This window comes from Oryctolagus cuniculus, chromosome 5 (assembly GCF_964237555.1).
Source record: "Oryctolagus cuniculus chromosome 5, mOryCun1.1, whole genome shotgun sequence".
In the NCBI taxonomy this organism is placed as follows: domain Eukaryota; kingdom Metazoa; phylum Chordata; class Mammalia; order Lagomorpha; family Leporidae; genus Oryctolagus; species Oryctolagus cuniculus.
In genome coordinates this window covers 99,208,748-99,279,150 of record NC_091436.1, presented here as the reverse complement: position 1 = coordinate 99,279,150, position 70,403 = coordinate 99,208,748, and the positions used below count along the sequence as shown (strand labels likewise).

Here is a 70,403-nt window from a genome sequence, read left to right as displayed (position 1 = left end):
GATAATGCAAAGTTCCTACAACAAGTGAAACAGTCCTGAAGTCTACCTCCCCATGTAAGAGGAGATTTGCCATGAGTGAGGAAGAATGCTAACAAATGCCCAGGGGCTCCAGTTTTTCCCATAAGTGGACTATGAGTGTCACTAGTTGACAGCTGAAAAGGAATAATGCTTTTGTAAAGATCAGTGTGTTTGCAGTTAATGTCAGTCTATATACTAAACAATTTTTTTTCAAACCTTAAAAGTAAACTATCACGTAGCCATTGCAGCCATCTGGGGAGTGAACCAGCAGATGAAAGATATCTTTCTCTCTTTTCTCTTTCCCATCCCCTCCCCTCCACCATAATTCTTTCAAATAAATAAATAAATATTAATTTTTTAAGTAAATAAATAAATCCAGGAGGTTATGAATGCCCATTGTGAATCACAATCACCACCTTGCACAGAGGCCACTGCAACTTTGTGCAAAAAGAGCTTCTGAAAGGACATCTGCCCAGCACCTCTCTGTCCAACGTCACACTGGCATTACATTTGCATTTAATCCATGGGGATAAGGTGATTGCATCAGATATAGCACTCTGTTCTCCTCATTTTTGCCTTTAAAAGATTCTCTTTAAGCAATAGAAGATGGCCTAAGCCCTTGGGCCCCTGCACCCCCATGGGAGACCCGGAAGAAGCTCCTGGCTCCTGGCTTCAGATCAGTGCAGCTCCGGCCTTTGCGGCCAATTGGGGAGTGAACCAGTGGATGAAGACCTCTCTCTCTCTCTCTCTCTCTCTGCCTCTCCTTCTCTCTGTGTAACTCTAATTTTCGAGTTAAATAAATAAATCTTTAAAAAAAATTCTCCTTGCCATGCTCACCTAGGCAGCACATATACCAATAAAAAATTCTCCTTGCCTCAACCTCTTGGATATGCTCATTGGTTACTGTGGCACAGCATTCCCATTGCAATGTTCTCTCATTCTCAAATGAACATCACTACTCTTTGATATTCTAGCTCTTATTGATAGCTAGATCTCCAGTTTAGTTAGAACTGAAGGTTAGGATTACTACTGTGAGATAAATTCAAGTTCCAGAAGCAACCTGAAGAAAAATATAGGCCTTTTAGTTATTTATTTTTTTATTTATTTGACAGGTAGAGTTATAGACAGTGAGAGAGAGAGAGACAGAGAAAGGTCTTCCTTCCTTTGGTTCAGCCCCAAAATGGCTGACACTGCCGGAGCTGCGCCGATCCGAAGCCAGGAGCCAGGTGCTTCCTCCTGGTCTCCCATGCGAGTGCAGGGGCTCAAGCACTTGGGCCATCCTCCACTGCCTTCCCAGCCCACAGCAGAGAGCTGGACTGGAAGAGGAGCAACTGGGACTAGAACCCAGCGCCCAAATGGGATGCTGGTGCTGCAGACAGAGGATTAACCAAGTGAGCCACGGCACCGGCCTCAAATATAGGCCTTTTGAAGTCCTGAAAGGGAGAGATATTAAATTTTTCTGAGTTGAATCAGGTGGAAGCTGAAAATTCCACAAATAGTTGAGATTTAAAATGACAGCTAGAAGGCTGATCCTGTGGCACAGTGGGTTAAGCCACCACTGAGCTGGCTTCTCATATGGATGCCAATTCAAGGCCTGGCTGCTCCACTTCCAATCCAGCTCCTTGCTGCTTTAGCTGGGAAAGCAGAAGATGGCTCAAGTGCTTGGGTCCCTGCACCCACATGGGAGACCCATATGAAGTTCCTGGCTCCTGACTTCAGCCTAGCCCAGCTCTGGCCAGTGCAGCCAATTGTGGAGTGGACCAGTGGATGGGAGATTTTCTTTCTCTTTCTCTCACTATGATTTTCAAATAAATAAAATAAATCTTTAAAATGAATTACAATAAAATAAAATGACAGCTACATTCTGAGAAAAACATGAAAGAGTTTGCCTTTCCTTAGATAGCTCAGAAGTACCACAGAAAACAAGAATATGAGATTTCTGAGACAACCTTGAAAACTCTTGGTTAGCCTCTAGGGGGATCCAGAGCACAGTGATAAATAGAGCAAAAATTTTTAAGACAGAAACGATCTGAAAATTGATTTTGTTTTCATCTCTGTGGTAGAAGGACCTACCTGGTTGTCATGAGAAGCTTAAAGTGAAGATCCTGGTTTGGTGGCATTTTTATAAAGATCATTTGTTTCCAGACAACACGCTTTTTCTTATTATTGTAATAGTTTACCCAACACATCCAAAATATCATTTGGACATCATAATCAAAAAGAAGAGATTTGCTTTTGTATCCATCATGTATTTTACATTATGGCATCTCTCAGTAAAAGATAGCTACACATCAAGTGCTCCATAGCCAGCTGTAACTAATGGCTGCTATAGTGCACTGGATGGTTTAAAAAATGTTCAAAGTTATTTTCTACTGAATACAAGCCAAGTTTGTCCTTGCATTTTCAGAATCTTACATAAGAGTACTTGTATCCTCAAGCTCTTGATTTTTTTTTTACTTCAGGTGACTAAATAAATGATTTTCTTTTTTTTTTTTTTTTTTTTTTTTTTTTTTTGACAGGCAGAGTGGACAGTGAGAGAGAGAGACAGAGAGAAAGGTCTTCCTTTTGCCGTTGGTTCACCCTCCAATGGCCGCCGCGGCCAGCGCGCTGCGGCCGGCGCACCGCGCTGATCCGATGGCAGGAGCCAAGAGCCAGGTGCTTTTCCTGGTCTCCCATGGGGTGCAGGGCCCAAGCACCTGGGCCATCCTCCACTGCACTCCCTGGCCACAGCAGAGGGCTGGCCTGGAAGAAGGGCAACCGGGACAGAATCCGGCGCCCCGACCGGGACTAGAACCCGGTGTGCCGGCGCCGCTAGGCGGAGGATTAGCCTAGTGAGCCACGGCGCCGGCTGATTTTCTATTTTCTATATTTGAAAGGCAGAATTAGAGAGAGAGAGAGAGAATCTTCTACGCACTGGTTCATTTTCAAAGGCCCAGACTGTGCCAGGTCAAAGCCAGGAGCTGGGAGCTTCTGCTGGGTCTCCCTTGAACACAGGGGCCCAAGCACTTAGGCCATCTTTTGCTGCTTTCCCAGGCACATTAGGAGGGAGCTGGATCAGAAGTGAAGCATCCCAGTCTCAAGTCGGCGCCTATACTGGGCAGGCAGCAGCTTAACCTGCTACACCACAGTGCAGGCCTCCAGTGTTTCAATTTTTCAAGCATGAAGAATAGACTACAAAGAAACAACATGTTATTGCATATGTTAAGAGAAAAAAGCACAAATATATCTTGTCTGCTATTTCACAGGCACATTCCAAGTTATATAACATTGAATAGCACAGAATTTATAATCAAAATATATATGCACTAGTTCTTTCCTGATTGTTTATCAGAAAACTAACACTGTGAAAAAGTTCTATGTATACATTTAGTGTCAAGTCCATTTATTGGTAATCCTTTCACTGTCCATCCTGCTGAAGAGAAATGCTATTAATACAACTAGTATGAGAAAGTCAGCAGTGACATTTAATCAAACCTTAGTATCACATGAGTAGAGGTCCAATAAGTGCAATGTAAATAACAATTTTCTTCTTGAGAGAGAGAGAGAGAGAGAATCTTCCATCTGCTGATTCACTCCCCAAATGGCCACCATGGCCAGTGCTGGGCCAGGCCAAAGCTGGGAGCATGGAACTTCTTCCAGGTCTCCCAAATGGATACAGGGGTCCAAGGACTTGGGCCATCTTCTGCTGCTTTCCCAGGTCATTAGCAGGGAGCTGAATTGGAAGTAGAGAAGCCAGGACTTGAACCTGGGCCCAGGTTGCTGCAAGTAGTGGCTTAACATGCTACTCCACAGCTCCAGCCCCAAAAATTATTTTCAAAGACACTATACTTATTGCTGAAACAGAGAAGTGGAGAAAAATACTGTAGAAAATCAATATGGAAACCGAATCATTGCCTCTCTAACCCAAACTTGTACCTGGAAAAAAAAATCTTGTACACATAATGTGCTATGATTTGATATCAGTTTGGGTATCCCCCAAATGCCCATGTGTTAAGGAATAATGGATTAAAGGTGGAAACATAATTCAGTCATGGTGTGTGGAGTTGGATGTTGGAGAGGGGATTACATTGGATGTGGGTATTAGATTACAACCTTATGAAAAGATCATGGTGGCTTTTTTTTTTTTTAAAGAATTATTTTATTTCTTTGAAAGACAGAGTTACAGAGAGAGGTAGAGACAGAGAAAGAGAGCTCTTCCATTCCTCTGGTTCACTTCCCAAATGACAGCAATGGCCAGAGCTGAGCTGATCCGAAGCCAGGAGCCAGGAGCTTCTTCCGGGTCTCCCATGGGGGTGCAGGGACCCAAGGACTTGGGCCATCTTCCATTGCTTTCCCAGGCCATAGCAGAGAGCTGGATCAGAAGTGGAGCAGCTGGGTCTCGAACCAGCACCCATATGGGATGCCAGCGCTGGGGCTTTAAGCCACTGCACCACAGCGTGGGCCCCTCATGGTGGCTTTAGTAACGAAGACCAGAGACACACACATGAGCCTGCTCCCTGTCTCTCTCTGCTCCCTGGTTCACCAAGCAATCATTCACCCTACTATGACATTCCCATCACCCAGCCTCACCAGTTGGCCAAACCACTAGGGTTCACCTGATCTTGGAATGAGAAGCTCCTAACCATGTGCCACTATGAGCCTCTCCCTTCATAAGAACCCTGTGGCAAGTATTTCGTTTTAGTGATAAGAAGCTAACTAATACAGCCTCCAGTGGAAGTTTCAGTCCCATCTCAATACATATTTTTTAAGATTTATTTATTTGAAAGACAGAATTACAGGGAGACAGAGAGAGAGAGAGATCTTCCATCCACTGGTTCACTGTTCAGATGGCCACACAGCTAGAGCTAGGCCTGGGGGAAGTCAGGAGCCAAGGGCTTTATCTGGGTCTCCCACATGGGTGGCAGGGGCCTACATCCTTGGCTGTCTCCCACTGCTTTTCCCAGGCCATCAGCCGGGAGCTACATTGGAAGTGGAGCAGCCAGGACACTAACCTGCATGCCTCAGCGATGCTGCCGCAGCAGGCAGTAGTTTTACTGGTTACACCACAACGCCAGCCCCTTTGGATCTTAAGCCTCTGGCTAGTTCAGATAAAAGCCTAGCAATTAAGCCAGAGCAGTCACAAGGAGGCAGATTGCCCTCTTGGGGCAAAGCTATGCTCCCACCCTTGGTGAAAAAGGCCGATGGGAACCCAGGACCTGAACTTGGCTGAGACCTGAACATGTGAAGATTCTGTGGAGCAGGTAGGTGCAAAGCCAGCGCTGAATCAGAAACTCACACAGGAATTGGTAGAACTGTTCCGGGGACATGCCCTGGCAAGCTCAGGCCAGAGGTACACAGGGAGGGGTTAGACATGAGGTATCTAGGACAGGGTTAAAAGCAAATGAGCCAGAGTGAAACTAGGACCAACTGAGACCAGGACAGAGAGAAGCACCCCTCTGCTGACATCAGCAGGGATGCAGAGTTAGAGATGTGGAATGGTTCACTTCAAAGAATGGACACTGCCTGTTGACCCAGGAGGCCACTGGTACCTGGCCCCTGAAGGAAGCAGGATAGATCTTGGAATGAGCTTGCAACCTCAGCTCAACCAAGACATGATTACCTCTAGCTTTTGCTATTCCTGGAGGCAGAGACATCTGGGAACCATTAGGGCAATCCCTGTGCATTTAGAAACTGGCTCACTAGGGCAAGAGCATCCAGTCAGCATTTGCTTTTTGGTGTGCTCAGGGCTCTGGTGTACTCGGAGTAAATTAGCATAGAATACATTTCTTGGGCTGAATGTACATTAAGATTTGTCTACTAGTAAATTCTAATCAGTGCCTAGCTACTTCTTCTCCATAGGGACAATTATTTCCTGGAGTCAGGGGTATTTAGCTCAGAAATGGAGAAGTCAAGAGTGTGGTTTAGCTTAACAGTTTGTTGTTGTTGTTGTTATTGTTGTTTTGACAGGCAGAGTTAGACAGTGAGAGATAGAGACAGAGAGAAAGGTCTTCCTTCCGTTGGTTCACCCCCCCAAATGGCTGCTACGGCCGACGCACTGTGCCAATCCAAAGCCAGGGGCCAGGTACTTCCTCCTGGTCTCCCATGCGGGTGCAGGACCCAAGCACTTGGGCCAGCCTCCACTGCACTCCCAGGCCACAGCAGAGAGCTGGACTGGAAGAGGAGCAACCAGGACAGAATCCGGCGCCCCAACCGGGACTAGAACCGGGAGTGCCGGTGCCACAGGTGGAGGATTAGCCTAGTGAGCCACGGCGCCGGCCTAGCCTAACAGTTAATATGCCCATGTTATACCTTGGAATACCTAGGTTCAACTGCTGGCTCTAGTTGTTGACTCCAGCTTCCTGCCAATGCACACCTTGAGAGGCAGCAATACGACACAAGTCATAGGATTCCTGCTATTCCTGTTGCAGACCTGGATTAAATTTCCAGCTACTGGCTTTGGCCTTGGCCCAGCCCTGCCCATTACAGGCATTCGGGAATGAACAAGTAGATAGGAATGCACTGTCATCTCTCTCTCTCTCTTTCTCTCTCTCTCTCTCATTAAAATGAAAACCAAATGCATTAAAAAAAAAAAAAAAAAAAAAAAAAAAGGATGAGGAGTCCTCTGGCTTACCTGCATCTCTTCTGGGATTGCTTCCCTGACGAGAGCAGGGGTCCAGACTGCCTGCTTCCCGATAACCCCTGGCTCACCAAGGCACAGGCTTGCTTAGACCAGAAGAAGCCTTGAGTAGTGCGTTCTCGTACGTCATGTACTCTTTCCAGCTCTCCTTAAGGTGCAGGAAGGCTGGTGTCCACCCCACCCCCCCAACAAATTGTAAGTCCAGTTTTTGGTAAGCAGAAATCCGAACCTCCACTGAGAGAAGCTGTCATACAATGTAATTTCTTTGCAGCAAATAGGAGAGCATTCCCAAAGCAGTGTTTCCCAGGGATGGGAAAGTGGGTATTTTTCACCTTAGGCAAAATTAACATGCAAGAGGGGAGGTCCTCATCATATGTGGGGGAGGGGGTGGAGGTGGGGTAAAGGGTGATTATAATAGTTTTTAAGAATCCTCTATGTTTACATTTACAGTATGGCCTTGTTGGTAGAGATTAATGAGAGAGAGAGACACACACACACACACTGTACAGTTCCCTTGGGAAAACTGCCCTTCTCAGGGATTGAGTGCTGTTGATAAAACATTTTTTGGCTCCACGGTCTCTGTCAGAACATGGTCAATGTCTTTTGTTTTTGTTTTTTTGTTTTGTTTTGACAGGCAGAGTGGACATTGAGAGAGAGAGACAGAGAGAAAGGTCTTCCTTTGCCGTTGGTTCACCCTCCAATGGCTGCTGCGGCTGGTGCACTGCGGCCAGTGCACCGCGCTGATCTGATGGCAGGAGCCAGGTGCTTATCCTGGTCTCCCAGGGGTGCAGGGCCCAAGGACTTGGGCCATCCTCCACTGCACTCCCTGGCCACAGCAGAGAGCTGGCCTGGAAGAGGGGCAACCGGGACAGAATCCAGCACCCCGACCGGGACTAGAACCCGGTGTGCCGGCTCTGCAAGGCGGAGGATTAGCCTAGTGAGCCACGGTGCCGGTCCAGAACATGGTCAATGTCAACATAGACCACCAGAGCCAAATCACATACAGACACAAATAATTTCAGGGGCTGGCGCTTTGGCATAGCAGGTAAAGTGCTGGCATCCCTTGTGGGCACCAGTTCAAGTCCTGGCTGCTCCATTTCCGATCCAGCTCTCTGCTATGGCCTGGGAAAGCAGTGGAAGATGGCCCAAGTCCCCGGACCCCTGCACCACATGAGAGACCTGGAAGAAGCTCCTTGCTCCTGGCTTCAGATCGGCACAGCTCCGGCCGTTGTGGCCAATTGGGGAATGAACCAGCGGATGGAAGACCTCTCTCTCTCTCTCTCTCTGCTCGCCTTCTCTCTCTGTGTAACTCTTTCAAATAAATAAATAAATCTTTTTTTTAAATCTTTAAAAATAAATTAATTACTTTAAAAAGCTGGAGGCAATTCCACAGTCCCTCTGTGTGCTCTTCAAAGTTCTGTGGGGACAGCCTTTGCCTGGTGGTGGCCATGCACGTGGAGAGGTCAGCTTCCCAAGTCTGAGGACCTAGGTTGGAGTTCCTGACTCTGGGACTCTGCTGATGCAGACACAGGTAGGCAGTGGTGATGGCTCCATTGTTGGGCCCCTGCCACCTGCATCAGAAACCCAGGTGGAGTGCCTGTCTTCCAACTATGGCCCAGCCAGGACCTCTATGCATTTGAGACATGAACCAGCAGATGGGAGCTCTCTGTGAAATAAATAAATTAATCAAATATTCTGAGCATATTGAACTGTCAGCGAGAAATGGGAGAGGGAGATGATTGAGAGGGGGGTGAGGGAAGTCCTTGCTGTGGAGTTGGGTTACATTTTCCCCCACAAATATTTCTGTTTATTAGCTATCAGCCAACACTGTCCCACTTCATCTTCTCCCTTTCTTAAAAGAATTACATGGGGGTTTTTCCTCTCTTGGAGCCCCCCTCCAGGTCACTCTGGCTGGAGGTCTCTGACTTCAATAAATCTTTCTTTTAAATACATCTAGCTTGGGGCTGGCACTGTGGCTTAGTGGTTCAAGTCCTGGCTGCTCCACTTCCAATCCAACTCTCTGCTATGGCCTGGGAAAGCAGTAAAAGATGGCCGAAGTCCTTGGATCCCTGCACCCCATGACAGACCTAGAGGAAGCTCCTGACTCCTGGTTTTGGATCAGCGCAGCTCCAGCCATTGCAGTCATTTGGGGAGTGAAGCAGCAAATGGAAGATCTCTCTCTCTCTCTCTCTCTCTCTGCCTCTCTGTAACTCTGCCTTTCAAATAAATAAATAAATAAATAAATCCTTAATAAATCTCAAAAAAAATTAATTACATGGTACCAGATGTGGGGCATACCTTCACTCTCTCTTTCTGCCACTATTTTGGCTACACATCCCCCTGCACATAGGCTGGGTGAGACCACAGAAGCTGTCCTCGCTGAGAGCAGGAGTTGTCCCAGCCCCAGGCTGTGACAGATTCTGCGACAGAATCTGACTGGGATGAAGCAGTAACAGGGCTGGAGGAAGAAGATTCCACACAGACCCCAACTGTACAAGAGGAGAGTGAAGAGGAAGAGGTTGACGAAACAAGTGGGTGGCCGGCACCACAGCTCACTAGGCTAATCCTCTGCCGGCAGCACCGGTGCCCAGGGTTCTAGTCCCGGTTGGGGCACCGGATTCTGATCCAGTTACTCCTCTTCCAGTCCAGCTCTCTGCTGTGGCCCAGGAAGGCAGTGGAGGATGGCCCAAGTGCCTGGGAGACCAGGAGAAGCACCTGGCTCCTGGCTTCGGGATTGGCACAGCACACCGGCTGTAGCAGCCAGTTGAGGGGTGAACCGATAGAAGGAAGACCTTTCTTTCTGTCTCTTATCTCTCACTGTCTAACTCTGCCTGTCAAAAAAAAAAAAAAAAAAAAAGGAAAGAAAGAAACAAATGGGTGTGGAGGTTAAGGACATAAATTGTTCATGTCACATGTAGATGCTCCAAGAGCAAAGCCAGTCAGAGCCCTGAAGAACAATAGAAATGATATTTAAATGCTATTATAAATCAATGCAACATTTTTGATGTTTAAAAAAAGTATTGTAGCTTTGTTTAAAATGTCTACTGTTTCTCTTATTAATAGCTATGGCTTCTTGCCAAATGGCCATTAAAAATAGCATCTGTTGGGGAAAAAAAAATCCCAAAAGTACAGAAACATTGCATGAATATAATAAGAATCTTTTGTCCTTCACACAAAAAACAACAGTTGACATTTGGCATATGGTTTTTTCTATATGGACATACATAGTTGTGTGTGTGTGTGTGAGAGAGAGAGAGAGAACTTATTTGTAAGTAAATTTCAACTAATACAACTCTATTTTTCGTATATTTCTCCTAAGAAGGACTCTTATATCATTGTGATAGTTATCCGGCTCAAGAAGTTTCTAAACAACAATAAAACACTACTTTGCAACATAGTTCATACTGAAATTTCCTCCATTGTTCTGAAATGTTCTTTTTCTCTGATTCAGGATTACTTGACTCATGCACATTTAGTTATCTCTTTATTAATAAAATAGTGCTCCATTTTTTTTTGGCTTTTATGATTTCAACATATTAGCAGTCCATTTGTCCCAACATTAGTGATGCTAACTTTGGTCTTCAGACGTCTTTAAGGATCAATATCTCCTTTGTAATTCACATCTGCTGTGGGCTAGGACTTCCAGGCTTTGTGAAATTATAGTTCCTCAATAGCCTTCATCTGATAGTTGTAGCCACTGATGATTTTTTCTAAGTTGATTAGTCTGGCGTTTGTAAAAGACCCCACAGTTTTCTCATTGACTTTAGCAGGTTTGCGGAAGACGCTGTGACAATATTCAGCTGAGCGAAAGATAGATGGTATCAGCACTTGGCCCTGGAGAAGCCAGCTTCATCTCCAGCCGTAAAACATCAGAATCACACCCTCATTGCGTGAATCTGGTGCATCTGCATCGTTTCAAAAGTTTGTTTAGAGGTGGAATGAAGCGTGGACCGGTTTGGACTGCAGTGGTCAGCAGGGTGCACGTGGGATGGATAACCAAGGTGGATTCAAAAGCTCCTGGACCAGAGGCTTGGGGGTGGGGGACACGAACGCAGAGGCACTTCTGAACCCTAGCTCTTCAAGTAAGATAATGGATTTCTGAATTTTGGGTTTGCTTTTTTTTTGTTTGTTATTTGTTTTTATTTGAGCGGCAGAGTTACAGAGACACAGGTCTTCCACCCGCTGGTTCACTCCCCAAGACCTGAGCCAGGCCAATTTGAAGCTGGGAGCCAGGAGCTTCTTCTGGGTCTCCCACGTGGGCGCAGGGGCCCAAGGACTTGGCTATCCTCCATCGCTTTCCCAGGCCATCAGCAGGGATGGTGGATCAGAAGAGGAGCAGCTGGGACTCGAACGGGTACCCATATGGGATACCGGTGCCACAGGCGGAGGCTTAGCCTACTAATCCAGAGCACCCGCCACCGGTTAAGTCTTTGTTAAACGGCTGGCTGGCTGGAACCTCCCCCCACCCCCCACCCCCCCCACCCCCTGCTGCCGCCCCGAGTTCCTGGAAGGCCAGGGATCCCGCCCTGCGGCTCCAAGGCCAGACAGCCCTCCTTTGGAACGTGCAGGACAGGAGGACCCCATTCAGCAGTTCCAGAGCAGTCCTCGATCGCTCAAGCCTGGATTCCTGCTTTCTAGGCTTCAGGCCCAACCAATTGGGAAGAGTCGACATCACCCCCACCCCCGCCAGAAGCCCTTGGGCAGGTGGAAAACCCAGGTTAACTACAGCTGGGCCGAGGGGCGGAGTCTCCCGAGGTCACCCGAGGCGGTGGAGAAGGTCATCCACGGGACACAAAGGGGCCGGACCTCCGCAGCGCCGGGGGCGTGGGATTGGGCCCCAGGCCGGGGGCGGGGCCTGTGTGGGCGGCGCCGCAGGGGCGCAAGACTTCCCGTGCGTGGAGGCTCTGGGCGGTGTTGCTAGGCCTGCTGTCGGACCCGGAGTGGCAAGATGGGAACGCTCCCCAAACGCAAGGACATTCCTCCGTGGGTGAAGGTTCCGGAAGACCTGAAAGATCCCGAGGTGCTGCAGGTACAGACGCGGCTGCTGGAAGCCATGTTTGGTGAGTGTGCTCAGTCTGGTGCCGGCTGCCCCATCCGCGCCTGGGTGGTTCGGTCTAGGTGGTCCGAGGCCTCATCTCCTTCCCCCTGCAGGCCCAGACGGTTCTCGAATCCCTTACATTGAGCAAGTGAGCAAGGCCATGCTCGAGCTGAAGGCTCTGGAATCTTCGGACCTCACCGAAGTGGTGGTTTACGGCTCCTACATGTACAAGCTCCGGACCAAGTGGATGCTGCAGTCCATGGCTGAGTGGCACCGCCAGCGGCAGGAGCGTGGTGAGACACTCGGTGACTCTGGTGCTCCCGCGGATGTCACGGGGGTGGCTTCGTTCCTAGGTTCTCCCTGTCCCCTCCCCACCGCCACCAGTACCCAGCCTCGTTGGCGCTTGGGCCGTCCTCAGACGCCTTGGGGAGGAGGCTGGTCCCTTGGCTAGGTTATCTAACGTCCTCCCTCTTCCGGCATTTCGGAGAATGTTGGAATGGGCCTGGTGGTCCCACGTTCCGAGATTCCGGAGAATCTCAGGCCCAGAGCGCCAGGCCCAGGAGCCCCAGAAACGAACCCCAGCTGTTCACCCTCCCCGCCCCCCCATACTCACCCTGCTGTTGTTGCTCTTTCTGGCGCAGGGATGCTCAAACTTGAGGAAGCCATGGGTGCTCTCGAACTAGGCTCTTGGAAGAAGTGAGGCCAGCTTCCAGCCAGTGTGGGACCAGGATGTAGAGATTAGGTTGTGATCAGAGCTGCAGTGACTCAGGCATGGCTTAAACCCTGCTCCTGCCTAATTGAGAAACGAGCTGTTTGGGGTCTTTGCCTTTGCCCTGAGTGCTGGCATAAATCTTATTCCAAAGTTGCTTATGAAGAATAAAGTTTTAAATAATAGTTCCTTGACATTGTGATTGGTGGATTGGAAATAAATGTAGATAACTGGGCAGCACTGCGGGAGGTATGGCTCTTTAACCCTTCATTGAAACCCTTAAAGCAGAAGAGGTCCAAGGACACACTTTGCTAGAATCAAAGGTCTTGGACCAGACGGTACCTACAGTACTGAACCACACACCTACGGGAGATGTGATGCTCTCTGGAAGTTACCTGACTCGCGTTTAAACGCAGCAACTCTAATAGGTTAATTCTAGTACAACACATAAAAGGAAAAACAGTCTCCAAAACAACAGTATGCAAGAGCCAGGGCCCTTCTTGATTCTACCTGCTTTATATCCTTGTCAATTTCTTGACAGGAGGTAGCTAGCTGAATTTTCATCTTTTGCATTTAATCTGTTCAGAGTATTACACAGATGGGAGTATGTGAAGAAAATGGGACTGAGGAGGATAGATAAGAACCTGTCAGATCCTCTGAGATTTCTCAGGGACACTCGAATTATACTTTAGGCACCCAAAGGGAAAGTGGATTTGGGGTACATGAAGACATTGCTATAAGCAAGGCTTACTCCCAGTGGTTGAAGAGCCACCTGAATGGGGAATACAATTTTCCCCCCATAGAACTAGCTTGATGTTACCCTAAGATGTTCCCCACTTGCTGGTTTTTACTACATTGGACTAAAAAGCATTTTAAGTAGCACATACTATTTAATATTCAGTATTTTAAATATTAGTCACATGAGTCAAAATCCTAAAATGGGGGCAGGCATTTGACCTAGTGGTTAAAGTGCCTCTTGGGACACCTGCATCCCATATCAGAGTGCCTGGGTTTGAATCCCTGCTCTCCAGTTCCAGCTTCCTGCTCTTGCATACCCTGGGAGGCAGTAGCTGATGGGTCCCTGCCACCCGTGTGGGAGACTTGGACTTGGACTGAATTTCCCCACTCCAGCCTCAGCCTGCTCTTGTCCCAGCTGTTATTGGTATTTGAGGAGTTAACCAGCAAAAAAATGGGATCTCTTCCCCCTCCTCTATCATTTCATATTTATCAATTTCCCACTCTCCAACAAAAGTTCTTGCATGTCCTTCCAGAATTTTTTTTTTTCAAGGTAAATACAAGCAATTATAGGTGTAGATTAATTTTACTCCTTCCTTATATTTGGGTATTCCTCTTTTTTTTAAAGACTTCAAATTTTTTTTGGAAATCAGAAGAATCTTCCTTCTACTCGTTCACTCCCATATATGGCATCAAAGGCCAGGGGTGGGCCAGGCTAAAGCCAGGCGCTTCATCCAGATCTCCATAAGTGGCAAAGGCCCAAACACTTGGGCCATCTTCCAATGCCTTTTCCCTGGCCATTAGCAGGGAGCTGGATTGGAAGTGGAGCAGCTGGGACTCCAGCCTGCACCTGAATGGAATGCCCTTAGCCACAATGCAGGCAGGCCCCAAGTATTCCATTTAATTGGTTCTTTACATAAGAATTTCTCGCTGATCTGATAGATAAAGCTTCTTTAGTACTTCTGCTTGAATTTGCTTTATGGACTAACTGTTGTGGCACCTACCCTACGCCCTTGAGAGAACCAATTGACCATGAATTGTATGTGGGATTGTAAACTGGATTCTTTTGAATCCAGCAATGTGAACCCAGCACAGTACCCTTACTAGAATGCTACCAGCAGAGCTTCTAAAGGTAGAAAATAACTCCAGTAAAATGTTAATTAATGTAAAAAATGAAATTCAACAGTATGCTATAAATTGGCAGAAAATGTTTCATTCAACCCAAAAGCCAAAAAAGTACCAAAATAAGGAACTTAGTTAAGGAAAAGTTTTGAAAGTAATAGATTAAAAACAGTCTTGGAGTGGCTTCCCTTTTTCTAACTTTAAGCCCCGAACAAGGGCAAATGCTATGGTCAAGGAAAACAAAACAAGTTATTGTGGTGGAGATGAGAAGGATCCACCCAAAGGTGGGTCAGACAAAAGGACTGAGTGTGGGGAGAGGTGAAGGAAGGGCAGAGTCCAGGAAAGCCTTTTTAAAACAAGTGAAATCCTCAGGTCCCAAAGTGGCTAAGATAAATACACAGACAGCCGGTGCTGACGAGCCTCCTGCTCAGCTGGATCTCCATTCAGCTCTTGCGTGAGTAGCTCAATCCTCAGAATATTCCCAGTGCACCGTGAAGGTCCGGCACTGCCCTGGGGTTTAGGGGTTTATGTATTCACATTTAAATGTGTACTGAATCTTTTGAGGGCTACGGGAAGTGTTTAGCATTCAGCTGTGTTGCTACACCAGGGAAAGGGAAGCAGAGTGGATGTGGACAGGCGCTGTGAGGTTTACCTGTGCCCAATTCCTCGATGGACTGCCGTGCCTCTGGGGTGGCATGGAGCAAACCTTCCAGTTTCTGCAGACATGTGACTTTCCAGCTTGGCCAGGAGTCATGTGGGTCTATGAATCTGTAAAGTTCCAGTGGTGCTAAATGTGACAGGGAGATTGATGGTGCTTGGGAGGCTGAAATGGGCAGGGAGTGAGGGGAGGTTCCTGGACCTCTGAGGTCTGAGTAACCAGCAGCAGTGAGCCTGGTGAGGAGGAAGGGCAGCACAGCCACAGAGACCTGGGAGGCAGTAGCACAGCACAGCTGGAGCTCGAGAGAATGGTCAGGCTACTGCAAGGCTGGAAAGGGAGGGATGCAGATTGGCCCGGTGCCTCACAGACCTTGTAGAAGTCAGCCAGGGGTTGTAAGCAGGAGGTGACCTGTCCATATATGTAGAACCACTCAGAACTATTTTCTCTCCTGCCAGCTAGAATCTCAGTTTGTATCCTGATTTTTTTTTTTTTTTAAGATTTATTTATTTGAAAGAGTCACAGAGAAAGAGAGGTCTTCCATCCTCTGGTTCACTCCCCAGATGGCTGCATCAGCCAGAGCTGCACCAATCTGAAGCCAGGAGCTTCTTCCAGGTCTCCCACATAGGTGCAGGAGCCCAAGCACTTGGGCCATTTTCTACTGCTTTTCCAGGCCATAGCAGGGTGCTGGATCGGAAATGGAGCAGCCAGGACTTGAACCAGTGCCCATATGGGATGCCGGCACTGCAGGCAGTGGCTTTACCCACTACGCCAGAGCTCTGGCCCTGATATCGGAAATGACCCCCTAAAATCTATACGAAAATGTGGCCCCTTAAAGTTTCCCAGAAATGCCATCTGGGATGCCACATATGTTACTGGAATTTGCGGTGCCATGTGATATCACCATATGCTTGTTAATAAATCTCAAATATTAATAAGCCCAAGAGGGTTCTTGCCTAATATTTAGAGAATAATACTAAATACCGGCACAGATAAACAAAGCAGCATGGTACATTTTAGGCTTTTATTTAGTGAGAAAGTTGCATAGGAGAGTGAAAGCTTTATTTAAGAGAGGTAAATCTGGGTTCATACTGAGCACCAGGAACCAGCCACGTGGAGGAGATTCTAGGCCAGGAAGCCTAGGGCTGGTGGCCTGAAGGCCACAGCCCTGGAGGCGCAGGGCTACAGCAAGCCCCCTCCTGGCAAGAACCAGGGCAAAAAAGAGAGCGGGGGACACACTGTGTCCCAGGCTTTTAACCCACTTCCAAAGGGGAGTGGTTAATTAACCTGATTGGCTGGTGGGCACTCAAGTGTGGCCAGGTAGGGGCATGAGATCACACAGGGACATGGCAAAGGCGTGATCTTCCAGCTCACAGACCTAATCAGTTTTAACCTGTATGCCTGCCTACTTCAGCCCCACTCAGTAACTTTAAAAATAAATTTGGAATGTAATTTATATGCAGTGAAACAAAAACATTTTAAGGTACAGTTCATTGAGTTTTTTAAAAAAGATATATTTATTTATTTGAAAGAGTTACAGAGAGGCAAAGACAGAGATCTTCCATCTGCTGGTTTACTCCCCAAATGGCCACAGGGGCTGGAGCTGGACTGATCCCAAGCCAGGACCAGAAGCTTCTTCCAGGTCTCCCACGCAGGTGCAGGGGCCCAAGGACTTGGGCCATCTTCTGCTGCTTTCCCAGGCCATAGCAGAGAGCTGGGTCGGAAGTGGAGCAGCCAGGACATGAATCAGCATCCATATGGGATCTCGGCACCGCAGGCAGCGACTTTACCCGCTGCGGCACAGTGCTGGGCCCCCTGATTGTTTTCTAGTCCCTCTGTCCTGCTTCTCCACTGCTCCCATCTATTCATTTATTGAGTACCTTTGTTGAATGCAGTTGACAAATTTGTTGAATATCTTCTTTGTCACCTCTCCAGCATTAGTGTTCTAGGGGAAAAACGAAAATGAAGACATGGCAGGGATTTCAGGATTTCAGAAGATATTTCAAAAATAAGTGTCTGGAATGTGATTTGGAAGAAATTTGAAACAAATTATATGGTAACTAGAGGTGAGAATTTTTTTTTTGAGCAGAGTTACCTATATGCACTAGAACTTGGATGGTGGCTGGCGCCGCAGCTCACTAGGCTAATCCTCCGCCTTGCGGTGCCGGCACACCGGGTTCAAGTCCCGGTCGGGGCACCGGATTCTGTCCTGGTTGCCCCTCTTCCAGGCCAGCTCTCTGCTGTGGCCAGGGAGTGCAGTGGAGGATGGCCCAGGTGCTTGGGCCCTGCACCCCATGGGAGACCAGGAGAAGCACCTGGCTCCTACCATCGGATTGGCGCGGTGCACCGGCCGCAGCGGCCATTGGAGGGTGAACCAACGGCAAAAGGAAGACCTTTCTCTCTGTCTCTCTCTCTCTCACTGTCCACTCTGCCTGTCAAAAAAAAAAAAAAAAAAAAAAAAAAACTTGGATGGTACAATTTGTCTAAAGTTCCATAAGATCTTCTAGCCACTTTATAAGCTCTGCAGCCATAAGAGAAGCACCAGATTATCCACATTTGTCTCCTGCTCTCAAAATCTGGATACAATTTCTTGGGGTTTATCTTCTTTCTTGCTGTAACAGAAAGCATGGTGATTGTTGTTGCATTAGGGATATATTATTGCCTTTTTAAAATGCCAAACTAAATACTTTTTTTTTTTTTTGACAGGCAGAGTGGACAGTGAGAAAGGTCTTCTTCCGTTGGTTCGCCCCCCAAATGGCTGCTATGGCCGGCGCGCTGCGCTGATCCGAGCCAGGAGCCAGGTGCCTCCTCCTGGTCTCCCATGGGGAGCAGGGCCCAAGTACTTGGGCCATCCTCCACTGCACTCCCAGGCCACAGCAGAGAGCTGGACTGGAAGAGGAGCAACCGGGACAGAATCTGGTGCCCCAACTGGGACTAGAACCCGGGGTGCCGGCGCCGCAGGCGGAGGACTAGCCAAGTGAGCCACTGCACCGGCCAATACATTATGTTTTATCATTGAGAAAGAAGGGTGGGGGCTGGTGCTGTGGCGCAGCAGGTTAAAGCCCTGGCATGCAGTGCCAGCATCCCACATGGGTGCTGGTTTGAGTCCCTGGTGTTCTACTTCGGATCTAGCTCCCTGCTAATGTGCTTGGGAAAGCAGTGGAAGATGGCTCAAGTCTTCGGGCCCCTGCACCCATGTGGGAGACCTAGAAGAAGCTCCTGGCTTTGGCCTGGCCATTGAGGCCATTTGGGGAGAAAACCAGCAGATGGAAGATTCTCTCTCTCTCTCTCTGTGTGTCTCCTTCTCTCTGTAACTCTGTCATTCAAATAAATCTTTTTAAAAACAGAAAAGGATAAGAAAAAAAAGAAAATGTCTAATGCTCAGGACTCCTAGCCTGATCTTCTATCGGGACTTTGATGGGGACAAGTAAGGCAAAGGAAACCAGGACTTGCATCAGTGGAAAGGGTAATAAGGGAAAGGATGGAAAATTCTCTCCTCTCTTTTCTCTCTTTCTCTTTCTTTTAAAAGATTGTTTAAGGGCCAGCGCCGTGGCTCAATAGGCTAATCCTCCACCTTGCGGCGCTGGCACACCGGGTTCTAGTCCCGCTTGGGGCACCGGATTCTGTCCCGGTTGCTCCTCTTCCAGGCCAGCTCTCTGCTGTGGCCCGGGAGTGCAGTGGAGGATGGCCCAAGTCCTTGGGCCCTGCACCCCATGGGAGACCAGGAAAAGCACCTGGCTCCTGGCTTCGGATCAGCGCGATGTGCCAGCCGCGGCGGCCATTGGAGGGTGAACCAATGGGAAAAGGAAGACCTTTCTCTGTCTCTCTCTCTCTCACTGTCCACTCTGCCTGTCAAAAAAAAAATTTTTTTAATTAAAAAAAAAAGATTGTTTAAAACATTTATTTGAAAGTGACAGTTAGACAGAGACAGGCAGAAACACAGAGAGAGATGGCCACATTTCTCAAATGGCCGCAACAGCCAGGGCTGGGCCAGACCAAAGCCAGGAGCCAGGAGCTTCATCCAGTTCTCCCATATGGTTGCAGGGGCCCAAGCACTTGGGTCATCTTCCACTACTTTCCCAGGCACATTAGCAGGAGGCTGGATCAGAAGTGGAGCATCCAGGTCTGGAACCAGCGCCCGTAAGGGGTGGCGGCATCACAGGTGGTGGCTTAACTCAGTATGTCACAATGCCAGCCCTGAAAATCTCTTTTGAGGGCTTTTGTAAAAGTCTCGCAGAAGACTGGCAGACCCAGGCCTGTATGTCTTGTGAAGGGCAAAGGATGATCGACTAGTGGGGTTGGGGATTGTCCTGTGAGTCCAGGATGGTGGTTTTGAGGACTGGCTAGAAGGTGGGTGATATGAGTTGCTCAGGAGGGCACTCCTCAGCCCCTATAACCTAACTTTCCAAGAGTAGCAGTTACTTAGGGTTACTTAGCTTTTCTCCTGGTACCTGTGATGTTTTCCCACACTGGGTGATATAGCACTAGAAAAAAATAACTTGTCTAGATTGATTTAATTTTGCTTCTATTCAACAGGAGGATTAAAATGTATTTCAAAGTATATGTATTTGAAAAAGTCAGATACATGAATATTGGGGGAAAGTGAGTTGTAGAACACTAGCTGATCACATTTTCTTTTTGTTGTTGTTGAAGATTTATTTATTTGAAGGGGAGAGGGAAAGAGAGAGAGCATTTGTGCTTCAAGCCACTCCATCCACTGGTTCACTCCAAATGGATGCAATGGCTGGGATTGGTTCAGGCCAAAGCCAGGAGCCTGTAACTCCATCTGGGTCTCCCACGTGGGTGTAGGGGCCTAAGCACTTGGGCCATGCTCCACTGCTTTCCCAGGCACGTTAGCAGGGAGCTGGATTAGAAATAGAGCAGCCAGCTCTTAAACTGGTGCTCTGATATGGGATGCTAGCTAGCATTGAGGCGGTGGCTTAGCTCACTGGGCCACAATTCCACCCTATCACATTTCATTTCAAGTATATATATTGGAATATATAAGGAAGAGTAGAGACTAGCTGTTCAGAGTAAACTATAGGAAAGTTTCTAAATGATTCAACATCTACTTAAGAGAAAAAGAGGCAAAGGTAGCTATCTCTACATTTCTTTGAATATAAAGTATGAGTATAAAAATATAGATGATGCATAATGAATATAGATTCATTACAATTTAAGACTAAAAACTAGGAGAAAGAAGAATATTTAAGTCATTACTTATATAATCTTAGGTTTCTATAAATTCAATATCAAAAACAGAAATCATAAATGAAATTAATACTAGATCGGGGGGGGGGAAGCCATTGTAATCCATAAACTGTACTTTGGAAATTATATTTACTAAATAAAAGTTTTTAAAAAATTAGAAAAAATAGGCTGGCGCCGCGGCTCACTAGGCTAATCCTCCACCTAGCGGCGCCGGCACACCGGGTTCTAGTCCCGGTTGGGGCGCCGGATTCTGTCCCGGTTGCCCCTCTTCCAGGCCAGCTCTCTGCTGTGACCCGGGAGTGCAGTGGAGGATGGCCCAGGTGCTTGGGCCCTGCACCCCATGGGAGACCAGGAAAAAAAGCACCTGGCTCCTGGCTCCTGCCATCGGATCAGCGCGGTGCGCCGGCCGCAGCGCGGCGGCCATTGGAGGGTGAACCAACGGCAAAGGAAGACCTTTCTGTCTCTCTCTCTCACTGTCCACTCTGCCTGTCAAAAAAAAAAAAAAGACAATGTTACTTTGGGAAAAGTTTTGCTGACATTCTGTTATTCAATACTGTAAGTTCTAGAGACTGTCTTATGGAATTATTAATGTGTTACTTCTGTACAAGGCTGTCCTTTGCAGCATTATTTGTGTTGGCTCTCATACCTTGGGTTTGAGCCTTTTTCCTGGAGCTGCCAAAGCTAAGCTGGGTCTTCTGCCCACATCACAAATGGGACCTCCCCTGAGGTAGCTCCATCTAGTTTGAATACTTGGATGGCCTAGTTGTGCTGGATGCAAAAGAAAAAATATATATATATATAATTTATAGATCTCAGGGCTAGAAGGCAGGGCTAGGAGCCATGGAAAATTTCTTGAGGTAGTCCTTGGTTATTTAATTTTTACTCCAAAAGGGGAACTAATTACATCTTTAAATTTGGATATAGTACTTTCCCAATAAGTGACCAATTTTCACTAGAGCGACCGTAGGATTGAGGGGGCATGGCCTTCATGCATAAACTTCTGTATTTCTTGGGGAAAGAGAGTCTGTTGTTTTCTTTGATTAAACTCAAGCTTACTAATTGTGAATTATTTTCTTTAACAATAAACATGATATTTTTAGATAATGGCATAAGATGAATGAAGAAGGATTTGGGTTGGATGGGAGAACACAAGACATCTGTCAAATCTTGAAGGCTTGTCATTAACAAAACATGAATCTGACTTATTCTGATATCCTAGAAGCTGAAATAAGTTCCAGTGTTTGAAAGCCTGTAGAAGCAGATTCTGGCTCAGTGTGCAAAAGATCCTACTAACAAAGCTGCTTACCACAAATCCTATGTGCAGGATGTAAAGGGAGAGACAGTGTACTAGTATTTTTCAGGGGATTTGGTTGAAGGCACTGAAGCAAAAATATAGGGAGTACAAAATTACCCATGATTTGCATAGCTGGATTTTTCTGCAAAAGTTGAACATGATATGAATTAATTTGCTTGTATTTAGTGTCTAGGTTTTGGAATAATACATATAACACTAAGCCCAGTGGAACAGTTACACTTTGTGTAGCCAAAGAGAATTCCTACTTACTAATCTTTGAATAAATCTACATACAGTGCATCTATTGTATGTATATGAGTGTATGTGTGAAGCATTCTTAGCAGGACACACATGGAAGCTTATGTTGGCAGACTGGCTTGTAGGTTAAAATAAGGTGTTCTCTTCATTCCATCTGACATTGATTCCCCTGTTTTGCCCACGTATTTGAACATAGACTACTATAATAAGGTCTGAGCAATTCAAACATCAGCACTTCCATAGCTCCCCATTAGCCTTCATTTTTTAATTTTTTTTAAAGATTTATTTATTTGAGAGGCAGAGTTACAGACAAGGAGAGGGAGAGAGCGAGCGAGCGAGCGGCCAATCTGGAGCCAGGAGCTTTTTCTGGGTCTCTCACATGATTGCAAGGGCTTATAACCATTAATAGAAGCAACATCTGTTATTTTGCCATTAAAAAAAAGATTTATTTGAAAAGCAGGATTACAGAGAGAGGAGAGACAGATCTTTCATCCACTGGCCAATCCGAAGCCAGGAGCCAGGAGCTTCTTCCAGATCTCCCACATGGGTGTCAGGGACTCAAATACTTGAGCCAACTTCCACTGCTTTCTCAGGCCATTAGCAGGGAGCTTAATTGGAAGTGGAGCAACTATGTCTCAAACCAGCGTCCATATGGGATTCTGGCATTGTAAGCCGTGGCTACGGTGTGGATCCCTATTTTGCCATTTTATCAGTGTGAAAATTGAAACTGAGGGAGGTTTAGAGTGCTAGTACATTTATTCTCTAAGTGGTCCTTGGACCAACATCAACTGGGAACTTGTTAGAAGTTCAAATACTCAGCGCCGGCCTTGTGGCGTAGCAGGTAAAACCCCTGCCTGCAACACCAGCAGCACCCATATGGGCACCAGTTCGAGTCCTGGCTGCTCTACTTCCAATCTGGCTTCCTGCTAATGCACCTGGAAAGCAGAAGATGGCCCAAGTGCTTGGGCCGCTGCACCCACGTGGGAGACCCAGAAGAAGTTCCTGACTCCTGGCTTTGGTCTGGCCCAGCCCTAGCCGTTGCAACTATTTGGGGAATCAACCAGTGGGTGGAATACTTCTCGCTCTGGCTCTCGCTCTGGCTCTCGCTCTGGCTCTCGCTCTGGCTCTCGCTCTGGCTCTCGCTCTGGCTCGCTCTCTCTGCCTTTCAAAAAAAAAGTCGAGAAGCCCTCCAGGTGATTCTAATATACATTAGTTTGAGTCACTGTTTAAATTAACTCATATAATCTGACTCTAGCCCCTTCTCTCAATTTATCAGCACAGTCTTGTTTAAATGATTAACATGAGTCTTAAAAGAATTGTGGGTTTGCTGCTGTGGCTTCTGCCCCCTACCAGAGGAAACACCTCTTGATTCCACTTGAGTCATCTTTCCTTGCTTTGCCATCTGGGCAGCTTTTGTCTGTAGACCTTTTCAGGTGTCAGTCACTCACAAATCTCTGTGTTCCATCAGTTCTAGAGGATCCAGGAGAAAATACATCGGTGGTTTTCCTAAAAACCTTTCTCTTGGCTTGAGAGAGGTTGGAAAGTATCCCTTGTCTTCTTCAATGGGAAATGGACACAAATTTTAAAGAAATTATTAAATAAAGCACAAGGCTTATCTTAATTATAAAACCATAAATTTTCAGTCCAAAAAAAGGAAAATCTTAACTCTTTGAAGCCTCAGCCTTCTGTGTATCTGCTGCAGCTGGGTGATGGGCTAATGCTGGTTAAACTGGATTTTTGCCAAGCAACCCCCTATGCGAGCCCTCTGTAGATGCTCTGACTTCCTCTAATAGAATGTGGGGATATTTGGCCCCTATTTTTTTTTTCCAATTTTAGAGACTCAGACTAAACTACAAAGAGTCTTATGTTAGCACCCATTCCAGGACTTTTTTTTTTATTATTATTTTTATTTTTATTTTTTATTTGACAGGCAGAGTGGACAGTGAGAGAGAGAGACAGAGAGAAAGGTCTTCCTTTGCCGTTGGTTCACCCTCCAATGGCCGCCGCGGCTGGCGCGCTGCGGCCGGCGCACCGCGCTGATCCGATGGCAGGAGCCAGGAGCCAGGTGCTTTTCCTGGTCTCCCATGGGGTGCAGGGCCCAAGCACCTGGGCCATCCTCCACTGCACTCCCTGGCCACAGCAGAGGGCTGGCCTGGAAGAGGGGCAACCGGGACAGAATCCGGCGCCCCGACCAGGACTAGAACCCGGTGTGCCGGCGCCGCAAGGCGGAGGATTAGCCTATTGAGCCATGGCGCCGGCTCCATTCCAGGACTTTTATGGGAGTGTGTGCTGGTGTTATTTGGTACTGCGCAGATCCTGCCAGGATCTTCACAGTCACAGAGAATTCTGTGTGTTGAAAATGGTGGCGGCCGGCGCCACGGCTCACTAGGCTAATCCTCTGCCTGCGGCGCCAGCACACCGGGTTCTAGTCCCGGTCGGGGCGCCGGATTCTGTCCTGGTTGCCCCTCTTCCAAGCCAGCTCTCTGCTGTGGCCCGGGAGTGCAGTGGAGGATGGCCCAGGTGCTTGGGCCCTGCACCCGCATGGGAGACCAGGAGAAGCACCTGGCTCCTGGCTTTGGATCAATGTGGTGCACCGGCCACAGCACGCCAGCAACGGCTGCCATTGGAGGGTGAACCAACGGTAAAGGAAGACCTTTCTGTCTCTCACTGTCCACTCTGTCATAAAAAAAAAAAAAAAGTGGCTGTTTTTTGTACTTTTCTTAATTCACTATTATAAATCTGTTCATTTGTTTCCATGCCAGAGTTTGGAATGGTAAGTTGTTATTTTAAAAGTTTTGGCTTTTATGATAGATATGCAAAGGTATCTGGTTGTGTTGTTGTTTTTTGTTTTTTGTTTTTTGTTTTTGTTTTGAAAGATCTACTTATTTATTTATTTGAAAGGCAGTAACAGGGCCAGAGCTGTGGCATGGCGGGTTAAAGCCCCAGCCTACAGTGCCGGCATCCCATATGGGCACCGGTTCTAGTCCCGGCTGCTCTTCTTCTGATCCAGCTCTCTGCTATGGCCTGGGAAAGCAGTAGAAGATGGCCCAAGTCCTTGGGCCCCTGCACCCGCATGGGAGACCACAAGAAGCTCCTGGTTCCTGGCTTCAGATTGGCACAGCTCCGGCCATTGCGGTCATCTGGGGAGTGAACAGGCAGATGGGAAGACCTCTCTCTCTGTCTCTACCTCTCTCTGTAACTCTGTCTTTCAAAGAAATAAAATAAATCTTTAAAAAAAAAAAAGGCAGTGACAGAGAAAAGGGAGCGAGGGTGGGGGGGGGGGGGTCCTCCCATTTGCTGGTTCATTCCCCCAAATGGCCATTATAGTCAGTTCTGGCATAGGGTGAAGCCAAAAGCCAAGAACTTCATCCTGGTCTCCCACATGGTTGACACGGGCTCAAGTGCTGGGGCTATTTTCTCTGCCTTCCCAGATGCATTAGCAGGATACTGGATTGGAGGGACCAGCACTGTGGCATAGCATGTAAAGCCGCCACCTACAGTTCCAGTATCCCATATGGGCGCTGGTTTGAGTCCTGGCTGCTCTACTTCCGATCCAGCTGTCTGCTATGGCCTGGGAAAGCAGTAGAAGATGGCCCAAGTCCTTGGGCCCCTGCACCCATGTGGGAGACCTGGAAGAAGCTCCTGGCTCCTGGTTTTGGATCTGCACAGCTCCAGCCATTGCAGCCAATTGGGGAGTGAACCAGTGGATGGAAGACCTCTCTCTCTCTCTCTGTGTGTGTGTGTGTGTGTGTGTGTAACTCTTTCAAATAAATATATCTTAAAAAAGGGAAGGGAAGACAGGGAGGGGAGGGGGGAGGGAAAAGGAAGGAGGAAGGGAGGGAAAAGGAAGGAAGGACGGACGGACGGACGGACGGAACCGAACTGGAAGCAGAGCAGCCAGGACTTGAGCTGGTGCTCCAGTATGGGTGCCAGCCTCGCAAGCAGTGGCATAACCTGTTGTGCCGCAGCACTGGCCTCTAGTTGGGGTTTGTTTACCTTGTTTTGTTTTTGAAAATTTTGAGATTTATTGAGGTATAACTGACATAGAATAAGTGGTATATAAAGTATACAATTTGATAAGTTTGAGATGAAACCATCACCATAATCAAGATAATGAACATATCTACTATCCTTCGAAATTTTCTCTGTCCCTCTGTAATACCTTCTTCCTGCCCCTTCCTTGCCTTGTATCTAATCTTAAGGGGAATGCATTTAGTCTTCTATTATTAGGTATGATGTTAAATGCATGCCTTTTTTTTTTTTTTTAAGATTTATTTATTTGAAAGGCAGAGGAAGAGAGAGAGAGAGGTCTTCCATCTGCTAGTTCATTCCCCAGATGGCTGCAACAGCCAGAGCTGAGCTAATCCGAAGCCAAGAGCTTTTTCCTGGTTTCCCATGCTGGTGCAGGGGCCCAAGGACTCAGGCTATCTTCTACTACTTTCCCAAGCCATAGCAAAGAGCTGGATCGGAAGTAGAGCAGCCAGGACTCAAACCAGCGCCCATATGGGATACTGGAACTGTAGGTGGTGGCTTTACATGCTATGCCACAGTGCCAGCCCTCGTTGCTTTTCTTTTTATAATCATGGAGGATGTTGAAGTTTATTAAATGCTGAAAAGCCCGTGAGAGTATTTCAGGCATGGAAAGCCAAGACACTCTGGCAAAAAAAAAAAAAAAAAAAAAAAAAAAAAAAAAACTAAATGAAAGATCTCCACGAGTGAGATCCCAGTGGAAAGAACAGGTCATCAGAGGAGGAGGTACCTTTCTCTGAACGGAGGAGAGAACTTCCACTTTGACTATGACCTTGTTTGATCAGAGTCGGTGAACTCAAAAGGCTTCCATAGCCTTGGCAACTCATGACAAGAGCCTAGGGTGATTACTGATGCCATAAATAAGAGTGTCAGTTTGTTAAGTCAACAACAGGAGTCCCTGTGCACTTATTCCTCATGTAGGATCTCTGTCCTTAATGTGCTGTACATTGTGATTTAATGCTATAACTAGTACTCAAACAGTATTTTTCACTTTGTGTTTCTGTGTGGGTGTAAACTGTTGAAATCTTTACTTAATGTATACTAAACTGATCTTCTGTATATAAAGAGAATTGAAAATGAATCTTGATGTGAATGGAAGGGGAGAGGGAATGGGAAATGGGAGGGTTGCAGGTGGGAGGGAAGTTATGGGGGGGGAGCCATTGTAATCCATAAGCTGTACTTTGGAAATTTATATTCATTAAATAAAAGTTAAAAAAAGTCTATTAAATGCTTTTTCTGCATTAATTGACTGACCTTGTGGTTTTTCTTCTTTAATCTGGTGCTGTGGTAGACCTACTGATATTTGAATGTTGAACCAACCTTGTCTTCCTGGGGTTAATCCCATCTAATTATGATATCTTTATATTTTTATGTCTTTTTTAAAAAATTTTATTTACTTATTTGAAAGTCATAGTTGCAGAGAATAAGAGATAGTGATCTTCCATCTGCTGGTTTACTCCCCAAATAACCACAACAGCCAGGGATGGGCCAGACCAAATCCAGGAGCTTCCTCCAGATATCCTACATGGGTGCAGGGGCCCAAGCACTTGGGTCATCCTCTGCTGCTTTCCCAGGCACACTAACAAGGAGCTGGATCTGAAGTGGAGCAGCCGAGACTCGAACTGGCACCCACCTAGGATGCCAGCTTCACAAGCAGTGGCTTTACCCACTACGCAGTGGCCCCCAAATTGATTGTTATATCATAAAGCTTTACCAGGGTTCTTCAGAAAGTTCAAGGAAAATGCATATTATGGAAAAACTTTTCCATAGCAGGTACATTAGCAGGGAGCTGCATTGAAAGTGGAGCATCTAGGACTGGAACTGGCACTCTGAAATTTGATACTGGTGTCAATTGTTGGCTTATCCCACTGTGTTGTTGTAAAGCCCATCTTTAAATGGGTTGTTTTTTCCCTTTTTGTTGAGTTCTTTATAAGTTTTGGATATGATAGTCTTTTTTCAAATATGTGTTTTGGAGGCATTTTCTCCCAGTCTGTAACTTCTGATTTTCTTAAGAATATCTTACACAGGCCGGCGCCGTGGCTCACTAGGCTAATCCTCCGCCTTGCGGCGCCGGCACACCGGGTTCTAGTCCCAGTCAGGGCACCGGATTCTGTCCCGGTTGCCCCTCTTCCAGGCCAGCTCTCTGCTGTGGCCCGGGAGTGCAGTGGAGGATGGCCCAAGTGCTTGGGTCCTGCACCCCATGGGAGACCAGGAGAAGTACCTGGCTCCTGCCTTCGAATCAGCACGGTGCGCTGGCAACAGCGCGCCGGCCGCAGCGGCCATTGGAGGGTAAACCAACGGCAATGGAAGACCTTTCTCTCTGTCCACTCTGTCAAAAATATATATATATATCTTACACAGAACAAAGGTTCTTAAGAACTAGCTGATCTATTATTTTTCATGAATTATGCCCTTGGTGTTGTATCTAAAAAGTCATCAACAAATCTCAGACCATCTAGATTTTCTGCTATGTTATCTTCTAGGAATTTTATAGTTTATTTTATATTTAGGCCTAAAATCCATTTTGAGGTAATTTTTGTGACAAATTTATGTCTAGGTTTTTTTTTCCCCCATGTGGCTCTCTAACTGTTCCAGTACCATTTGTTTTCTTTTCTCCATTGTGCTAGCTTTGCTCCTTTGTCAGAGATCAGTTGTGTGGGTCTATTTCTGGATGCTCTATTCTGTTTCACAGATTGGTTTGTCTAGTCTCTCACCACTGGTGTGGTTACTGTAGCTTCATGGTAAATCTTGAAGTCAGAGATATGTGGTACTGATTTTGTTTTTGTGTATCTTAACATGTATTTCATAATAGGTAGATCATCTCATGTCCATCCAAGTTAATTATTTTCCCTGTGAATTTCCTAATCATGTTCTTATGTTCTTTAATTTTTTTATTAGGATCCCCATCCTGTTTTTATCTTCAAGGATTCTTCACATGGTCAACATCTTTTTATTTATTTGGTGTTAAAATTCTTCAAATCTATTACGTTGTTAACTTGGATGTCATTTGACCTTTTTTCAAGGGTTTTCTGTGACGAATTGTTGATATGTGTGAATGTGTTGTAAGTAGCTGCCTGTCTTAGTTAGGGACTAAGTCTGCCATAGAGAGATAATCGGTCAGTTCTCCTTGATCATCTTTTAAGAACATGGGTGAAAAACACCAGCACTGCCCAGGAATGAACATTTGACTGTGCATATTTTAATCTAATGTCTGCCTTTTTTACTTAACATTTGGACAACCCTGATATACTCCTCACATCTTTGCAAATTAGTCAGATTTGTAATTTCAGGAGTTGTTGGTCACGAGGTAGAGATAAAATTTTATTTATGGTGTTTCATTCTTCCTGTGCATTCCATCTAGGTAGAGATGCCTTTGTTCTAGAAATTTTAGGATGCTTTTTCAAAGGAAGCTTCATCATGAAATTTCCCAGAGATCATTAAATAAAAGGACATGGAAGATTTTGAGTTTACCTGCTAATTAAGTTTTAGCGTAAAAACTGTCATTTACATGAGGACAAGCCTGCAACTACAGGCATCTGTGTACAGGCAGCCTCTGCCTTCAGTATGTTGTTTCACGCGTTTGTAATATCATTATATTTTCTTGTCTGGATTCTTTTCTGGGATTTTCCAATCTCCTACATGACTTCTTTTGAATTTACATACGTTAATGCTCACTCCTTGTGTTGTAAAGTTCTATGATTTGAAAATGCATTCTGTTAAATATTCACGGCATTGTATGATACAGGAGAATTTCACTGCCTAGAAGTGCCCTGCACATCACCTATTCACACCTTACCTCTCGCCCCAAACTGCAGGCAGCCTTTTTGCCTTTCTTGCCCTTCCAGAAGGTCATAGTAGGAATCATCCTTTTCTAGAGCCTTTTCAGACTGCCTTCTTTCACTTAGCAATGTAGGTTCCTCCACAGCTTTCTGTGGCTTGGTCATTTTTCATCACTGAATAATACTATATTGTATAGATAAACACAGTTTTAGTTTATTTTCATTTGCTTTCTCATACATTTTATGACTATTTGGCTCTTTCTACAATGGAAAGGTAGGCCCCGTTCTCTATTTCTTCCTTAGTACCTCCCCCTGGGAAAGGAGTTTATATACTTCCCACTCCATTCATGTTACATGACCAAGCCTGACATCTTTTGTCCGTGAAATCTGAAGACATTTCAAGAGCTATCACATGAATCTGCCTTCTCTTTGGGCATAAGATTAGCATGTCCTAGATGGGGCTGAAGAGAGAAGACAACTTACACATAAACAATATAAAAGCAAAAGGGGCTGGTGCTGTGGTACAGCGTGTTAAGCCACTGTCTGCAGTGCCGGCATCCCTCATGGGCACCAGTTCAAGTCCCAGCTGCTCCACTTCTGATCCAGCTCCCTGCTGATGTACTTGGGAAAGCAGTGGAGAATGGCTCAAATGCTTGGGCCCCTGCACCCATGTGGGAGACTCAGAAGCTGCTCTTGGCTTCAGCCTGGCCCAGCCCTGTCTGTTGTGGCCATATGGGGAGCGAGCCAATGGGTGGAAGATTTCTCTGTCTTTCCCTATCTCTCTGTAACTCTGCCTTTCAAATAAAGTTAATCTTAAAAAAAAAAAAACTGTGGTTGTAAGCTGATAGGCAATGGTACTTTGCTACATGCATAACAAAGCAAAAGAGCAAAAGCTGATAAATAGACCTCCCAACCTTTTCTTCCTTCTTCTTTGCTTTTACTTTTACTATTCTTATGCAAAGCTGTGCTTACAATTCATTCTGAAGGGGTTAACATTGATAACATTTCAATGTAATGTCTTGACATTTGACTTGGTAGTTTACTCCATGTGTAAGACAAAACCTGTTAAATTCTAAATCTGTGCTTATTTTTTAAAACTTAATTTTATTTATTTGTAAGGCAGAGTGACAGAGAAGAATGAGATCTTCCAACTACTAGTTCACTCCCCAAATGGGCCAGGCTGAAGCCAGGAGCTAGGAACTTCATGCAGGTCTCCCACGTGGGCAGCAGGAGCCCAAGTACTCTCCCAGGCACGTAACCAGGGAGCTGGAGTGGAGCAGCAAGGACTCTTAAACTGATGCTCTGATGTGGGATGCTGCCATTGCAGGCAGCAGATTTATTCTTTTTTTCTAGGGTTTATTAATTTATTTGAAAGGCAGAGTTATAGGAAGTAGGGGGGTGGGGTGGAGGGGATATCTTCCACTAAATGGTTTACTTCTCAAATGACTGCAATGGCTGGGGCTGGATCAAGCCAAAGCCAGGAGCTTGGAACTCGATCTGGTCTCCCACATGGGTGGCAGGGACCAAACACTTGGACAATCTTCCATGGCTTTCCCAGACACATTAACAATACTGGACAGAGAGTCAGCAGCTGGCACTCAAACCAGTGCTCATATTGGATGCTAGTATTGCATGTGGCAGCTTAACCTGCTGAACCACAACACTGGCCTTGATGTGCTGTTACGGTGAAGGAGAAAGATTGGATAATATAGTAGCTACGAGTTGCGGCCGGCGCTATGGCATAGTGGGAAAGTCGCCATCTGCAGCACCAGCATTCCACATGGGTGCTGTTTCAAGTCCCGGCTGCTCCACTTCCAATCCAGCTCCCTGCTAGTGTGCCCGAGAATGCAGTGGAAGATGGCCCAAGTACCTGGGCCCCTGCACCCACGTGGGAGACCCGGATGAAGCTCCTGGCTTTGGATCAGCCCAACTCCAGCTGTTGTGGCCAACTGGGGAGTGAACCAGCAGAAGAAGGATCTGTGTGTCTTCCTCCCTAACTCTGCCTTTCAAATAAAATAAATCTTTTTTAAAAAATTAAAAAGCAGCTACTACTTGCATATGCAATTTAAAATTAGAATTTAAAAACAATTTCTCCTACCTCTAATCATATTTCAAATGTTCAGTAGCCACATGTGACTACTGTATTTTGGTATTTTGGACAACACTAATGTATACTTCCATCAAGGCAGAATAGTCTGTTGACCAGTGCTACCTTAAGAGAATATGTTGAAAGCTATACATACACACTTGATGGTACATGTGCAGATTCCAGGAAGTTAGCACGGATCTCAGGGTAAATTCCTTGAGGCGGGGGGAGGACAGATGGCTGTCTAAGCTGGGTCCAACTTGCAGATGACCCATCTAAAGGAGTTGACTCATCTAGGACCCAAAAATGTACTGCACATGGTCGTCAAGTGTGTAAAACAGTTTAGTCTAGTACCCAAGGAAATCTTCCCTTGCTTGAGGATCAATATCCAACCTTGACATAACAGCAAACAGTGAGTCCAGAAAATTCTGTGATTGTCCTGAATCCATGTAATGTCAAACAAAAGGGCAGGAGAAGACCTAGTCCTTCACCTGCATCGAGTTCAGCCTTTGGTTTCAACCTGCCTAGCCCTGGCATTTGGGGAGTGAACCTGTGGACGGGAGATCTCTAACTCTCTGCCTTTCAATAAACTTCAAAATTTAAAATACAGCTCAGAGGTCAGCATCATGCCTCAGCAGGTTAAGCTGCCGCCTGCAACACCAGCATCCCATATGAGTAGCATCCCACACGAGCACCAGTTCAAGTCACAACTTTTCTATTTATGATCCAGTTCCCCACAAATGCACCTGGGGAAGTAGTGGAAGATACCCCAAGTGCTTTTGCCCCTGCCACCCATGTGGAAGACCCGGATGGAGTTCCAGGCTCCTGGCTCCTCTTAGCCCCAGTCCCTTGCAATCATTTGGGAGCTGAACCAGATGGAATGAATCTCTCTCCCTCTCTACCCTCTGCCCGACCCCATCCCCCATCTCCCTTAAGTGCCTTTCAAATAAAATGAAATAAATCTTTTTAAAATATGGTTCCGTGCCTTTGGCTCAGGAATGATATAACTGGAAAGTAGCTATTATAAATGCAAGTATCAAGTCAGGTACATTAAGAGGAAAGAGCGCCTCTATCCTTGTTCAGCACGGAGAGAGAGGACTGCGTGTGTTTCTAAGGACAGGACAGGGAAGTGTTCTCCAGTGTAACAGCAACATGCAAAAAATACCAGCCAAGCTTTACCCCGAGCAGCCCTCAAATACTTGAACTCCTTTCTCTCTCATTCTTGCAAGGGAAAGATGGTTATTTTCCTCTTCAGGCTGGAAACCTTGGGTCACATAAGTAAACAGCGCAAGATCACATAACTGGTGAATGGCCAACTCAGGACTGCAAACAAGGCCTGCCTGGTACCATCCACGTACTACCTTCTCCAGTTTGTTCCCATGTAAATGCTGATGCCTGGTCCTGTCCGTCCATTGTGAAGGCTGTTTAGGCACCTCCAACACACCTGCCGGCAAAGCCACCCACATTTAGGGTTTCAAGTCAGGAGCTGCAGCGTCCCACCACCAGGCTCTGGGGACATAAATAGCCATTGCCCATAAAAGGTATCAGTTTTTTCCTTTACCCAGATCGGTGAGGTGAAGCTCAGTCCTGAGGTGGATCCAAAGCACCAGGGGCTGGGGCCCCTCTTAAGCATGCACTGATCCGAGCTGTCATGGTCCGGGTTCACCCGCCTCCGGATACCTGCTTGTTCACTACGCTCAGCAAAGTTCAAGCCCGCAAAATACCAGCATTTTAGGAACGGCTTCCTTCTTGGTGCCAAAGACCCTGGAGCCCAAATGCAATTTACCTGTTCTCCAAAACACTTGGTTCAGGTCTCAGGAGCCTCCACCTTGGCGAGCGCGTTCACGATTTAAGCCGGCGGCTCGCTGAGTGCAGGCAGCAGCCTGTGCCCAAGGGCGCAGTTTGCCGCAGGAGAGCAGGTGCAGCTCCCAAGACGTGGGGGAGAACACGGACTAGCAGGGAAAGGGGCCTTCCAGAGGACGTGGAGGCTCGAGGGATGGGGGAATGCTCAGAAAAGAGGTGCGTCCCATTTTTCTGCCGCCCACTTCTACCTCCACATTCCCTCTCCTTGGCACTCACGGATCCCCGGCCCGAGACCCCCGAAGCAGTGCTGTGAGCTCGAGCCCCTCGCACACGCCGAGCCTGGCGACCTGGGGGAGTCTGCTCCAGGGTCCTTAGGCCTCTGAGAGGGCTAACGAAGGGTAGGAGTGGAGAGCATCCCAGAGCTATAAAACCGGCGGAGAGCATAGCGAAACCCAGCGCGGGGCGGAGGGGCGGCAGGCCGCGGAAGGGGCGGACCCGGGCGGCGTGTAAGAGGGCGCCGGCCCCGGCCCCTGTCCTGCCCTCTCCCTGCGCCTGGCCGGCGGTGGCAGGATGCTGCCCGGAGGTCCCCGCCGGCCCGCTGGGCGTGGCCGCGCCCCACGGCTGGTTTGGTTACTGGGGGTCCAGCACTTGCCGCAAGTCGTTTACGTCGAGTCGTGGATCTTCGCAGCGTTGTTTGGTGAGGGAGTCGCAGCTCCGGCCCTCGCAGGCCCTGTTTGCCGCGTCAGGTCCAGTGCCTACCTCTCCTCCCGAGGGGCGCCTAAATCCAAGACCCCTGGACGCTTTTTGAAATCGCAGGTTCCACATTTGGTCCCAGCCTGGTGCACCCAAAGCTGGGTGTCCCTGTTCCTTGAGTCAGCCACTGCATCTGATCCCTGCCTGCCTCCCCGCCCGCGGCTTAGCGTTCCCTTCCCCACCCAGGCGTGAACGGCGAGATGCTGGCGGCCTTCCAGAGGACCTGCATCGTCTTACTCAGTATCGAACTGGACCCGCTGGGTGGAGTCCTGATCTTCATTTACGGACGACCCTTCCTACAGACCCTTGCGATGCTCCTGATCGTGTCAGCATCTTTCCAGCTTCGGATCCGCAGAAATCGAGGTGAGCGGCCCCAGGGGCCCTGAGCCGGAACCCTCTGTCCTCGCTTCCCGGGCTCACCCCAGTTCTTTAGGCTGAAGGCTGTGAGTAGATCTGAAAACCGTTGCCAGGTCTACCCCAGATCCCTGGGGGCAGGGAGTGCAAGATGCAGCTGGGAAAGGGGACGCTGGCTGGACCCGAGAGTGTGTGTCCCCCTGGGTTCCAGAGCATCCCCTCTGGGGAGCCGTCTTCCGCCAAATCCCTTCGTAGGCCTGCACACCAGGCCGTGGGTTTTAAAGCGGGAGCCTGGCCAGCAGCATCAGCATCACCTGGGAACTGCTTAAAAATGCAGAGCCGTCGGCCTAGCCCAGCCCCACGGAGCCCGTGTTTCTACACGCCCTCGGTCCAGGTGATGCTGATGCACGCTGGTTTGGAATGCGCCGCCCTCCAGGCACCCCCACAAGCCCGCCCCTGACCAGCTGCTTTCTTTTTAGCCAGAGCGTGGGCCAAGGGCCTGCAAGGTTCCGTGTGGGCCTCCAGGCGCTTCATTTAAGGCCTGTCCGGAACCCGTGACCTAGACCACGCGCTTGCGCTGTGCGGGAACCTGGAACAGGAACGGCGTTACCTGCGGATGGACTCCTGCCTGGAGGTTCCGACCCAAGGCTCAGTTCCGATTGTGCCATGAAGGGGTGGGGATGGAGATAGGTGTGGGGCGAGTGTTCTTAATTCTGTCGTGGTTTCAGTTATTGCAAAATCGAGCTTTTAAATGACGTTTTAATGGTTTTATAATAAACAATTTTAGTGTGGTTTGTGTGTGGAATAGTGTTCCTTACCATGTAAGATGAGAAAGAGAAATTTTTAATTGTGGGGGTTAGAGGGCTTCTGACAGTATTGTTGGGGGGGGGGTGAAACTTTCCTGGAGAAATCTGTGGTCCCGCCCCCACCCCCACCCCCACCCCTTAGATCCATGCTCTCCTGTCTCCGCAGGTAAGAGCAGAGAGCTGTCAGTTGACAGGGGCAGGGAGGGCCCCACAGTCCAGATGAGGGCAGTGTGGCTCGGGTGTCAGAGGGCTCAGCGCTGGCCTCAGCAGGAACAGTCCCACGGCAGCCTTCAGTGAGGGTCCCAGAAGCTAGGCTGGACGAGTTGAGGAATTCCAATGGAGATGCATGTGCAATATGCCTAACCGGCTTTTTTACCACCAAGTAGAAGCGAAGCTCCTGGATGGAATTTTTGTTGATGTGAGCAGCTTTTGGTAGGAGGAGCATCAGTAAAAGGAGGCAGGGAGTGTGAGGATTCAGGGGGTTGTAGGGAGACTAAAAGTACTCTTGCTTGTATATTGTCTGATGTCAGCTTACTTCATCTGTGACTTTAAAAAAATTATTTTTTATTTGTATGGCAGAGTGCCAGATAGTTTCCATCCCCTGGTCACTCCTCAAATGGCTGCAATGGCCAGGCCAAGGCCAGGCTGAACCCAGGAGCCTGGAACAACATCTGGATCTCCTACGTGGGTGCAGGGGCTCAAGCACTTGAACCATCTTCTGTTTTTCCAGGTGCATTAGCAGGGAGCTGGATAGGAAGTGGAGTAGCATGGACTCCAACCAGTGCCTATGTGGGATGCCCACGTGGCAGGCAGCAGCTTACCAGGCCCCCATTCTATGACTACGGATTACATTTCTTAAGTAAAAGGCATTTAAGAACTTGTATATTAACTTTCTTGCCTAATAAACCAAAACTTAGAGAATTTGCTCAAATTAAAATACATATTTTAATACATTTTATATAAAATATGTCAAATATATAAATATATAATTTATATATAATTTGAAAGGCAAAGAGACAACAAAGACCAGTCTAAAGCCAGGAGTCTGGAACTCAATGTTGGGGTACAGGCACCTGAGCACTTGACATCATCTGCTACTTCCCAGCATATACATGAGCAGGAAGCTGGATTGGAAGCAGCAGTGGGACTCGACCCAAGGCATTCCAAGTGGGATTTTAACTGCTGTGACACATGTCCACCCCTGCAAAGATTTGTTAATGATTATGTATATTGAATAACATTTGTAAAATCATAAGACTAGTATGCTAGATTCTCTTAAATGTTGAAGATTTTTTCGGGGCTGGTGTTTTGCCACAGTGGGTTAAGCCATAGCTTGCAAGGCCAGCATCCCATAAGGACACTGGTTCATGTCCCAGCTGCTCCACTTCCTCTCCAGGTCCCTACTAATGCACCTGGGAAAGCAGAAGTCCTTGGGACCCTGCACCCACATGGGAAACCTAGCTGGAGTTTTAGGTTCTGGACTTGGGCCTGGCCCAATCCTGGCCATTGTAGCCATTTAGGGAGTGAACCAACAGATGGAACATCTTTCTATCCCTGTTTCTGTCTCTCCCTCTCTCTGAAACTCTGAAGTTTAAATAAATAAATAAATAAATAAATGAATACTTTGTTGTTGTTGTTTGAAGAGGGCTGGTGTTGTGGTGCAGTGGGTTAAGCTGCCACCTGGGATGCTGGCATTCCATATAAACACCGGTTTTGGTTCCAGCTGCTCTGCTTCCAACCCAGCTCCCTGCTAATGTGCATGGGAACACAGCATAAGTAGTCTAAGTGCTTGGGTCCCTGCCATCCTCTCTGGAGAACTGGATGGAGTTCCTGACTCTTGCCTTTAGACTCACCTAGCCCTGGCTGTTTGCGGCCATTTGGGGAGTAAACCAGTGGATAGAAGATCTCTTATCTCTTCCTATATCTCTGTCACTCTGCCTTACAAATCAATTTTTTAAAAAAATCTTTCTTACAATCATTTTGAAATACCGTCATGTGTTGTAAATATCTTTCAGTTCTGTGGCTTGCCTTTTTCAGTTTCTTAATAGTATCATTTGGAAGTGCTTTAAATTTTAATGTCTTTTCATCTACAAGTTGTTCTTTCATGCTTGATTTTTTGTGTGTGTTTCCTATTGAATAAATGTATTTTTTCCTTGAGATCTAAGGGCCCCATTTGTCTGCTAGAGACTTTATTGTTTTGCATTTAATTTATCACTTGTCTGAAATTCATTTTTTTTTATTTCATTTATTTGAGAATCAGAGAGAGGCAGAGAGTGGGGCAGTAGGGGCTCAAACCAGTGCCCATATGGGATGCCAGTGCTGCAGGTGGCAGCTTACCCCGCTACACCACAGCACTGGCCCCAAGATGCATTATTACACTTGCCTGTCGCCAAGCTTGTAATCTTGACTCCTCCGGGTTCCTGACCAGCCAGTCATACCATTCACCACTGCCTGTGAGTCTGTCTGTTAACCTGGGTCATCTTCCACGTAGTGGGTCGCCAAGTGCACTGTCTAAAGGTCTTTTTCTTGGGAGTACTTCTGCTAAAGTTTTGGAATTCCTGTTCTACGTTAATGCGTCAACCAAGCTTAGAAATAGCCACCCAATTCTGTTGTTGTGTGTCTTCTCATTGGTACACCATCCAGACTCACCAGTGATGACAGTTTTAACAATATTACTAATTCATCCTGAGCTGTCGAATGGATTCCAGGCCTTTGAGCTCCACATGGATCAGGCGGTGGATGTGGGATGCCTTGGGAAGGGGCATGCCCTGGGAGAGACAGCTCTCTTAACTGACAGCTGCTCAATACTTTCTGCCTCAAGTTCTCCCATCATAGCGGGGAGCTCGTTCTTGAAGGGTGTTGAGAGAGACATGCCAAAGCTCGCCACATCATGTGAGATTTTTTGCCCTTTGTCTGAGACCAAGACAGGCTTGATAAGACAGCACTAACAAGGCCTAGAGAATCAAGATTTTTGTTGAGCAATGCTTCGAAGAGTGTTCAGACAAGTTGCAGCCAGTGGGAATGGGAGGGTGGAGGGCAAGTGGGAAGTTGAAAGCACCACCTGGTTCGTCAAAGTATTTATGTCTGTAAAGTATTTCTAAAAAAAAAAAATGAAATATTTCTTTCTTTGTCATGAGAAATTCTGCATGCTCACCTAGGAATTTTCTTAAAAAATGGAAGAGTTTAACTGCTAAGTGGAAAGTTTATTGTGTGACTGCTGCCTGTCATCTCAGCTATAAATGAGGGAACGGTCCTCTCCATCATCAGCTTCTCCTTCCCACAGTTCAGGGAAGGAAGTCTGTGAGAGCAGGACCTTAGGAGTTGGCGTTGTGGGCAACAGGTGAAGTCACTACTTGCCTCACAGGCGTTCCACATCAGAGCACCAGTTCAAGTCCTGGCTGCTCCACGTCTGATCCAGCTCCCTGCTAATGTCCCTGAGAAAGCAGCTGATGGCCCAAGCACCTGGACCCATGCACCCACGGGGGAGACCCAGGTGGAGTTCCAGGCTCCAGGCTTCAGTCTGGACCAGCCCCAGCCATTGCAGCCACCTGGGGAGTGAACCAGTGGATGCAAGATCTCTCTCCCTCTCTGTCACTCTTCCTTTTGAATAAATAAATCTTAATAGACCAGGAGCTGAGAAATCAGTATGGGTAATAATTAGTAATATGATGTGAACTATGTAAAGGATCTGTTTGGAAATCTCCTTTGATATATTTCTGTCAGTATTCTGAATTTTTCCTTTACAGCTTAGAAGAAAACAATGAGTTAAGACCAGGCAGGGAACATAATCTCCTAATCGCTGATGTATTCTCCTTCTGGTCTGGCTGCGGGGTGAGGCGGGAGTGGATATAGCTATCACTGGCTACTCAGAAGAGTAAGCAGTTTTGCTGAACCATGTGTATAAACCTAGTGGTTTTTTCCCTCCCCCTGTTGGAACATGATTATCTATAGTGAGTTTTTAAAATTTGAAGTACTTTGGAAACCAGCTGAAAAATTGAGGCAAAAAGATGTTCCATTTCTCTCTCAAAAAACTGGCTGATATCTGTCTAAATAAGGCCAGAGTTTGTGAACTCAAGAGGCTTCCATTGCCTTGGCAGCTCATGACAAGAGTCTTGGGTGATTACTGATGTCATAAATAAGGGTGTCAATTGTTAACAACGGGAGTCACTGTACACCTACTCCCCATGCAGGATCTCTGTCTTTAATGTGTTGTACTATGTGGATTAACGGTAAAACTACTACTCAAACAGTACTCTATACTTTGTGTGTCTGTGTGGGTGCAGTCTGTTGAAATCTTTACTTAGTATATACCAAGTTGATCTTCTGTATCTAAAGATAATTGAAAATGAATCTTGATGAAGAATGGGATAGGAGAGGGAGTGGGAGATGGGATGGTTGAGGGTGGGAGGGAGGTTATGGGGGGAAAAGCTGCTCTAATTCAAAAGTTGTACTTTGGAAAATTATATTTATTAAACATAAGTTTTTTAAAAACTTACTGATACCAAAATAGTTTTGTAGGAAGAATTTTGTTCGTAGGTATAGTAAGGTGACTATAGTTCACAATACCTATTATATATATATATATTTATATATATATATATTTTACAAGAAGGGTGGACAGTGAGAGAGAGAGACAGAGAGAAAGGTCTTCCTTTGCCGTTGGTTCACCCTCCAATGGCCACCACGGTCGGCATGCTGCGGCTGGCGCGCTGCGGCGGGCACAACGTGCTGATCCAATGGCAGGAGCCAGGTACTTACCCTGGTCTCCCATGGGGTGCAGGGCCCAACGACTTGGGGCATCTTTCACTACACCCCCGGGACACAGCAGAAAGCTGGCCTGGAAGAGGGACAACCGGGACAGAATGCGGCGCCCCAACCGGGACTAGAACCCGGTGTGCCAGCGTTGCAAGGTGGAGGATTAGCCTATTGAGCCGCAGCACTGGCCCACCTATGATATTTTATGAAGACCTAAGAGGAGCTCAAAACCACCAAACAAATACATGATAAGGAGATGGATATCCTAATTACCCTGATTTGATCAGTCATATTGTATGCAGATGTTGAAGTATCACACTATATCCCATAGATATATGCATTGATTACATGCTGATTAAAATGAAAAATAAAAGAACTAGCTGGGAATAAAACTAAGGTCAGACTGAGCTCCATCTGGTGGCTAACACTGACAATAGTTCCTGGAATTAGGAGCTGGCCATAATTGGAAATGCCACAATTATCTTTAAAATAATGGAAAATAAATCATGGCATGAAAGAAGCCAAATCAGCAGGGTCAATGTAGTGTTTGACAGGGCTTGTAGGCCTCTTGCCCAGACTTGAAAAGAAAAATAAAAAGTCACCCTTTCTTTCTATGGCAAAACAACCAATATGAACATTGAGAGTGGCAAATTGAGGACACAAGGGAATGGAACCAATCCTCATAGGAGAGGAAGGTCACGAGCAGGAGACACACGGGGTTGGAAGTCTGAATGCACAGATGAGACTGCTAAATGGGCACCAGAGGGGCCTGACCGAGTGGATGGGGTGGGGAGCGAACCTGTTCTGCACCTCTCAGCTGGAAGAATGGGAACACAGGTCAGCTCTCAACTCCAACAATTAGAGAAAAAAGAAGAACACTAAAGCAAAACTGAAAAAGAAAGAAAATGTTAGAGCAGAAGCCAAGGGGAAAAGAAAAACAAAATAGAACAAAAACAAAAGCTGATGTCTGAGAAAAGATTAGAAAGATGTGAGTCCATAGTGAGATTGTGTGTGTGTGTGTGTGTGTGTGTGTGTGTGTATAAAATCATATAAATGAGGGAGAGAAGACTGGTTTTCCATACAGAAGAATTCTAAATGATGCATGTAGATACTGTCCCAGGGAGGTGGAGCATACCTCCTGGTTTCATCATTAGGTATAAGCTGTACATTGTGACTTCCTTCAAAAGAACACAGCATGGAAAGGGGAGAGAGATTTAAGTTTGTCACATAAAAACCTGACAAGGATTGCCTCAGCCAGATGATCAAGGTCAACATTAAAAGTCAAGTCAATTAGGGGAGGCATGGTGCAATGGGCTATGCCACGGTTGGGATACCTGCATCCTGTATTGGAGTGCCTGGGACTGGGTCTTGTCTCTGCTTCCCTTCCAGCTTCCCTGCCAGTGTTCCTGGGATGCAGCAGATGATGGCTTCAGTTACTTAGGTCCCTGCCACCCACATGGGAGACCTGGATGGAGTTCCTGGTTCCTGGCTTTGGGTTGGCCCAGCCCTGGCTACTGTAGGCTTTTGGAGAGTGAACCAGCTGACTGAAGGTAGATTTTTTTTCCTCTCTCTCATTCTCTCTCTTCCTATCTTTCCACCTCTGTCATTCTTCCTTTCAAATATGAATTGATATGATGTGATGAAGGTGGCACTTGTGTGATCTTCCTTAAAACTCATAGCTGAAATTAATCATGAGAGAAATGTCATGCAAACTCCACTAGAGGGCATCTTATAACACACTTAACAATTCTTAAAACTATCAAGATCATCAAAAACAAGCGATGTTTGAGAATCTTTGACAGCCAAGAGTTACCTAAGGAGACGTGATGGCTAAATGCAATGTGGTATCTTAGGATTCTAGAGCCAAAAAAAGACATTAGGTAAAACTAATCAGAATAAGGAAGTAGAATAAAGCATACTATTAACTAATTAATACTGTAACTATTTTTGAACATTTCTCTCTTACCATTTTTTAAATGTTTATTTGTTTATTTCAAAGGCAGAGTTACATAGAGGCAGAGAGAGAGAGGTCTTCCATCCACTGGTTTACTCCCCAGATGGCCACAGTGCCCAGAGCTGCACCAATGCCAAGCCAGGAGCCAAGAGTTTCTTCTGGGTCTCCCACATGAGTGCAGGGGTCCAAGTGTCTGGGCCATCTTCCACTGCTTTCCCAGGCCATAGCAGAGAGCTGGATCACAAGTGGAGCAGCCAGGACTGGAACCAGTGCCCATATGGGATGCCGGCACTGTAGGCCATGCTTATTCTCTATGCCATAGCACCGAGCCTAATACTCTAACTATTGAATCATCAATTGTAACAGTCATATCACAAGGTAATAATAGGGAAAGCTGAGTGTTGAGTAAATGGGTGGGTATTCCCAGTATCTTTTTGCAATTTTTCTGAAAATGTAAAACTATTCTAAAAAATTGTTTATTTAAAAAAATAAAATAGTAAGAATTGTGGCAAGCCTTACCGAGAAACAGAGGAAAGATGCAGATAAAGTGAGGGGGGGTGGACATCAAGAGGCACCACAGGACTAAAACACATTTAGTGGGCCAGCGCCTGCAGTGCCAGCATCCCATAGGGACACCAGCTTCTCTCTCTCTCTCAGTAACTCTGACTTTCCAATAAATAAATGAATAAATCTTAAAAAAAAAAAAGTTTGAAATCCACGTATAGCCTTCCTAACACACATCTCCCACACTTTCTGAAAACTTCTACAGTGTACTCTCTTGGGGCTCAGACCCAAGTGTAAACGCAAAACTTGTTTCCTATAGACCTTATACCATGGCCTGAAGGAAAGTGTTAAAACTTTGGTTCACTCCCCAAATGGCCACAATATCCTGGCTGGGCCAGGCTGAGGCTGGGAGCCTGGAACTTCATCTGGGCTCCCATGCTGAGTGGCAGGGCCATCTTCTGCTGCCTTCCCAGATGAATTAGCAGGGAGCTGGATCAGAAGGGGAGCAGCCAGGACTTCAACCAGTGCTCTGCGATGCAGCTGAACCACTGCATCACGCTATTGGCCAAGGGAAGGCATTATATATGTGTCGTGGTTGGCTGGCATTGTGACTGCCATGTGTTAGATAGCACCAGGTGTGGAGTTTCCCACTTAGGATGTCATGCGCTCAATCAGTTCTGGATCTGGAACATTTCCGATTTCAGGTTAGGGCTGCTCAACCTGTATAGCATGTTTCAAGAGATGAGAGCAACAGTCAACAGAGGAGTACACCATCTAGTGAAACTCTCTTTTGAAAGGAAAAAGGGCCAATGTTGTGGCATAGCTGGAAAAGCTGCAACACCGGCATCCCATATGGCGCCAGATGGAGACCCAGCTGCTCCCCTTCTGATCCAGCTCCCTGCTAATGTGCCTGGGAAAGCAGTAGAAGATGGCCCAAGTCCTTGGACCCCTGCACCCACGTGGGAGACCTGGAAGCAGCCCGGGGCTCTTGGCTTCTGGCTGGCCCAGCCCCTGCCATTGTGGCTATTTGGGGAGTAAACTGGCAGGTGGAAGATTTCTCTCTCTCTCTCTCTCTCTCACTCTCTCTCTCCCCTTCTCTCTAATCTGGCTTTCAAATAAATAAGTCAATCTTTTGGAAAAAAAAAAAAAGGTGGGTGAAATGAAGGTAGTTTTCCTGGAGAAAAAGTAAGAGTTGATAGTCTAAGTAACATTCATGAGTAGAACTTTAAAATAGAGTACTATAGGAAGAAGGAAAAGAAGGGAGTTTTGGGGCGATTGGAAGATTAAACAGCTCTATCTAATTATACCATCTCAAAAGTCCATTAGATTCCAGTACAAAAAAAAAAAAAAGTTAAAAAGATAATTGTAATTAGCAAATAAGAAACATAACAGAAGGGGGCAGTGTTGTGGCACAACAGGTTAAGCTGCCTTCTGCAATGCTGCCATCCAGTGTGGGCGCAGGATAGTGTATTTGCCTAAGCATGACTAGCACAAAACACTCTGTCAGAACCACAAGGCTACTCTGACATTTTACAAAAGGTACCTTGGCAAACACTTCTGCCCAACAACTCTACTCAGCTGAGCACCAGTGTTATTCTTCCTATTGACCACTCGGGCTAGAATGGTTCCAAAACATCTTTTACATCTTCCTCCATTTTGCTTTTCAGTTTCCCCTTGCCTCAAGCTCTTTGCACATGCTCATCGTTTACTCTGGCATACAAATCTCCCATTGCAATGCTTCCGAAGTAAATACCTTGATTATTATACAGAGTTACAGAGAGGTAGAGACAGAGAGAGAGGTCTTCCATCTGCTGGTTCACTACTCAGATGGCCACAACAGCGCCATGACTCACTTGGCTAATCCTCTGCCTGCAGCACTGGCATCCCATATGGACACGGGTTCTAGTCCCGGTTGCTCCTCTTCCAGTCCAGCTCTCTGCTATGCCCCAGGAGTGCAGTGGAGGATGGCCCAAGTGCTTGGGCCCTGAACCCGCATTGGAGACCAGAGGAAGCACCTGGCTCCTGGCTTCGGACTGGTATAGCACCGGCCTTGGGGGCCATTTGGGGAGTGAACCAATAGAAGGAAGACCTCTCTCTCTCTCTCTCTCTCTCTCTCTCTCTCACTGTCTGTAACTCTACCTGTCAAATAAAAAAAAAAAAGATTCAGCAATTTTCATTTTCTTTCTTCATCTGCTATTGCATTTCTCTGCCACCAGAGCGAAGAGAAAACTCCTGCGCATTTTTCTCAGGAAATGATCACTTTCAATTGCATCAATTGATGACATTTCACCCTCCAACTGATTTTTTTTAAGATTTATTTATTTTACTTGAAATTCAGAGTTACACAGAGAGAGGAGAGGCAGAGAGAGACAGTGAGAGACAGAGGTCCTCCACCTGATGGTTCACTCCCCAGTTGGCTGCAACAGCCAGAGATGTGCCGATCCGAAGACAGGAGCTTTTTCTGGGTCTCCCACATGGGTACAGGGGCCCAAGGACTTGGACCACCTTCCTCTGCTTCCTCAGGCCACAGCAGAGAGCTAGATAAGAAGTGGAACAGCAAGGTCTCGAACCAGCGCCCATATGGGATGCCGGCGCTTCAGGCCAGGGCGTTAACCCACTGCACCACAGCACCAGCCCCCAAAAATCTCTTTCCAACACTTCAAGAGGCAGTTTTTCCTCTCTGGTCATTCTGGAACTGAATTTTCCTCATAATACTCATCTTGACTTTCAACTCTATCAAAACTCAGCTATCTCTCAGAGAGAGAGAATGAATGAATCTCCAAAGAATAATGATATCTGCTTGGGACTAAGAAGCATTGCAATGCAGTCATTGATGTGTGCCAGAGTCATTGATGAGCATATGCAAAGTGGTTGGGGCCAGGGGAAACTTTGAAAAGCAAACTGGAGGAGGATGTAGATGTGTTGGAACAATCTTTGGAACAGTCCTAGCCCCATTGGTTAATACGAAGGGTAACAGTGGAGTGGGGCTGAGCAGAGAATCGCTGGGCAGAAAGTTTGCAAAGGCCAATTCTGTGAACTGTTGCAGTGACCTTTGTGTGAGTTGTGGTGCCAGCAGAGTGTTTTGTGGTATTTGTGATTAGACAATCATGCCTAAGCACTCTTCCTCATAATGTCCCAAGTTGATTTGTTTATTGTCAGAATTGACACAAGAGCCTCTTATTTTCTTTTTATTTGAAAGACAGAGTTATGGAGAAGTAAAGGGAGGGAGGAAGGAAGGTAGAGAGAGAGAGAGAGAGGGAGAGAGAGAGAGAATGTCTTCCATCTGTGGTACACTTGCTAAACGGTACGATGGGTAGAGCTGAGCTGATCTGAAGCCAGGAGCCAAGAGCTTCTTCTGGGTCTCCCATGTGGGTGCACAGACCCAAGGACTTGGGCCATCTTCTACTGCTTTTCCAGGCCATAACAGAGAGCTGGATCAGAAGTGGAGCAGCCAGGACTTCAACCAGCACCCACATGGGATTCAGGCTCTACAGGTGGCAGCTTTACCCACTACACAGGACCCAAGTGCTTCTATTTTGAACCTTGACAAGTCCGATCCAAGTTTGGCCCTGAGAAACCAAAGACTGGTTTTGACATTCTTGCCACAATGCATTGAGATGTCTGAAGTTGTTGAATGGAAAAGACTGAGGGATGCATAGAGAACTGGTAAACTTCCGAGTGTATCTGTGGTGGTGTTTCTGGAGAGCATTGGTGTGAATGTCAGTGAACCCAGTGGAGAACTCTGGGATCTGGATCAGTGGTCCTTGTGCTCACTTGGGCAGCACATATACTAAAATAGGATCAGATAATGTGCTAATGCGCCTGGGAAAGCAGCAGAGGATGGCCCAAGTCCTTGGGCCCTGCATCCACATGGGAGACCTGGAAGAAGCTCCTGGCTCCTGGCTTCAGATCAGCTCAGCTCTGGCTGTTGCAGCCATCTGAGGAATGAAGTGATGGATGTCTGTCTCTTCCTCCCCTCCCTTCCCCCCACCATGTATGTAAATCTGCCTTTCAAATAAATAAACACATCTTAAAAAAAAAAAAAAAAGTATTCTTCCTACTTCCTGAATGAACGTTGCTAAGAGCAATGCCAAATTGTCCCATTTTAAAACTGAGCTCTGCTTCCCCAGACACCTTTGAATCACACAGACAAATCCTAAAATCGGCTCCTCTTTGCTCCCTCCAGTAAGGGGCATGTCCCTGTATTATTTACTTTCTCTTGATGCAGCCCACACTATAATCCCAGTTTTGTTTGGCTGCCTGTCTGTTGGCTTCCAGTACCTGTCTGATCTAGGGAGCCCCTTCTTGCTCCAGCACCTTCCATTTTCAACCTCTGGCCTGGCTCACATTAAGCTAAGAGGGGCTCTCCAAAATCCTCAGGAATTACAGAGAAGAAAATGTTTGCTTCCTGGACGTCTGAAAAGGCAGTGCTGAGCAAACACCTGGTTGCCTGTGAAAGGACTAAGCCGAGAGTAGATCACTTGATAGGATTTTTGGAGAGGAGCTCTGGCCATTGGATACCCTCCCTAGGGCGGGTCAAGGGAGTGAGGTGTTTGTCTGTATAACAAGGGTCCTGGGTGCTTCTTCCCTTTGACAAGTTTTGTTTCAACCCATTGGCTGCTTCTACTCCGTTCTGAGTCCGTAGTAGCAATGTCGGGCACGGGACAGAGCGCTCCCATCGTGACGCCGTGGTGGACGGTACCTGCGAACTTTGAGGACCCAGTGAACCTTCTCGTTGAAGATGAAGAAGTGGAGCAAATATTCGGTAGGTAGCCCTTGTCTGCACCTCCTTCCCAGCCCTCCCAGGGTTCCCAGCCTTCTTCATCCTCTGACTCCCGACTGTCCCAGCTTCCCACCTCCAAGGTCACCTCTCCATCCCCCAAGGGCTGGTGGTTCACATGTCCTGTCCCCCGCCTCTCCTGCTCACAGGCCAAGATGACAAGTACCTCCGGTGCATCGAGGAGCACAGTAACACCCTCATTCAACTGGACAGATACTATGTGGCCTGCAGCTACACTCGCATCATCATCACCGGACCTGTTAGGGCACAACGATGGCTGATGTACATGATGAGTTGCCTCAGGATCGACCATCCTGACCTTCAGGCCGAAGGTAGGTCTGCCTGCTGGAATTGTGGCTGACGGCTTCATAGTCAGGTCCTGACAGCGCTGGGTATTTTTCAAATCTGTGGGAGAATTGCCTGAGTCCCTGGGAAAGCAGGGGGCAGGAACCGTTGCCGATTCTGGGGCCAGCAGTCAGTCAGGGAGGAGAAGGCGGTGGGGAGGTGGGAATGAGACACCTGGGAAGGCCTGAGTTGGGGTGACATCCAGCCCTGCGATGTCCTCGGGTGGGTTCTGGCCTGCTCTGGGTTCCCAGTCACGGGCCCTGCCTCACCACCTCTGGGCACTCCCGTCACAGGCCTTCAGATGCTGCAGCATGTGCGCAGTGAACCGCTGACCAAGGAGGACATTCGTAAGATCGAGGCGGAGCACCAGACCTCTCCCGAAGGCCGTGAGCACGAGTGGGACCACTTCCCTTGAGGATCTTGTGGCTTCGCCTTTCCAGGTGCTCGTTGTTCCTGGGTCTATGGAATTTCAAGCTATCCAATATAAAGGACTGATCATCCTTGCAAAGCTGAGATGAGAGGGGACATCTCGGCCTTGCCCTTGGTGAAGATGTTTGTGTCTCTAGACCAGGGGGCCTGGTCTGCCGCTGTTATACCCTGAGTTAGCCAATAAAGCAGCCGTGTCACGCAGTGCCTTTGACGTGCTGTCCTTTTTCCTTTGGGTCTTGATCCAGCCCAGGAAGGGCTTCCCTTGGGCAGGCCGGATGCTGAGGTCTGGGTAGCTTGTGCTGACTCGGGAAACTCAGCGCAGGGAAGACAAGAGAAAGCAGACGACCTTTACCTACCAAGAGTGCCGCTGTCAGACTGGAAGCATGTTCAGGCTGCTCTGGGTAAAGAGGGAACCCCACGTGGAGCCCCAGTGTTCTCTGGTGTTTCCATACAAACAGTGGGAAGAAAGGGAAAGCAGCAAGAGGGGTCCATTTGGAGACAGCAGTGCTTGGTGAAGGAGCAGCCAGGCAACCTGGTAGACATCGGACAGATCAGACAGCCAGACCTGGTCCTTCACTCTCGGGCATCTGGGGGTGATGTGAATCTGGGGTGAGGGAAGGGGGGTGCCTTAGGCCGTGCTCAGGAAGGAAGTCAGGGCTGAAGGTGCTCCCTGGGCAGGCCCAGCTGCAGTACCACTGGAAGTCGTGGGTGAGACCAACGGGAAAAGCGGGAAACTTCTCAGAAGAGGCAAGAGGCTGAAGATGGACTCTGTGGGAACAGGGACAGTCACAGGATGAAAACAACAAGGAGCTTGGAGAAGTCAAAAGATGCTGAAGCCAGAGAGGCCGAAGACTCTGGTTGTAAAATGCGTATTTGGTGTTCATCTCATTTTCTGACTTAAAGAAGCTCCTGAAATCCATGAAACAAAAATGATAACTGTCCTGTGTACTACGGGTGTTACCTGAGTCCCAGGCAACTTCAGATTGGGTACTGATCACGGGAAAGGATTAGAAGGTTGGGACTCTTTGGGCCATCCCCCAGCCTCTGGGAAGTAGAAGGCACTGGAGGATAAGTTGATCACGCTGATGGATGATTGAATGAAACTTCCATTAACACTCAAAGTGACTGGGTTGGGGAGACTCTGGATAGCTGAGCACATGCAGCTTCCTGCAGAGTGACTTGGTCCTTCCCACATGGCCTGGCCCAATGCAGCTCTTCGCCTGGGTCCTTCCTAATATTCTTTATGTAAACTGATGAATATAAGAGCAGTGGTTCCCTGACTTCTGTAAGCCGCTGTATTGAATGAATTGAATCCTAGGAGGGGCCATGGGAACACTGATACATAGCTGATTTTTTTTTTTTAATTTTTGACAGGCAGAGTGGACAGAGAGAGAGACAGAGAGAAAGGTCTTCCTTTACCGTTGGTTCACCCTCCAATGACCGCTGGGGCCGGCGAGCTGCGCTGATCCGAAGCTGGGAGCCAGGTGCTTCTCCCAGTCTCCCATGGGGTGCAGGGCCCAAGCACTTGGGCCATCCTCCACTGCACTCCTGGGCCACAGCAGAGATCTGGCCTGGAAGAGGGGCAAGCAGGACAGATCTGGTGCCCCGACCGGGACTAGAACCTGGTGTTCCGGCGCCGCAAGGCAGAGGATTAGCCTATTGAGCCCTGGCACCGGCCGATACATAGCTGATTAATCAGAAGTATTGCTGACAAGCTAATTGTCATCTGAAGTAGAGGCATCTAGGGGGACTTAGCCCCTTGTCTATGTTATCTGACAATATTTCCACATAGTGGAAGAGTTAAACTGAACCCAGGGGCTGGCACTGCGGTGTAGCAAGCAAAGTTGCCAGCTGCAATGCTGGCATCCCATATGGGCACCGGTTCGAATCCCGGTTGCTCCATTTCCAATCCAGCTCTCTGCTATGGCCTGGGAAAGCAGTGGACATGGCCCCCAAGTCCTAAATCCTGGCTTTGGATCAGCATAGCTCCAGCATTTGCAGCCATCTGGGGAGTGAACCAGCAGATGGAACCCCTCTCTCTCTCTCTCTCTTTGTCTCTCTCCATCTGTCACTCATTCAGCCTCTACCTCTCTGTAACTCTTTCAAATAAATAAATGTTTATTAAAAAAAATAAAACTAAACCCAGATAGGTCCACTGCAGATGTGCTGGGCTGTTGGTGGGAACAGGTTGGTGAGCAGAGGTTGTGCAATCCTTTTCTGATGAGTGGGAGGATATAAAACACTTCTCCCTCCCCCACACACTTCAGAGACAGAGGGAAGGCTGGTGTTCCAAAGACAGAAGTTCTAACAGTAAGAATTGTTGCGATCTCAGCTGCCGCCTTTTATGTCTCCTAGGCTTCCTATGTGAGTCACGGCACCATTATGTCGTTCCCCCTCTTCGCGGAGGAACGACACAGGACCCTGCGCTGTTCTTTTGTCTGCTCGGCCCTTCCCGGGTTTGCTGCTAGTTCTTCCCGGGTTGGCTGCCGTCCTTCCACCTCCGTGGAGGGGCGGGCCCCCCTGCCACTTTCCCCACCTCCGCGGGTGAGCCGGCTCTCTCGGGGGCTGCTCAGATGTTATTCGGATGTTCCCCTTAGATGTTCCTGGTGCATGTTGTCTCTCTCCTCCTTTATAGTCCTCTTCCACCAATCCCAACTCTGCTACCACACGCCGAGCACGCTGCTCTCCTCCAAAGAGAGGCAGCTGGGTAGAAGCTGTTTGCTCCTCTCCCAGCGCCATATTGTGGGAGAGCAGATGCATAGAATAAGTCTTAATTCCAGTAACTTAGTCTAGTCCGAGTTGCTCCCCACACTCAGCCACTATCAGAAAAGCCAGCAAGGATGCTCCTACTCTCTCTCTTCCTATCTTTCCACCTCTGTCACTCTGCCTTTCAAATAAGAATTGATATGATGTGATGAAGGTGGCACTTCTGTGATCTTAAAACCCATAGCCCAAATCTGACCATGAGAAATGTGATGCAAACTCCACTAGAGGGCATCTTATAACACACTTAGCATACTTAAAACTATCAAGATCATCAAAAGCAAGCGATGTTTGAGAATCTTTCACAGCCAAGAGTTGCCTAAGGAGACGTGATGACTAAATGCAATGTGGTATCTTAGGATTCTAGAGCCAAAAAAAGACATTAGGTAAAACTAATCAGAATAAGGAAGTAGAATAAAGCATATTATTAACTAATTAATACTGTAACTATTTTTAAACATTTCTCTTTTACCATTTTTTAAAGGTTTATTTGTTTATTTGAAAGGCAGAGTTACATAGAGGCAGAGAGAGAGAGAGGTCTTCCATCCACTGGTTTACTCCCCAGATGGCCACAGTGCCCAGAGCTGCACCAATGCCAAGCCAGGAGCCAAGAGTTTCTTCTGGGTCTCCCACATGAGTGCAGGGGCCCAAGTGTCTGGGCCATCTTCCACTGCTTTCCCAGGCCATAGCAGAGAGCTGGATCACAAGTGGAGCAGCCAGGACTGGAACCAGTGCCCATATGGGATGCTGGCACTGCAGGCCGCGTTTATTCGCTATGCCATAGCACCGAGCCCAGTACTCTAACTATTGAATCACCAATTGTAACAGTCATATCACAAGTTAATAATACGGAAAGCTGAGTGTCAAGTGAATGGGTGGGTATTCCCAGTATCTCTTCGCAATTTTTCTGAAAATTTAAAACTATTCTAAAAAATTTTTTATTTAAAAAAAATAAGACTTGTGGCAAGCCTTACCGAGAAACAGAGGAAAGATGCAAATAAAGTGAGGGGGGGTGGACATCAAGAGGCACCACAGGACTAAAACACACTTAGTGGGCCTGCGCCTGCAGTGCCAGCATCCCGTATGGACACCAGCTTCTCTCTCTCCCATTATATATGTGTAGTGGTTGCCTGGCATTGTGACTGCCATGTGTTAGATAGCACCAGGTGTGGAGTTTCCCACTTAGGATGTCATGCGCTCAATCAGTTCTGGATCTGGAACATTTCCGATTTCAGGTTAGGGCTGCTCAACCTGTATAGCATGTTTCAAGAGATGAGAGCAACAGTCAACAGAGGAGTACACCATCTAGTGAAACTCTCTTTTGAAAGGAAAAAGGGCCAATGTTGTGGCATAGCTGGAAAAGCTGCAACACCAGCATTCCATATGGCGCCAGATGGAGACCCAGCTGCTCCACTTCCAATCCAGCTCCCTGCTAATGTGCCTGGGAAAGCAGTAGAAGATGGCCCAAGTCCTTGGACCCCTGCACCCACGTGGGAGACCTGGAAGCAGCCCGGGGCTCTTGGCTTCTGGCTGGCCCAGCCCCTGCCATTGTGGCTATTTGGGGAGTAAACTGGCAGATGGAAGATTTCTCTCTCTCTCTCTCTCTCTCTTTCTCTCTCTCATTCTCTCTAAATCTGACTTTCAAATAAATAAATCAATCTTTTGAAAAAAAAGAAAAGGGGGGTGAAATGAAGGTAGTTTTCCTGGAGAAAAAGTAAGAGTTGATAGTCTAAGTAACATTCATGAGTAGAACTTTAAAATAGAGTACTATAGGAAGAAGGAAAAGAAGGGAGTTTGGGGAGATTGGAAGATTAAACAGCTCTATCTAATTATACCATCTCAAAAGTCCATTAGATTCCAGTAAAAAAAAAAAAGTTAAAAAGATAATTGTAATTAGCAAATAAGAAACATAACAGAAGGGGGCAGTGTTGTGGCACAACAGGTTAAGCTGCCTTCTGCAAGGCTGGCTTCCAGTATGGGCGCAGGATAGTGTATTTGCCTAAGCATGACTAGCACAAAACACTCTGTCAGAACCACAAGGCTACTCTGACATTTTACAAAAAGTACCTTGGCAAACACTTCTGCCCAACAACTCTACTCAGCCGAGCACCAGTGTCATTCTTCCTATTGACCACTCGGGCTAGAATGGTTCCAAAACATCTTTTACATCTTCCTCCATTTTGCTTTTCAGTTTCCCCTTGCCTCAAGCTCTTTGCACATGCTCATCGTTTCCTCTGGCATACAAATCTCCCATTGCAATGCTTCTGAAGTAAATACCTTGATTATTTGGTGTCGCACTCTTTTTTCTTTTTTTAAAGATTTCTTTAAAATACAGAGTTATAGAGAGGTAGAGACAGAGGGAGAGGTCTTCCATCTGCTGGTTCACACCCCAGATGGCCACAACAGCCGGGGCTGCGCTGATCCGGAGTCAGGAGCTCCCTCTGGGTCTCCCACTCGAGTGCAGGGCCCAAGGATTTGGGCAATCCTCCACTGCCTTCCCACAGAGCTGGATCAGAAGAGGAGCAGCCAGGACTAGAACCGGTGCCCATATGGGATGATGGCACGACAGGCGGCAGCTTTACTCGCTATGCCACAGCACTGGCCCGAATTGCTAGGCTTTTATCTGAACTAGCTGGTAGGCCAGAGGGCTTAAGATCAAAAGAATCCTAAAGGGGCTGGCTTAGTAGGTAAAGCCCCTGCCTGACATACCAGCATCCCATATGGATACCGGTTAGTGTCCTGGCTGCTCCACTTCCAATCCAGCTCCTGGCTATTGGCCTGGGAAAAGCAGTGGGAGATGGCCAAGAATTTGGGACCCTGCCACCCCTGTGGGACACCCAGACAAAGCACCTGGCTCCTGACTGCAGCCAGGCCAAGCCCAGGCTGTTGCAGCCATCTGGATGATGAATCAGCTCTCTCCACCTTTCTCTCTGGAACTCTCAGATAAATACATAAATCTTTAAGCAAAACAAAGGGAACACTGGAGAAGTCCCTGAAGCTGGAACTCTTCTTATTGCCTGTGTCCCTTCACTCCTGGTACCTGTCCTAAACCTTCCCTACTTCCATTAGAGATCTTGATGCAGGCAGGAGGTCACAGCCCCTCCATGCCGCCTCACCTGTGCCACAGCTCCAACTGCACCACCCACATGTACCCCCACCCCCACCCCACTTTGTATGCTGTTGTGTTCCGGGTCACCCAGATAGAAAGAACCAGCAGACTCCCCGAAATGCAAAGAACAAAGGGACTTTATTTGTAGGTCCAGCATGCTGGGGCCCTGGCCACCTGTGCAACGCAGTGCTGGGAGACCAAGACTCCTTTTCTTTGTTCCTGGGGTTTTTATAGTTCCTGGGCAAACAAGTATTATGTCCCCATTCCTTCCTTCCCCTGGCCCTGCAGGACCAAGGATGGCCCACCTTATTGGTTGCCCCCACCTGGTCCTGCCAGACCAAGGACTGCCTGGTGTCAGGTTTCATCTTCTCTACCAGGCACATCCTGGGCCTAGCCAGTTCCTTTGTCTTGTGAGAAGCCTGTCTTGGCATGGCTCTGGCCTCTCACAATGCAATGAAGAACCAGGGCCTCAATGATTTCTCCTCTTAGAATCTCTGTGGGCTAGAAATAACCGGAATGCTGCCAGCTGTGTCCTCGGTACTACCTCTGGCTAATTATTAGCTCTTTATACTAGAATTGCCATGGCTGACACTTCCACTCCCTCCATGCACCTGGTACCTTGACACTTCCAAGATTCCCCAAAGAATGGCCAGGAAACTGCAACATTCAAACCCCATCCCAACTCCATACTTTATGAATATGCAATTAGCCCCACCCCAGACACCACCCCCAATGCCTCAGATTCCATAGAGGGATGGACCTGAACTTCCTTGAGGGCAAATCTCTCTTGAGCATGCCCACACTCCTTCTCAAGTGTGTACTTGAGCTTTGCATGAAAATCAATCCTGCTTCTCTGCTAACCTCTACCTACATTTCATCCTCAAATTCCCTCTTGCATCAGAGACAAGAATCTGAACCCAGCCATCCCAGGACAATCTCACTGGAAAAGAAACAAAAGTAGAAAAAAAAATTAGTGTTTAAAAAAAATAGTATATAAAAAAAGAAACAAATGTAGAGGGTCCCATGCCTCATTGGGTGGATGCAAACCTTTGTAAATACTGTAAAACTCAGTGTGCAAATTCCTTTGGGACAAAAGTGTTGTTAGCAGACACAAATGGGTGTGGCTTAGAGGAAAGCTCTGTTGATCTGTCACAAGGAAAGGAGTGGAAGGTCGAGTTCCCTAACATAACTGCCTCCCTGAGAAGCATATACCAAGGCTTTTTTTGTTTGTTTGTTTGTTTGTTTTAAAGGTTTTATTGGTTTGAGAGTCAGAGTTAGAGAGAGAAAGAGAAGGAGAGAGAGTCTCCACTGGTTCACTCCCCAAGTAGCCACAACAGCTGGAGCTGAGCTGATCCGAAGCCAGGAGCTTCTTCCTGGTCTCCCATGCAGGTGCAGGGGCCCAAGGACTTGGACCATCTTCTACTGCTTCCCCAGGCCATAGCAGAGAGCTGAATCAAGGAGGAGCAGCTGGGATATGAACTGGTGCCCATAAGGGATGCCGGCACCACAGGCAGAGGCTTAGCCCGGTATGCCACAGCACCAGCCCCTTCCCAGGGCTTTTCCGGAGCCGGTGAGCAGAGTCCAAGTTGTAGAAGAGGGGAACAGGAGGGTGTCTCCTGCTTGCAGTTACATCCGGGATGTAGAAAAGGGAGTGGAAGGGCACTTCCTGCTCAAGGAGCCCACATCTTCACACACTGTGTGTTCAAAACTCTGACTCAGATTGGGCTCTTGCTGCTTTCCGGTTAGTGGTGGTCTGATCTGAGTGGGGTGTGGCAGGAAACACATCCCTGGAACATCCTCTGAAAGACAAACTCGAGGGAGCAAAGTTTACTCCCGTTGCCTAAGCCTTCACTATAGGATCCAGGATTTCCCTCTGATATCACCAATGAGAAGAAACGTTTCTAATTTTCTCAGTTTATTAAATTCATATTTGAGGCCATGAACAACAAGGATAAAATGGAATTCATAGGAAGGACTTGATTTGAAGCTTTCATTCTAAGAAAGGATATCAAAATGTTAAAAAAAATCTGTCAAGTGGCTGGTGTGGCAGTGGATTAGGCCTCTCTCTGTTTGCAACACTGGAATCCCATCGGACAACCTGCTCAAGTCTCAGCGCCTCCACCTACAGTCCAGCACCTACTAGTGCACTTGGGAAAGCAGCCATGATGGCGCAAGTGCTTATATCCCCCCACTTTGGGGAACCCGGATGGAGTTCCTGGCTTCAGCCTGGCCCAGCTATGGCTATTGTGGCCATCTGGGGAGTGAAACATGGGATGGGAGATTTTTCTCTTCCTCCCTCCCTCCTTCACTGTCACTCTGCCTTACAAATGAATGACTAAATACACCTTTACAAAATACTTGGTCAGCCCAGCATAGTGGACTAAGCCCCTGCCTGAGCACCGGCATTCCATATGGTCACCAGTTCCAGTCCCACCTCCTCCACTTCTGGTCCAGTTCCCTGCTAATGTGCCTGAGAAAGCAGTGGAGGATGGCCCAAGTACTTGGGCCCCTGCTACCCATGTGGAAGACCCAGATGAAACTCTATTGCAGCCATTTGAGGAGTGAGTGAGCCAACAGATGGAAGATTCTCTCTACCTCTGCCTCTCCATCGCTAACTCTGTCTTTCAAATAAGGAAATAAATCTTCTAAAATTATATTAGCTCAGGATAGGATCTCGTCACTATTTCAAATAATAATCATTCAACCAGGGGGACTTAACCACAGTTATAGACCAGATGAAATTACAGTTATGAAGAAAGCGCTTACATAGTTTTGAATAAGTAGATACATTACTGGGATGGGATTCCCAAATTATATCGTGGGTGACGGTGAGCCCTGGCTGGCCTCAGAGAGACTCCCAGCTAGGCCTCGTCCAGGTTCTTGTCTTCACACCTCAAAGGAGACAGCTGGGATACCCAGGTAGATGGGAACAGAAGAGTAGGATTTCTTGAAAGGCAAAAAGACACTACAGGCATCTTCATGAGAGAGAACTGCCCCATCCTGGCTGGCGCCATCCTTTTACAGGGTAAGGGTGGTGTTCAGGGCAGGGCCTAGTCCAAGATATGAAGGAGACAGGATTGTGTGCCTCCCTTTCTCATCAGTAGGTAAGAGCAACCTTCCCCCAGGAGCCCCTTAGTTACCCTCTGCATGGTTAGAAATCTGGAAATTTACTCTTTTGAAAGAGACCACACTTCTAAACGTCTGAGGAAAAAGTGTTTGGCTTAGTAAAAAGTAGTTCCAAGAGTCTAACACAAGAAACAGTTCCAGTGACCCCTGCCTGTCTTGATAACCCTGCTGTTCTTACCCTTCTGGTCAAGAATTCCTGGAGTAGGGCAGCAGTGTCATGGTTCTCTCAGCAGGGGCCAGCGCCTTGGCTCACTTGGTTAATCCTCCGCTGCAGCGCCGGCATCCCATATGAGCACCGGTTCTAGTCCCGGTTGCTCCTCTTCCAGTCCAGCTCTCTGCTATGGCCCAGGAAGGCAGTGGAGGATGGCCCAAGTGCTTGGGCCCTGCACCCGCATGGGAGACCAGGAGGAAGCACCTGGCTCCTGGCTTCTGACCAACCTAGCACCGGCCATAGCAGCCATTTGGGCAGTGAACCTACGGAAGGAAGACCTGCCTCTCTCTCTCTCTCTCTCTGTAACTCTACCTGTCAAATAAAAAAAAAAAAAAAAAGATTCAGCAATTTCATTTTCTTTCTTATCTGCTATTGCATTTCTCTGACACCCCACCAAAGACAAAACTGCGCATTTTTTCTCAGGAAATGATCATTTTAAATTGCATCAATTGATGAAAATTCCCACCTCCAACTCATTTTTCATTATTTCTTTATTTTACTTGAAATTCAGAGTTACAAGGAGAAAGGAGAGGCAGAGAGACAGAGGTCCTCCACCTGATGGTTCACTCCCCAGTTGGCTGCAACAGCCAGAGCTGTGCCGATCCGAAGACAGGAGCTTTTTCTGGGTCTCCCACATGGGTGCAGGGGCCCAAGGACTTGGGCCATCTTCCTCTGCTTCCTCAGGCCACAGCAGAGAGCTGGATAAGAAGTGGAACAGCCAGGTCTCGAACCATTGCCCAAACCCATATGGGATGCCGGCGCTTCAGGCCAGGGCGTTAACCCACTGCACCACAGCACCAGCCCCCAAAAATCTCTTTCCAACACTCAAGAGGCAGTTTTTCTTCTCTGGGCCATTCTGCAACTGAATTTTCCTCATAACACTCATCTTGACTTTCAACTCTATCAAAACTCAGCTATCTCTCAGAGAGAGAGAATGAATGAATCTCCAAAGAATAATGATATCTGCTTGGGACTAAGAAGCATTGCAATGCAGTCATTGATGTGTGCCAGAGTCATTGATGAGCATATGCAAAGTGGTTGGGGCCAGGGGAAACTTTGAAAAGCAAACTGGAGGAGGATGTAGATGTGTTGGAACAATCTTTGGAACAGTCCTAGCCCCATTGGTTAATACGAAGGGTAACAGTGGAGTGGGGCTGAGCAGAGAATCGCTGGGCAGAAAAGTCTGCAAAGGCCAATTCTGTGAACTGTTGCAGTGACCTTTGTGTGAGTTGTGGTGCCAGCAGAGTGTTTTGTGGTATTTGTGATTAGACAATCACGCCTAAGCACTCTTCCTCATAATGTCCCAAGTTGATTTGTTTATTGTCAGAATTGACACAAGAGCCTCTTATTTTCTTTTTATTTGAAAGACAGAGTTACAGAGAAGTAAAGGGAGGGAGGAAGGAAGGGAGGGAGAGAGAGAGAGAGAGAGAATGTCTTCCATCCATGGTTCACTCCCTAAATGGCTACGATGGACAGAGCAGAGCTGATCTGAAGCCAGGAGCCAAGAGCTTCTTCTGGGTCTTCCATGTGGGTGCACAGACCCAAGGACTTGGGCCATCTTCTACTGCTTTCCCAGGCCATAACAGAGAGCTGGATCAGAAGTGGAGCAGCCGGGACTTGAACCAGCGCCCACATGGGATTCAGGCTCTACAGGTGGCAGCTTTACCCACTACACAGGCCCCAAGTGCTTCTATTTTGAACCTTGACAAGTTCGATCCAAAGTATGGCCTTGAGAAACCAAAGACTGGTTTTAACATTCTTGCAAAAATGATTGAGATGTCTGAAGCTGTTGAATGGAAAAGACTGAGAGATGTATAGAGAACTAGTGAACTTCCGAGTGTATCTGTGGTGGTGTTTCTGGAGAGCATTGGTGTGAATGTCAGTGAACCCAGTGGAGAACTCTGGGATCTGGATCAGTGGTCCTTGTGCTCACTTCGACAGCACAAATACTAAAATAGGATCTGATAATGCGCTAATGTGCAGCAGAGGATGGCCCAAGTCCTTGGGCCCTGCATCCACATGGGAGACCTGGAAGAAGCTCCTGGCTCCTGGCTTCAGATCAGCTCAGCTCTGGCTGTTGCAGCCATCAGAGGAATGAAGTGATGGATGTCTGTCTCTTCCTCCCCTCCCTTCCCCCCACCATGTATGTAAATCTGCCTTTCAAATCAATAAACACATCTTAAAAAAAAAAAAAGTATTCTTCCTACTTCCTGAATGAACGTTGCTAGGAGCAATGCCAAATTGTCCCTTTTAAAACTGAGCTCTGCTTCCCCAGACACCTTGGAATCACACAGACAAATCCTAAAATCGGTTCCTCTTTGCTCCCTCCCAGTAAGGCGCACGTCCCTGTGTTATTTACTCTCTCCTGATGCAGCACTCTACAATCCTAGCTTAGTTTGGCTGCCTGTCTGGTGGCTTCCAGTACCTGTCTGATCTAGGGAACCCCTTCTTGCTCCAGCACCTTCCATTTTCAACCTCTGGCCTGGTTCACGTTAAGCTAAGAGGGGCTCTCCAAAATCCTCAGGAATTAGAGAGAAGAAGATGTTTGCTTCCTGGACGTCTGAAAAGGCAGTGCTGAGCAAACACCTGGTTGCCTGTGAAAGGACTAAGCCGAGAATACATCACTTGATAGGATTTTTGGAGAGGAGCTCTGGCCATTGGATACCCTCCCTAGGGCGGGTCAAGGGAGTGAGGTGTTTGTCTGTATAACAAGGGTCCTGGGTGCTTCTTCCCTTTGACAAGTTTTGTTTCAACCCATTGGCTGCTTCTACTCCGTTCTGAGTCCGTAGTAGCAATGTCGGGCACAGGACAGAGCGCTCCCATCGTGACGCCGTGGTGGACGGTACCTGCGAACTTTGAGGACCCAGTGAACCTTCTCGTTGAAGATGAAGAAGTGGAGCAAATATTCGGTAGGTAGCCCTTGTCTGCACCTCCTTCCCAGCCCTCCCAGGGTTCCCAGCCTTCTTCATCCTCTGACTCCCGATTGTCCCAGCTTCCCACCTCCAAGGTCACCTCTCCATCCCCCAAGGGCTGGTGATTCACATGTCCTGTCCCCCGCCTCCTGCTCACAGGCCAAGATGACAAGTACCTCCGGTGCATCGAGGAGCACAGTAACACCCTCATTCAACTGGACAGGTACTATGTGGCCTGCAGCTACACTCGCATCATCATCACCAGACCTGTGAGGGCACAACGATGGCTGATGTACATGATGAGTTGCCTCAGGATCGACCATCCTGACCTTCAGGCCGAAGGTAGGTCTGCCTGCTGGAATTGTGGCTGACGGCTTCATAGTCAGGTCCTGACAGCGCTGGGTGGTGTCCATATCTGTAGGAGAATTGCCTGAGTCCCTGGGAAAGCACGGGGCAGGAACCCTCGCCGTTTCTGGGGCCAGCAGTCAGTCAGGGAGGAGAAGGCGGTGGGGAGGTGGGAATGAGACACCTGGGAAGGCCTGAGTTGGGGTGACATCCAGCCCTGCGATGTCCTCGGGTGGGTTCTGGCCTGCTCTGGGTTCCCAGTAACGGGCCCTGCCTCACCCCCTCTGGGCACTCCCGTCACAGGCCTTCAGATGCTGCAGCATGTGCGCAGTGAACCGCTGACCAAGGAGGACATTCGTAAGATCGAGGCGGAGCACCAGACCTCTCCCGAAGGCCGTGAGCACGAGTGGGACCACTTCCCTTGAGGATCTTGTGGCTTCGCCTTTCCAGGTGCTCGTTGTTCCTGGGTCCATGGAATTTCAAGCTATCCAACATAAAGGACTGCTCATCCTTGCAAAGCTGAGATGAGAGGGGACGTCTCGGCGTTGCCCTTGGTGAAAATGTTTGCGTCTCTAGACCAGGGGGCCTGGTCTGCCGCTGTTACACCCTGAGTTAGCCAATAAAGCAGCCGTGTCACGCAGTGCCTTTGACGTGCTGTCCTTTTTCCTTTGGGTCTTGATCCAGCCCAGGAAGGGCTTCCCTTGGGCAGGCCGGATGCTGAGGTCTGGGTAGCTTGTGCTGACTCGGGAAACTCAGCGCAGGGAAGACAAGAGAAAGCAGATGACCTTTACCTACCAAGAGTGCTGCTCTCAGACTGGAAGCATGTTCAGGCTGCTCTGGGTAAAGAGGGAACCCCACATGGAGCCCCAGTGTTCTCTGGTGTTTCCATACAAACAGTGGGAAGAAAGGGAAAGCAGCAAGAGGGGTCCATTTGGAGACAGCAGTGCTTGGTGAAGGAGCAGCCAGGCAACCTGGTAGACATCGGACAGATCAGACAGCCAGACCTGGTCCTTCACTCTCGGGCATCTGGGGGTGATGTGAATCTGTGGTGAGGGAAGGGGGTGCCTTAGGCCGACTCAGGAAGGAAGTCAGGGCTGAAGGTGCTCCCTGGGCAGGACCAGCTGCAGTACCAGTGGAAGGCGTGGGTGAGACCAACGGGAAAAGCGGGAAACTTCTCAGAAGAGGCAAGAGGCTAAAGATGGACTCTGTGGGAACAGGGACAGTCGCGGGACGAAAACAAGGAGCTTGGAGAAGTCAAAAGATGCTGAAGCCAGAGAGGCCAAAGACTCTTGTTGTAAAATGCGTATTTGGTATTCATCTCATTTTCTGACTTAAAGAAGCTCCTGAAATCCGTGAAACAAAAATAATGATAACTGTATGTGTACTACGGGTGTTACCTGAGTCCCAGGCAACTTCAGATTGGGTACTGATCACGGGAAAGGATTAGAAGGTTGGGACTCTTTGGGCCATCCCCCAGCCTCTGGGAAGTAGAAGGCACTGGAGGATAAGTTGATCACGCTGATGGATGATTGAATGAAACTTCCATTAACACTCAAAGTGACTGGGTTCGGGAGACTCTGGATAGCTGAGCACATGCAGCTTCCTGCAGAGTGACTTGGTCCTTCCCACATGGCCTGGCCCAATGCAGCTCTTCGCCTGGGTCCTTCCTAATATTCTTTATGCAAACTGATGAATATAAGAACAGTGGTTCCCTGATTTCTGTAAGCTGCTGTATTGAATGAATTGAATCCTAGGAGGGGCCATGGGAACACTGATACATAGCTGATTTTTTTTTTTTAATTTTTCACAGGCAGAGTGGACAGTGAGAGAGAGACAGACAGACAGAAAGGTCTTCCTTTACAATTGGTTCACCCTCCAATGGCCACTGCGGCCGGCGGGCTGCGCTGATCAGAAGGTGGGAGCCAGGTGCTTCTCCCAGTCTGCCATGGGGGTGCAGGGCCCAAGCACTTGGGCATCCTCCACTGCACTCCCAGGCCACAGCAGAGAGCTGGACTGGAAGAGGGGCAAACGGGACAGAATCCGGTGCCCCGACCGGGACTAGAACCTGGTGTGCCGGCGCCGCAAGGCAGAGGATTAGCCTAGTGAGCCATGGCGCCGGCCAATACATAGCTGATTAATCAGAAGTATTGCTGACAAGCTAATTGTCATATGAAGTAGAATCATCTAGGGGGACTTAGCCCCTTGTCTATGTTATCTGACAATATTTCCACATAGTGGAAGAGTTAAACTGAACCCAGGGGCTGGCACTGCGGTGTAGCAAGCAAAGTTGCCAGCTGCAATACTGGCATCCCATATGGGCACCAGTTCGAATCCCGGTTGCTCCATTTCCAATCCAGCTCTCTGCTATGGCCTGGGAAAGCAGTGGACATGGCCCAAGTCCTAAATCCTGGCTTTGGATCAGCATAGCTCCAGCAGTTGCAGCCATTTGGGGAGTGAACCAGCAGATGGAAGCCCTCTCACTCTGTCTCTCTCTCTCTCTCTGTCACTCATTCATCTATGACTTTAAAAAAATTATTTTTTATTTGTATGGCAGAGTGCCAGATAGTTTCCATCCCCTGGTCACTCCTCAAATGGCTGCAATGGCCAGGCCAAGGCCAGGCTGAACCCAGGAGCCTGGAACAACATCTGGATCTCCTACGTGGGTGCAGGGGCTCAAGCACTTGAACCATCTTCTGTTTTTCCAGGCGCATTAGCAGGGAGCTGGATCGGAAGTGGAGTAGCATGGACTCCAACCAGTGCCTATGTGGGATGCCCACGTAGCAGGCAGCAGCTTACCAGGCCCCCATTCTATGACTACTGATTACATTTCTTAAGTAAAAGGCATTTAAGTACTTGTATATTAACTTTCTTGCCTAATAAACCAAAACTTAGAGAATTTGCTCAAATTAAAATAAATATTTTAATACATTTTATATAAAATATATATCAAATATATAATTTATATATAAATTAAAAGGCAAAGAGACAACAAAGACCAGTCTAAAGCCAGGAGTCTGGAACTCAATGTTGGGGTACAGGCACCTGAGCACTTGGCATCATCTGCTACTTCCCAGCATATACATGAGCAGGAAGCTGGATTGGAAGCAGCAGTGGGACTCGACCCAAGGCATTCCAAGTGGGATTTTAACTGCTGTGCCGCATGTCCACCCCTGCGAAGATTTGTTAATCATTATGTATATTGAATAACATTTGTAAAATCATAAGACTAGTATGCTAGATTCTCTTAAATGTTGAAGATTTTTTAGGGGCTGGTGTTTTGCCACAGTGGGTTAAGCCATAGCTTGCAAGGCCAGCATCTCCTAAGGACACTGGTTCATGTCCCAGCTGCTCCACTTCCTATCCAGGTCCCTACTAATGCACCTGGGAAAGCAGAAGTCCTTGGGACCCTGCACCCACATGGGAAACCTAGCTGGAGTTTTAGGTTCTGGACTTGGGCCTGGCCCAATCCTGGCCATTGTAGCCATTTAGGGAGTGAACCAGCAGATGGAACATCTTTCTATCCCTGTTTCTGTCTCTCCCTCTCTCTGAAACTCTGAATTTTAAATAAATAAATAAATAAATACTTTGTTGTTGTTGTTTGAAGAGGGCTGGTGTTGTGGTGCAGTGGGTTAAGCTGCCACCTGGGATGCGGGCATTCCATATAAACACTGGTTTTGGTTCCAGCTGCTCTGCTTCCAACCCAGCTCCCTGCTAATGTGCATGGGAACACAGCAGAAGTAGTCTAAGTGCTTGGGTCCCTGCCATCCTCTCTGGAGAACTGGATGGAGTTCCTGACTCTTGCCTTTAGACTCACCTAGCCCTGGCTGTTTGCAGCCACCTGGGGAGTAAACCAGTGGATAGAAGATCTCTTATCTCTTCCTATATCTCTGTCACTCTGCCTTACACATCAATTTTTAAAAAAAAAAATCTTTCTTACAATCATTTTGAAATACCGTCATGTGTTGTAAATATCTTTCAGTTCTGTGGCTTGCCTTTTTCAGTTTCTCAATAGTATCATTTGGAAGTGCTTTAAATTTTAATGTCTTTTCATCTACAAGTTGTTCTTTCATGCTTGATTTTGTGTGTGTGTGTCCTATTGAATCAATGTATTTTTTCCTTGAGATCTAAGGGCCCCATTTGTCTGCTAGAGACTTTATTGTTTTGCATTTAATTTATCACTTGTCTGAAATTCATTTTTTTTATTTCATTTATTTGAGAATCAGAGAGAGGCAGAGAGTCGAGCAGTAGAGGCTCAAACCAGTGTCCATATGGGATGCCAGTGCTGCAGGTGGCAGCTTACCCCGCTACACCACAGCACTGGCCCCAAGATGCATTATTACACTTGCCTGTCGCCACGCTTGTAATCTTGACTCCTCCGGGTTCCTGACCAGCCAGTCATACCATTCACCACTGCCTGTGAGTCTGTCTGTTAACCTGGGTCATCTTCCACGTAGTGGGTTGCCAAGTGCACTGTCTAAAGGTCTTTCTCTTGGGAGTTCTTCCTCTCTAAAGTTTTGGAATTCCTGTTCTACATTAATGCGTCAACAAGCTTAGAAATAGCCACCGAATTCTGTTGTTGTGTGTCTTCTCATTGGTACACTATCCAGATTCCCCAGTGATGAAGGTTTTAACAATATTACTAATTCATCCTGAGCTGTCAAATGGATTCCAGGCCTTTGAGCTCCACATGGATCAGGCGTTGGATGTGGGATGCCTTGGGAAGGGGCATGCCCTTGGAGAGGCAGCTCTCTTAATTGACAGCTGCTCAATACTTTCTGCCTCAAGTTCTCCCATCATAGCGGGGAGCTCGTTCTTGAAGGGTGTTGAGAGAGACATGCCAAAGCTCGCCACATCATGTGAGATTTTTTGCCCTTTGTCTGAGACCAAGACAGGCTTGATAAGACAGCACTAACAAGGCCTAGAAAATCAAGATTTTTGCTGAGCAATGCTTCGAAGAGTGTTCAGACAAGTTGCAGCCAGTGGGAATGGGAGGGTGGAGGACAAGTGGAAAGTTAAGCACCACCTGGTTCGTCAAAATATTTATGTCTGTAAAGTATTTCTAAAAAAAAAAAAATGAAATATTTCTTTCTTTGTCATGAGAAATTCTGCATGCTCACCTAGGAATTTTCTTAAAAAATGGAAGAGTTTAACTGCTAAGTGGAAAGTTTATTGTGTGACTGCTGCCTGTCATCTCAGCTATAAATGAGGGAACAGTCCTCTCCATCATCAGCTTCTCCTTCCCACTGTTCAGGGAAGGAAGTCTGCGAGAGCAGGACCTTAGGAGTTGGCGTTGTAGGCAGCAGGTTAAGTCTACACAGGCGTTCCACAACAGAGCACCAGTTCAAGTCCTGGCTGCTCCACTTCTGATCCAGCTCCCTGCTAATGTGCCTGAGAAAGCAGCAGAAGGCCAAAGCACCTGGACCCGTGCACCCACGTGGGAGACCCAGGTGGAGTTCCAGGCTCCTGGCTTCAGTCTGGACCAGCCCCAGCCATTGCAGCCACCTGGGGAGTGAACCAGTGGATACAAGATCTCTCTCCCTCTCTGTCACTCTTTCTTGTGAATAAATAAAATAAATCTTAATAGACCAGGAGCTGAGAAATCAGTATGGGTAATAATTAGTAATATGATGTGAACTATGTAAAGGATCTGTTTGGAAATCTCCTTTGATATATTTCTGTCAGTATTCTGAATTTTCCTTTACAGCTTAGAAGAAAACAATGAGTTAAGACCAGGCAGGGAACAGTATCTCTTAATCGCTGATGTATTCCCCTCTGGTCTGGCTGCGGGGTGAGGCGGGAGTGGATATAGCTATCACTGGCTACTCAGAAGAGTAAGCAGTTTTGCTGAACCATGTGTATAAACCTAGTGGTTTTTTCCCTCCCCCTGTTTGAACAGGATTATCTATAGTGAGTTTTAAAAATTTGAAGTACTTTGGAAACCAGCTTAAAAATTGAGGCAAAAAGATGTTCCATTTCTCTCTCAAAAAACTGGCTGATATCTGTCTAAATAAGGCCAGAGTTTGTGAACTCAAGAGGCTTCCATTGCCTTGGCAGCTCATGACAAGAGTCTTGGGTGATTACTGAAGTCATAAATAATAGTGTCAATTGTTAACAACGGGAGTCACTGTACATCTACTCCCCATGTAGGATCTCTGTCCTTAATGCATTGTACTATGTGAATTAATGATAAAACTACTACTCAAACAGTACTCTATACTTTGTGTGTCTGTGTGGGTGCAGTCTGTTGAAATCTTTACTTAGTATATACCAAGTTGATCTTCTGTATCTAAAGATAATTGAAAATGAATCTTGATGAAGAATGGGATAGGAGAGGGAGTGGGAGATGGGATGGTTGCGGGTGGGAGGGAGGTTATGGGGGGACAAGCTGCTATAATTCATAATTGTACTTTGGAAATTTATATTTATTAAATAAAAGTTTTAAAAAAAACTGGCTGATACCAAAATAGTTTTGTAGGAAGAATTCTGTTCGTAGGTATAGTAAGGTGACTATATTTCACAATACCTATGATATATATATATGTATATATTTTTTTTTTACAGGCAGGGTGGACAGTGAAAGAGACAGAGAGAAAGGTCTTCCTTTGCCATTGGTTCACCCTCCAATGGCCGCCGCTGCCAGCGCGCTGCGGCTGGCGCACTGCACTGATCCGATGGCAGGAGCCAGGTACTTCTCCTGGTCTCCCATGGGGTGCAGGGCCCAAGCACTTGGGCCATCGTCCACTGCACTCCTGGGCCACCGCAGATAGATGGCCTGGAAGAGGGGCAACCAGGACAGAATCCGGCACCCCGACAGGGACTAGAACCTAGTGTGCCGGCGTCGCAAGGCGGAAGATTAGCCTATTGAGCCGCGGCACTGGCCCATCTATGATATTTTATGAAGAACTAAGAGGAGCTCAGAAACTCCGAAGACATGATAAGGAGATGGATATCCTAATTACCCGATTTGATCAGTGCATATTGTATGCAGATGTTGAAGTATCACACTATATCCCATAAATATGTGCATTGATTACATGCTGATTAAAATGAAAAATGAAACAACCAGCTGGGAATGGAACTAAGGTCAGACTGAGCTCCATCTGGTGGCTAACACTGAGAATAGTTCCTGGAATTAGGAGCTGGCCATAGTTGGAAATGCCACAATTACCTTTAAAATAATGGAAAATAAATCATGGCATGAAAGAGGTCACATCAGCAGGGTCAATGTAGTGCTTGACAGGGCTTGTAGGCCTCTTGCCCAGACTTGAAAAGAAAAATAAAAAGTCACGCTGTCTTTCTATGGCAAACAAGCCCTAGAACATTGAGAGTGGCAAATTTAGGACACAAGGGAATGGAACCAATCCTCATAGGAGAGGAAGGTCAGGAGTAGCAGACACACAGGGTTGGAAGTCTGAATGCACAGATGAGACTGCTAAATGGGCACCAGAGGGGCCTGACCGAGTGGATGGGGTGGGGAGTGAACCTGTTCTGCACCTCTCAGCGGGAAGAATGGGAACACAGGTCAGCTCTCAACTCCAACAATTACAGAAAAAAGAATAACACTAAAGCAAAACTGAAAAAGAAAGAAAATGTTAGAGCAGAAGCCAAGGGGAAAAGGAAAACAAAACAGAACAAAACCAAAAGCTGATGTCTGAGAAAAGATTAGAAAGATGTGAGTCCATAGTGAGATTTTTATGTGTGTGTGTATAAAATCATATAAATGAGGGAGAACAGACCGGTTTTCCATACAGAAGAATTCCAAATGATGCATGTAGATACTCTGTCCCCAGGGAGTTGGAGCATACCTCCTGGTTTCATCATTAGGTACAAGCTGTACACTGTGACTTCTTTCGAAAGAACACACCATGGAGAGGGGAGAGAGATTTAAGTTTGTCACATAAAAACCTGACAAGGATTGCCTCAGCCAGATGATCAAGGTCAACATTAAAAGTCAAGTCAATTAGGGGAGGCATGGTGCAGTGGGCTATGCCAAGGCTGGGATACCTGCATCCCGTACTGGAGTGCCTGGGACTGGGTCTTGTCTCTGCTTCCCGTCCAGCTTCCCTGCCAGTGTTCCTGGGATGTAGCAGATGATGGCTTAAGTTACTTGGGTCCCTGCCACCCACATGGGAGACCTGGATGGAGTTCCTGGTTCCTGGCTTTGGGTTGGCCCAGCCCTGGCTACTGTAGGCTTTTGGAGAGTGAACCAGCTGACTGAAGGTAGATTTTTTTTTCCACTCCTACTCTCTGTTTTCCTACCTTTCCACTTCTGTCATTCTTCCTTTCAAATAAGAATTGATATGATGTGATGAAGGTGGCACTTGTGTGATCTTCCTTAAAACTCATAGCTGAAATTAATCATGAGAGAAATGTCATGCAAATTCCACTAGAGGGCATCTTATAACACACTTAACAATTCTTAAAACTATCAAGATCATCAAAAGCAAGCGATGTTTGAGAATCTTTCACAGCCAAGAGTTGCCTAAGGAGACGTGATGACTAAATGCAATGTGGTATCTTAGGATTCTAGAGCCAAAAAAAACTTTAGTAAAACTAATCAGAATAAGGAAGTAGAATAAAGCATACTATTAACTAATTAATACTGTAACTATTTTTAAACATTTCTCTTTTACCATTTTTTAAAGGTTTATTTTGTTTATTTGAAAGGCAGGGTACATAGAGGCAGAGAGAGAGAGAGAGGTCTTCCATCCACTGGTTTACTCCCCAGATGGCCACAGTGCCCAGAGCTGCACCAATGCCAAGCCAGAAGCCAAGAGTTTCTTCTGGGTCTCCCACGTGAGTGCAGGGGTCCAAGTGTCTGGGCCATCTTCCACTGCTTTCCCAGGCCATAGCAGAGAGCTGGATCAGAAGTGGAGCAGCCAGGACTGGAACCAGTGCCCATATGCGATGCCGGCACTGTAGGCCGCGCTTATTCGCTATACCACAGCACCGTGCCAAGTTCTAACTATTGAATCACCAATTGTAACAGTCATATCACAAGGTAATTATAAGGAAAGCTGAGTGTCGAGTAAATGGGAGGGTATTCCCAGTATCTTTTTGCAATTTTTCTGAAAATGTAAAACTATTCTAAAAATTGTTTATTTAAAAAATAAAATAGTAAGAATTGTGGCAAGCCTTACCGAGAAACAGAGGAAAGATGCAGATCAAGTGAAGGAGGGTGGACACCAAGAGGCACCACAGGACTAAAACACATTTAGTGGGCCAGCGCCTGCAGTGCCAGCATCCCGTATGGACACCAGCTTCTCTCTCTCTCTCTCTCTCTCTCAGTAACTCTGACTTTCCAATAAATAAATGAATAAATCTTAAAAAAAAAAGTTTGAAATCCACGTGTGGTCTTCCTAACACACATCTCCCACACTTTCTGAAAACTTCTACAGTGTAATCTCTTGGGCTCAGACCCAAGTGTAAACACAAAACTTGTTTCCTATATACCTTGTACCATGGCCTGAAGGCAAGTTTTAAAACTTTGGTTCACTCCCCAAATGGCCACAATATCCTGGCTGGACCAGGCCGAGGCTGGGAGCCTGGAATTCCATCTGGGCTCCCATGCTGAGTGGCAGGGCCATCTTCTGCTGCCTTCCCAGATGAATTAGCAGGGAGCTGGATCAGAAGGGGAGCAGCCAGGACTTCAACCAGTGCTCTGCGATGCAGCTGAACCACTGCATCACGCTATTGGCCAAGGGAAGGCATTATATATGTGTCGTGGTTGGCTGGCATTGTGACTGCCATGTGTTAGATAGCACCAGGTGTGGAGTTTCCCACTTAGGATGTCATGCGCTCAATCAGTTCTGGATCTGGAACATTTCCGATTTCAGGTTAGGGCTGCTCAACCTGTATAGCATGTTTCAAGAGATGAGAGCAACAGTCAACAGAGGAGTACACC

At 47.2% G+C, this 70,403-nt stretch overlaps 2 protein-coding genes across 4 annotated transcripts; both read left to right on the top strand.

Annotated features, from left to right (window-relative positions):
* Positions 1 to 10,784: 10,784 nt before the first annotated feature.
* On the top strand, positions 10,785 to 35,289 carry DPPA5 (developmental pluripotency associated 5). Of its 2 annotated transcripts, XM_051854154.2 has the most exons (4): positions 10,785 to 11,694; positions 11,786 to 11,965; positions 34,293 to 34,469; positions 34,940 to 35,289. In XM_051854154.2, the coding sequence occupies exons 1-4, from the start codon at positions 11,583 to 11,585 to the stop codon at positions 34,996 to 34,998; spliced, it is 528 nt and encodes a 175-aa protein (XP_051710114.1). In that variant the 5' UTR covers positions 10,785 to 11,582; the 3' UTR covers positions 34,999 to 35,289. The 2 variants fall into 2 exon arrangements, with proteins under 2 accessions (XP_051710114.1, NP_001164726.1); NM_001171255.1 differs by lacking the exons at positions 34,293 to 34,469; positions 34,940 to 35,289 and adding an exon at positions 12,314 to 12,372 and having other exon boundaries at positions 11,583 to 11,694.
* A 4,142-nt stretch (positions 35,290 to 39,431) lies between these two features.
* Positions 39,432 to 48,229, top strand: LOC127487085 (putative KHDC1-like protein). 2 transcript variants are annotated; one of them, XM_070074644.1, is made up of 5 exons: positions 39,432 to 39,495; positions 41,411 to 41,571; positions 47,125 to 47,244; positions 47,409 to 47,591; positions 47,898 to 48,229. In XM_070074644.1, the coding sequence occupies exons 2-5, from the start codon at positions 41,478 to 41,480 to the stop codon at positions 48,017 to 48,019; spliced, it is 519 nt and encodes a 172-aa protein (XP_069930745.1). In that variant the 5' UTR covers positions 39,432 to 39,495; positions 41,411 to 41,477; the 3' UTR covers positions 48,020 to 48,229. The 2 variants fall into 2 exon arrangements, with proteins under 2 accessions (XP_069930745.1, XP_051687494.1); XM_051831534.2 differs by lacking the exons at positions 39,432 to 39,495; positions 41,411 to 41,571 and having other exon boundaries at positions 45,810 to 47,244.
* Positions 48,230 to 70,403: the final 22,174 nt, after the last annotated feature.

Bases quoted from the DNA above. Each gene is read 5' to 3' on its own strand.
- DPPA5 (XM_051854154.2), top strand. From the start codon at position 11,583: ATGGGAACGCTCCCCAAACGCAAGGACATTCCTCCGTGGGTGAAGGTT. The intron at 11,695-11,785 runs GTGAGTGTGCTC...TTCCCCCTGCAG, and splicing joins GCTGCTGGAAGCCATGTTTG to GCCCAGACGGTTCTCGAATC. The intron at 34,470-34,939 runs GTGAGCGGCCCC...CTTTCTTTTTAG, and splicing joins TCGGATCCGCAGAAATCGAG to CCAGAGCGTGGGCCAAGGGC.
- LOC127487085 (XM_070074644.1), top strand. From the start codon at position 41,478: ATGGGAGACCTGGATGGAGTTCCTGGTTCCTGGCTTTGGGTTGGCCCA. The intron at 41,572-47,124 runs GTAGATTTTTTT...CTGAGTCCGTAG, and splicing joins AGTGAACCAGCTGACTGAAG to TAGCAATGTCGGGCACGGGA. The intron at 47,592-47,897 runs GTAGGTCTGCCT...CTCCCGTCACAG, and splicing joins TCCTGACCTTCAGGCCGAAG to GCCTTCAGATGCTGCAGCAT.